At 41.2% G+C, this 70,968-nt stretch overlaps 5 protein-coding genes and 1 long non-coding RNA gene across 7 annotated transcripts; 1 reads left to right on the top strand and 5 right to left on the bottom strand.

The window, feature by feature from the left end:
* Window positions 1-9,929: 9,929 nt before the first annotated feature.
* LOC115144989 (uncharacterized) lies at window positions 9,930-12,660 on the top strand. The gene is made up of 3 exons (XR_003865892.2): window positions 9,930-10,425; window positions 12,023-12,076; window positions 12,439-12,660. It is a non-coding gene; the product is annotated as an uncharacterized LOC115144989 (long non-coding RNA).
* A 42-nt stretch (window positions 12,661-12,702) lies between these two features.
* LOC115145064 (RNA-binding protein FXR1-like) lies at window positions 12,703-21,678 on the bottom strand. The gene is made up of 14 exons (XM_065003088.1): window positions 21,588-21,678; window positions 18,250-18,302; window positions 17,906-17,999; window positions 17,744-17,815; window positions 17,438-17,586; window positions 17,229-17,322; window positions 17,002-17,118; window positions 16,738-16,908; window positions 16,557-16,632; window positions 16,347-16,456; window positions 16,143-16,196; window positions 15,847-16,042; window positions 15,146-15,340; window positions 12,703-14,995 (listed from the first exon to the last, which is right to left on the bottom strand). The coding sequence occupies exons 1-14, from the start codon at window positions 21,654-21,656 to the stop codon at window positions 14,784-14,786; spliced, it is 1,662 nt and encodes a 553-aa protein (XP_064859160.1). The 5' UTR covers window positions 21,657-21,678; the 3' UTR covers window positions 12,703-14,783.
* A 15,574-nt stretch (window positions 21,679-37,252) lies between these two features.
* LOC115144988 (tetratricopeptide repeat protein 14-like) lies at window positions 37,253-42,183 on the bottom strand. 2 transcript variants are annotated; one of them, XM_029686173.2, is made up of 13 exons: window positions 42,059-42,183; window positions 41,655-41,840; window positions 41,394-41,518; window positions 41,116-41,315; window positions 40,937-41,021; window positions 40,692-40,821; window positions 40,442-40,597; window positions 40,259-40,330; window positions 40,002-40,121; window positions 39,684-39,806; window positions 39,461-39,578; window positions 38,794-38,927; window positions 37,253-38,633 (listed from the first exon to the last, which is right to left on the bottom strand). In XM_029686173.2, exons 2-13 carry the CDS (start codon window positions 41,786-41,788, stop codon window positions 37,748-37,750), a joined length of 2,283 nt encoding a protein of 760 aa, XP_029542033.1. In that variant the 5' UTR covers window positions 41,789-41,840; window positions 42,059-42,183; the 3' UTR covers window positions 37,253-37,747. The 2 variants fall into 2 exon arrangements, with proteins under 2 accessions (XP_029542033.1, XP_029542034.1); XM_029686174.2 differs by having other exon boundaries at window positions 38,821-38,927.
* An 8,195-nt stretch (window positions 42,184-50,378) lies between these two features.
* LOC115145061 (uncharacterized) lies at window positions 50,379-53,767 on the bottom strand. Its single transcript, XM_065002793.1, has 9 exons — window positions 53,760-53,767; window positions 52,783-52,966; window positions 52,397-52,633; window positions 51,773-52,213; window positions 51,477-51,611; window positions 51,325-51,368; window positions 51,074-51,161; window positions 50,788-51,002; window positions 50,379-50,661 (listed from the first exon to the last, which is right to left on the bottom strand). Exons 1-9 carry the CDS (start codon window positions 53,765-53,767, stop codon window positions 50,379-50,381), a joined length of 1,635 nt encoding a protein of 544 aa, XP_064858865.1.
* A 369-nt stretch (window positions 53,768-54,136) lies between these two features.
* LOC115145472 (leucine-rich repeat-containing protein 24-like) lies at window positions 54,137-60,132 on the bottom strand. Its single transcript, XM_029687006.2, has 4 exons — window positions 59,802-60,132; window positions 59,145-59,423; window positions 58,766-58,934; window positions 54,137-58,583 (listed from the first exon to the last, which is right to left on the bottom strand). The coding sequence occupies exons 1-4, from the start codon at window positions 59,952-59,954 to the stop codon at window positions 57,451-57,453; spliced, it is 1,734 nt and encodes a 577-aa protein (XP_029542866.1). The 5' UTR covers window positions 59,955-60,132; the 3' UTR covers window positions 54,137-57,450.
* Window positions 60,133-67,380: 7,248 nt separating this feature from the next.
* LOC115145471 (uncharacterized) lies at window positions 67,381-70,428 on the bottom strand. The gene is made up of 7 exons (XM_029687005.2): window positions 70,064-70,428; window positions 69,289-69,762; window positions 68,996-69,127; window positions 68,630-68,842; window positions 68,381-68,512; window positions 68,085-68,173; window positions 67,381-67,800 (listed from the first exon to the last, which is right to left on the bottom strand). Exons 1-7 carry the CDS (start codon window positions 70,131-70,133, stop codon window positions 67,708-67,710), a joined length of 1,203 nt encoding a protein of 400 aa, XP_029542865.1. The 5' UTR covers window positions 70,134-70,428; the 3' UTR covers window positions 67,381-67,707.
* Between the last annotated feature and the right edge of the window lie 540 nt (window positions 70,429-70,968).

Raw genomic sequence — 70,968 nt, 5'->3', positions numbered from 1 at the left:
GAGCTACGATATTTATTCATCCAAGGGGTAGGCAACAGGTAGGTCGGGGACAGGCGAGAGTTCATAAACCGGGTCAGAGTCCAAAACAGTACCAGACGAAGGGCAGTCTTGAGGTCAGGCCAGGCAGGGGTTCAGTATCCAGATCCGAGTCCAAACAGTACAAGGGATAGGCAGGCTTGAAGACAGAACAGGCAGAGTGGTCAGGCAGGTGAGTTCGGAGTCAGGACAGGCAAGGGTCGAAAACAGGAGGACTAGAACCAAAAGAGACTGGGAAGAAATAGGAGCAAGGAAAACCGCTGGTTGACTTGACAAACAAGACGAACTGGCACATAGAGACAGGAAACATAGGGATGTATACACTGGGGATAATAAGCGACACCTGGAGGGGGTGGAGACAATCACAAGGACAGGTGAAACAGATCAGGGTGTGACAATTTCTGAAAAATATATATACAGTGCCTTGCGAAAGTATTCGGCCCCCTTGAACTTTGCGACCTTTTGCCACATTTCAGGCTTCAAACATAAAGATATAAAACTGTATTTTTTTGTGAAGAATCAACAATAAGTGGGACACAATCATGAAGTGGAACGACATTTATTGGATATTTCAAACTTTTTTAACAAATCAAAAACTGAAAAATTGGGCGTGCAAAATTATTCAGCCCCCTTAAGTTAATACTTTGTAGCGCCACTTTTTGCTGCGATTACAGCTGTAAGTCACTTGGGGTATGTCTCTATCAGTTTTGCACATCGAGAGACTGAATTTTTTCCCCATTCCTCCTTGCAAAACAGCTCGAGCTCAGTGAGGTTGGATGGAGAGCATTTGTGAACAGCAGTTTTCAGTTCTTTCCACAGATTCTCGTTTGGATTCAGGTCTGGACTTTGACTTGGCCATTCTAACACCTGGATGTGTTTATTTTTAAACCATTCCATTGTAGATTTTGCTTTATGTTTTGGATCATTGTCTTGTTGGAAGACAAATCTCCGTCCCAGTCTCAGGTCTTTTGCCGACTCCATCAGGTTTTCTTCCAGAATGGTCCTGTATTTGGCTCCATCCATCTTCCCATCAATTTTAACCATCTTCCCTGTCCCTGCTGAAGAAAAGCAGGCCCAAACCATGATGCTGCCACCACCATGTTTGACAGTGGGGATGGTGTGTTCAGGGTGATGAGCTGTGTTGCGTTTACGCCAAACATAACGTTTTGCATTGTTGCCAAAAAATTCAATTTTGGTTTCATCTGACCAGAGCACCTTCTTCCACATGTTTGGAGTGTCTCCCAGGTGGCTTGTGGCAAACTTTAAACAACACTTTTTATGGATATCTTTAACAAATGGCTTTCTTCTTGCCACTTCCATAAAGGCCAGATTTGTGCAATATACGACTGATTGTTGTCCTATGGACAGAGTCTCCCACCTCAGCTGTAGATCTCTGCAGTTCATCCAGAGTGATCATGGGCCTCTTGGCTGCATCTCTGATCAGTCTTCTCCTTGTATGAGCTGAAAGTTTAGAGGGACGGCCAGGTCTTGGTAGATTTGCAGTGGTCTGATACTCCTTCCATTTCAATATGATCGCTTGCACAGTGCTCCTTGGGATGTTTAAAGCTTGGGAAATCTTTTTGTATCCAAATCCGGCTTTAAACTTCTTCACAACAGTATCTCGGACCTGCCTGGTGTGTTCCTTCTTCTTCATGATGCTCTCTGCGCTTTTAACGGACCTCTGAGACTATCACAGTGCAGGTGCATTTATACGGAGACTTGATTACACACAGGTGGATTGTATTTATCATCATTAGTCATTTAGGTCAACATTGGATCATTCAGAGATCCTCACTGAACTTCTGGAGAGAGCTTGCTGCACTGAAAGTAAAGGGGCTGAATAATTTTGCACGCCCAATTTTCAGTTTTTGATTTGTTAAAAAAGTTTGAAATATCCAATAAATGTTTTTCCACTTCATGATTGTGTCCCACTTGTTGTTGATTCTTCACAAAAAAATACAGTTTTATATCTTTATGTTTGAAGCCTGAAATGTGGCAAAAGGTCGCAAAGTTCAAGGGGGCTGAATACTTTCGCAAGGCACTGTATTTACACATTAAATATCACACTTCTGTCTACTTCAAATGTAAAGCACTTACTTGTTGCCAATATAGCTACCGTAAAAACTATAAATATATAACAATTTTAACAAGAAATTGCATTGTTTATGGTTTCCGTGCAGGTCTACAAGCACAGCCGGCACATGCCAACATTTTATGGATTAAGGAATACAATTCATTATTTCTTAATGTGGTAGTACCAAATCCTATTAACAGATAAACCAATTAATCCAAAAACCCTGTGTGTTTGTCAATCAGTTTTAAACTAAATTGTAATGTTTTATGGTGTGATGGTAATGAGATCTGATGAACGTGCTTTGTGAAAACGGAGTAAAATCCATGTATTGACGAATAAAATGGTCACAGCCAATACAACTTTGTGGTTTCTGACAAAATTAGAAAAGTATTTCTGTTGATAAAAAAGTTTTTCAAGAAACTTAATTTCTTGAAAATAAGAAATGCTGAAATTGCCTGTAGTTGCAAAATCACCCAATTATGACTTTGTGGCTATGGAAGCTAGTGAAGATCAGCCCAGAGAGAGAGCATTGTATTGTGGGTTTTGTAGTCGACTTGAACTGCAACAGAATTTCACAAAGACTTTCATGTTGCTACCAATATTATTATAACGACAAAATGAAACATTGGTTCACAAATAATATTGTTCTTACATGTTAGTGTTATTAAACCCTGTAAATCAGGGAATTAGTAGTTTGGTGGTAAACAAAAAAAACAATTTCAATGGTTGAAACACCTACGTGGCATCGATATTAGTCAAGTACATTCTATTCTAGTGTCAAAGTTGACTACTAAGTGTAAATAGTATAATTTCGGCATAAAATCAGTATCTTCCAAAACTGAGATTTGGAAATATTTAGGGAAAATGAGTATGTTCCTAAATCCTTGGATATTCAATGGTGGGTGTTGATTTCAATCATGCCCAGTCATGCCTACTTGCCCGCTAACACAGAATGGTAATGTATAGCTAGAATTGTCATGCATGGAGAAAGCTGCGCTGAGTGTGCTCTAGCCAATAGTAGCAGCAGAATCAAGATACAGAAATACCCATTAGCACGCAACGCCTCAGACTTGTTTACATGAGACAGCAATATGCAGATACCGTCGCCAATGTTATGTTGAAAGAAGAAAACTTGGTGTTTATAAAGGGCTTTTATCGTATACAAATATCCTCATATTCGCGAGCTAACATTAGCATGGGCTCCTGAGTGGCACAGCGGTCTAAGGCACTGCATCTCTGTGCAGGAAGTGACACTACCGTCCCTGGATCAAATCCAGGCTGAATCACATCTGACTGTGTTTGGGAGTCCCATAGGGCGGTGCACAAATGGCCCAGCATCGTCTGGGTTTGGCTGGGGCAGACCATCATTGTAAATAAGAATCTGTTCTTAACTGACTTGCATAGTTAAATAAAAATAAAAGCAACACAACTGTCATCAAAGATTGATGCTGTGTTTAAGACAACTCTGAAATGCTGACATTTCTGACCTGTTGTAATAAGATAAGCTCTGAGTTTTCACAATTAGAAAGTATCAGAATCAACCAATAGGAAGGTCAATGCAAAAAAAACATACAAAAATGTTAACTCTGAGTTATCTTGAAAGTACCATTGATTTTTATAAGTAACCCAAGATAGACCAGAGCCTGTTGTTTCCAATGGCAGCAAATGAATCATAGTGGGCCGAACAAGCAAGGCGGTGGGCAGAGCCAAGCCAAGCTCTGTTTTAGGAGCAAACCGCACTTCCGTGTTGTCTCCGTACTACTGTACTTTTAGTTGTTACTTGGCTACCAGACAAACTCTTTCGCCCTTTAGTCTTAATAACTATTCAATCAAACTCTGTATTCAACAAGTTTACCAAGGTCTTAATTTTTCCACACTTTTTAATACATTTTTTTTCACCCCAGAAACTTTATCTGGACATAGATCTGCAGGATGTCCTCCTGCCGAAAAAAGTTAAGTAACATTATGCCTTCTCATTGCAGTCGCTGTACTCTTAATATACAGGATCACTATCACCTTATGGCGAGGATAGCCGAGCTGCAAGCAATTGTTAGACAAGGGCTATTTAAGTGTAGGAAAGATTGATACAGCGTCTATGCCACCAGTAAATACTGGTAGTAGGGTTAATCCCCCTGCACAGTCCCCGCAGCTGGACAATTTTCTCATGGCTTCTGGAAAGAAATGCTGTCAGCATGTTCAACTGGTGTCGCTTATTCAGCCGATACAAACTTTAAACTGGTTTTCCCCGTGAAGCAAAGAGTCAGAGCCTGAGTCTTTCTCAGGTCTCTCCTCCCCCTGTTATGCAGTCCGAGCCACCGAAGCCTTCCACCATTAGACATTGAAAACCCTAGCCATTTGGGACTCCATTACCCGCAATATTAGACTTCAAAATAATAATTCAACTATCATACACTGTTTACCAGGGGGCAGGGCTACTGACGTAAAGGCTAATCGGAAGATGGTGCTGGCTGAGGCCAAAACTGGTGAGTATAGATGTTATAGGGATATTGTTATCCACGTCTGCACCAACGATGTTAGGATGAAACAGTCAGAGGTCACCAAGCACAACATAACTTCAGCGTTTAACTTAGCTACAGCAGATTCGCACAACACAATTGCTGGTTGAAAAATGTTTCTGCCCCTCCCAAAATATAGAATTTATTGATGCAGTCGCACCTCTAAAAACCAAAAACATTTCTCAAAAGAAATTAGCACCCTGGTATACAGAAAATACCCCACCCCTGAAGCTAGCTTCCAGAAAATTAGAAGGGAAATGGTGCTCCACCATAATGGAAGTCTTCCAACTATCAATATCGAAGAGACCTCACTGCTGCTCGATCAGCCTACTTTTCCAACTTGATTGAGGAGAATAAAAACAATCAAATGTATTTTTGATACTGCCACAAAGCTAACTAAAAAGCAGGATTCCACCAAGAGAGGATGGCCTTCACTTCAGCAGTGATGAATTTATGAACTTCTTTGACAAAAAGATTATGATCATTAGAAAGCAAATGATGGACTCCTCTTTGAATCTGCATATTTTCTCCAAAACTCAGTTGTCCTCAGTCTGCACAGACCTGCCAGGACCTAGGATCAATGCAGACACTAATTTTTTATCCTATATCTCTCGACACATTCACGAAAATAGCCATGTCCTCTAAACCTTCAAGCTTCCTACTGGACCCTATTCCAACTAAACTACTGAAAGAGCTACTTCCTGTGCTTGGCCATCCTATGTTGAACATAATAAATGTTCCCTATCCTCTGGATGTGTACCAAACTTACTAAAAGTAGCTTAATAAAGCCTCTCCTGAAAAAGCCAAAAACTATCAGCCTATATCGATTCTCCCATTCCTCAAAAGAAAAATGTAAAAGCTGTTGTGCAGCAACACACTGCCTTCCTGAAGACAAATAATGTATACGAAATGCCCCAGTCTGGTTTTAGACCCCAGCACAGAACTGTGAATGTTCTCATGAAGGTGGTAAATTGCACTTTAATGGTGTCAGACCAAAGCCCTGCATCTGTCTTCATGCTCCTAGACCTTAGAGCCGCTTTTGACACCATCGATCACCACATACTTTTGGAAAGATGTTATCTGTCGGGAAGATATCAGTTCGTCTCTGTGGATGGTTTGTCCTCTGACAAAAAATAATGTTACGTTTTGGTGTTCCTGAATACCTAAGTAAATAAGGTATTTCTGTTTTTCATTTTTTATGAATTTGCAAACACCTGTTTTTGCTTTGTCATTATGGGGTATTGTATTGATGAGAAAAAAAATCATATTTAATCAATTTTAGAACAAGGCCATGACGTAACAAAATGTGGAAAAAGACAAGGCGTCTGAATACTTTCCGAATGCACTGTATATGGACTCAAAGACTTATAAACCATTAGGCCTAGTGGGTTACTGATCAATTGAATGCTGATATTTGACATCAGTCAGGGTCTCAGCAGTGAGCAATGTGAGCAGTTAGCAAAGGGTGCATATATATATATATATATATATACAAAAAATATATACAAAAAATATATAGTCTGTTTTAGTATTCACACTGCATTGGTCCTATTATGGCTTTAAAAGTAAATACTGAAAAGGAAAAAAAAGAAGGAAATGCCTTCCCAAAATGGATTGGAAAGACATTGCATCATAGCTTAACCCACAAATACTGTAGCCTAAGATATGTAAAATGCTGATGCTTGAACAATTCAAGTTCAAGTAGGCACCATATTTTGCAGACAGTCATGTATGTTAAAATGTGAAGACATTTTAAAAGGGAGACAAAATTGTACTGCTGATTATTGCAAAGATTCCATCCTGTGGATTCTCTGAACATTCACCAGCCATACTTCTGTTATGAACTAGAAGTAATTATTGTCTCTGAAGATAAAAAAAGAGTGTGGGCAAAATAAACTAGTGATAGAATGACCTTAAATATATTTCTCCCCTTTTGCAATAAGACCATTTCATCTTAGCATTTGATAAAGGGATTACTGGATTGCATTATGCAGCACTAGTCAAATCTGGATGTGGAGGTGCCAATTTGATTGCATAATTCTTGTTTCCTTTTTTGCAAACCTTGCAGTCCTCTGGAAACTAAAACTCAGCATAATACAAGATTTACTTGTGGTCTGGGAAAGCGACGGGTTTCGTCCCTCATGCCATATCCATCCACTGCAGACCTGGTAAAAAGCTGCAGACAGCACCATAACCAGCCAGAGCTGGTCGGTTCAGAACCCATTATCGCCATGAAACGCAAATGACAGAGCACAACTTGCCTGTCAGTGGATCTATTATTTGACACTAGTGGTTGTTTGATATTTCACAAGCTGAAATCCTGACCCACAATCATTAGGCCAGTCAGGGTTAATCAACAGACTCATGACTTGCCCAATTTTCTGATAAGGCCTGATTGCAGGTATGGGGTAAGTGGGTCGAGGTTAGGGAGCATATGTTGGCGCCTCTATTTTGTCTGGATGTTACAGACACATGAATGAATCACTTCAACTACAGAAAAGGTGCCCTGTTTGTTTCTCATGCAACACATAATCAGTCCACATCCTTATCCACTACTTATTTAATATATACACGTAGGGGGATCTGAGAGACAACAAAGTTAACCAAATCTGCATTCCTTGGAATCCTTCAGGCACCCACTGAAACCATCTTAAGGAACCATATACACTGAGTGTACAAAACATTAGGAACCTTCCTAATATTGATACACATGCATACATAATAATCAAACAAAGTAAAGGATACTGAAACATTTTTTTTGCAGCAGCAGCAGCAGCAAGCTAAAATAAAAATGTGTCAAACGACTTCCTCCATATGAATATAATGTATGATGATCAACATAACTGTTATAAACCTGTAACATAATGAACCTGACAACAAATCATTGCCAACAAATTGTCAACAGACTATTAACAATGACAAACTTTTAGTAAGCCGTCTTCAGCAACTATGCTCTGTTCAAAAACATTTATTTAAAATAATCATTCTACCTTTGACTTATTTATAAACAATTATTTAATATGTGCTTACACATTTTTGCAATTGCAGAATTTGCTATATGTGATTGTCACTTCAAAAACCCTTGACTTGATGAAGTTGATAGGATCCAAGTCTACTAAGCCATAATAAAACTCACACTTACAAAATACTGTTTCCTAAACATGGCAGAATATCTGCATGCAGAACAAAATGTGGCAAGTTTGCAGAGATGTTTTTTTAACGAAGAAAACATATTAAGATGTAAAGCAGAGTGCATTTTTTTATCAACACTGCTGTTATCAGATCAAAGTTACAGTGGCAACGCTGTCTTTGAATGCTTAGGAGTAAGTGAGCAGATACTTAGAAGAATCCACGTCACATGTCTATTAGAGGTCACTTCTATGTCATCCTGACTATAAATAAACCACCAAACATCGATCTTTATAGATATACATGCATCTTTTATACGACACCACATACTCTATATTTTTATATATAGAACCTCACACATCAATTAAACGAGCCACTACAAAGTCTACAACTTAAACCAAAAAACACCTATAAATTCAACATTTCAGACTATAATGCCTGTGAAGATGCCACCTCCCTGCATCACAGACATGGAGAGAATGCGTCCTTAAATGTAAAATAAACGCCCCATGTCTCTGAAGTGCCACAGTCATGCTTAATCATCTGATTTTTAATCATAAACAATCGCACTATTTGTATTGTGTGTCTCTATTTATGCATATCCCTGAAGGCATTGCCTTTAGATACTTCCTATAAAAAAGGAAACAAATATACAAAAACAAAACAATTAAATACCTTTTAGATGCCCAGAGGAAGGCTGTGGACAGACAGATGATGTGATATATTTCTCCCCTTCATTCTTAGGCAGCTTCCTCTCTCTGCGGCTGAAAGCAAATGCTTTGAGACTCTGTGGCATATTTAATTAGAAGCAAGCTGTTTGCACTATCAGGGTGAGGATCTACCTCTCCAATCTCTTGTGAGTCAATCTTCTCCATCTCTGATTTTCTTTTATATTTATGCTGGAATATTTAATTGTAGACAAAAGGTTACTCTGGCTCCATTCCCTGCACAGGGGGAGAATAATCTGCTTTAAAAGGCTTGACATTTCAGGCTTTTCAAAAAAGCTGAAAAAATTATATCCCTGCTTTTGTTAATCAATGAAGTAGAACTCCCCTGAACAAAAGAATTAAATTGCTTGGTTGGTTTAATAAAACCAACAGAAATAGCTGCCTTCTCTGGCCTTTTTGTGTGTTGGCTCACCACATGCACCCAGCACTGTAATTCCACATGATTTTGGGGCAAAACTCTAATTTCTCCACGCAGTTGGCCTTTTAAATCCTATTGAAACTACCGGCCAGTGTGTCTGCCTGGTGGAGGACAGATTCATCATTAAACCTGACTTTCACTGACTGCTGCAGGTCCACTACAATGTACAATTTCTATACTGCCCTTGCCATTGGAAAACATTGTAATTACGCAAATGACAGGGGCAATAATTAGGACCTTCAACATCACATTGTGTTGCTCCACTGTGCTCCATTCCAATGGGAAGAGGCAGAACATGTTCTATTCTATTTCAAATTGCTCACAGCAGATGTTCAGCTAAAGTTCAGTCCTATATTATAGTATTCATTGGAGACTGACCAAGTCAGGTAAGATCCATTATGTTCTTTGTATTATGAATAAGTGTCTTTTGTAATTTGAGACTTTTGCCTTATATACTGTAATGTGCCTAATGTGTGACTATTTGGCATTACATTCCTAATGCGGTGCAATACTGCTTGTTTGTACTGGACATGTATGTACCAGACATGCACCATACACTGGTCCATTGGATAAAAAAACAGATACTGAGTTAGGTGAAAAGCTTAGTCAAACACATCAAAGCAGAGTAGAAAGAAACACATTTTCTTAAAATGGTCTGTAAACAAAACAGTTTGTAAATGATAATAACACCGTTTTCAAAGCAATTCATAGTATACTGTCTTTGATAGTAATACATTGGGGAATATGTCAAGGATGATTGATAAACGTTGTGGATTGGTTTACTGTAGCATATAGATGACCTACAGTGTGTTATGGAAAACACTGTATTTGGGCAATTCTCTTTTATTAATGCGTGAACATTGTCAGGGCCAGAGATGCTGTACCGGATTGGCAACATATTTTACAGGACACAAAGTTAGATATTAACTAGGCAAGAGGTGGTCATGGCATAAATATATATGGAATTGGGGACTCTGACATTTTGCGACAGTGCTGAGCGATTGAGGTTAGTCATTACGACATGTGTTTTTAGTTTCCGACAGGCCAGAATAACACAAGTCAAGTATTAAAACATGAGGGTGGTTTGTGACTTTGTTCATCGTAGACAAGTAGCTAGTACAAAAGTTGTTTCAAGTTTTTAATAGAGGCAGATCTTAGCATAAAAACATGGCGAGTTGTTATATCGAGGCTACCGTAGGATAGCTTACCGCATTGAAGTCTTTAGCCAAGAGCAGCAGAAGCATATTCGTTAGCTAAACTGACTAGCATAGCTACCTAGCAACTGTAGCATCACACTAGTGCAAATGTCTAGCTACGACTGACAGCCATACAGCTGGTGGATAGCATTACTCGCCCTAGACCTCACATGCGTCAGTGCTTATTCCGCGTTCAAAACAACTAGGACTAGGAACCAGTGGTGCGTTCAAGATAACTGAAAAAAACGAGGCAAATCCCATTCCAAGTTGGTGGATGCATGGCTCACAGCAGATGTTCAGGTAGCCTGGTGGTTAGAGCGTTGGAACAGTACGTTAACCGAACGATTTCTAACGTAAAAATCTGTCATTCTGCCTCATTGTAAATAATTTGTTTTTAAAGTACTTGCCTTGTTAAATAAAGGGGGGGGAATGAAATGTATACATAGTCTGAGCAAGGGAACGTGACCATTGAGGGGATTCAATTAATCTGGCCTGGATAGGTGTTTCGCACTGGGTGGAATTTGGTGGGTGTTATCATGTCCAGTGAGCTGAGATAAGGCTGAGCTTTACCTAGCATAGACTTATAGATGACCTGGAGCCAGTGGGTCTGGCGACGAATATGTAGCGAGGGCCAGCCGACTAGAGCATACAGGTCGCAGTGGTGGGTGGTATAAGGGGCTTTGATGACAAAACAGATGGCACTGTGATAGACTGAATCCAGTTTGCTGAGTAGAGTATTGGAAGCTATTTTGTAAATGACATCGCCGAGGTTGAGGATCAGTAGGATAGTCAGTTTTACGAGGGTATGTTTGGCGGCGTGAGTGAAGGAAATAGTTGCGAAATAGGAAGCCGATTCTAGATTTAATTTTGGAGATGTTTAATATGAGTCTGGAAGGAGAGTTTACAGTCTAGCCAGACACCTAGGTATTTGTAGTTGTCCACATATTCATACTCAGAACCGTCCAGAGTAGTGATGCTAGTCGGGCGAACGGTTGAAAAGCATGCATTTGGTTTTACTCGCGTTTAAGAGCAGTTGGAAGCCACAGAAGGAGTGTTGTATGGCAATTAAGCTCATTTGGAGGCTAGTTAACACAGTGTCCAAAGAAGAGCCAGAGGTATACAGAATGGTGTCATCTGCATAGAGGTGGAATCACCCGCAGCAAGAGCGACATCGTTGATATACACAGAGAAAAGAGTCGGCCCAAGAATTGAACCCTATGGTTCCCCCATAGACTGCCAGGCCCTCCGATTTTACACACTGAACTCTGTCTGAGAAGTAGTTGGTGAACCAGGCGAGGCAGTCATTTGAGAAACCAAGGCTTTTGAGTCTGCCAATAAGAATACGGTGATTGACAGAGTCGAAAGCCTTGGCCAGGTCGATGAAGACGGCTGCACAGTACCGTCTTTTATCGATGGTTATATCGTTTAGTACCTTGAGCGTGGCTGAGGTGCACCCGTGACCAGCTCGGAAACCGGATTGCACAGTGGAGAAGGTACGGTGGGATTCGAAATGGTCAGTGATCTGTTTATTAACTTGGCTTTCGAAGACTAGAATGGCAGGGCAGGATGGATATAGGTCTATAACAGTTTGGGTCTAGTGTCATCCCCTTTGAAGAGGGGGATGACCGCAGCAGCTTTCCAATCTTTAGGGATCTCGGACAATACGAAAGAGGTTGAACAGACTGATAAATAGGGGTTGCAACAATGGCGGCAGATTATTTTAGAAAGAGAGGGTCCAGATTGTCTAGCCCAGCTGAAGCTTTTTGTGCATATGGAACAATTCTGCTATTTTTAAAATTCTTATTTCAGCTAATGAAACCAACACTTTAGATGTCGCATTTATATTTTCGTTCGGTTTAAAACTTTTGAGTTGAATAAAAGTTATGGATGATTGTGTGACACTAAAATGGTACTTCTTGATTCAGGTCGCTAGGCCATGAAACCCCAAATGAAGCAAGCTATGCAGTTTTCCCAAATCAGTAAGATTTTATGGGCTTTCACACGTGTGTTTTTCTGAACAAGGTTTACCAAGCCCGGTCCTGGGGTCCTCCCTGGGTGCACGTTTTGGATTCAAATAACCAACTCATCAAGCTTTGATTATTTGAATCAGCTGTGTCCTTCTAGGGCAAAAACCAAAACGCGCAACCAGTGGGGGCCCCAGGACCGAGTTTGGGAAACCTTGCTCTACAAGACACTATGGCATTACACGCATGTGGTACAATTGTAACTGTCTTGTTGCATGCTTTTCTAGAAGTAGGGTATTGTACATTTCACTGGGTGTATGATACTACAATAAATTCCATTTGCCTAATGAATCATATTGTTGTTCCCTGTCCCACAGCTAACAAGATCAGAGAAGCCCACAGAAAACTGATGATTCTAAATCACCGACAGAGGGTTGAGGAACGAGTAAAACGCTTTCCAAACAATGATGTACTTTTATATAGTCATTCAGCTTGTACAATGTAATTTGGATCACAAAATCAATAGTTCACTTTGTACTTGGTTGGGCCCAGGGGTTTTCTTATTCACCGTGCCCAAATAAATCATACATTAAAAGAGACTAGTTTTGCTCTGTACTTCACGCATTCTCAGGACAAAAAGGTCAACCTGACAAGACAAATGGTTTTATTTAAGAACTACTGGCATACAAAACATATTGCACATCAAAATCTAGAAATTGACCTCAGTCCAAATTGTCACCTGCATAAAACACGGTCGTTCCACCAGTTTAGTGTTAACAGCTTATTAAAGTGTACATTTGTAAATAAAAAAAATAAAGCTCCTTCGAGACAAGTTACTGCCACCATCATTCCAGCCTCTGGTGGGTGCATAAAAAAATGGGACAAGAACATTGACAGACCAATTCAGTGCAAAACAGTTTTTTTCCCTCTCGGACTGCATTTCCTAGTCTGAAGTGATTGTATATTAAAATGTAAAAAAATACAAATCAGCCAAAGCTCCTCAACAAACATTAGGATAACTAGATTCTTTCACCTTTGTCATCATTGACAAATTTACTACAGTCAGGCAACTATGTTAAATCTACTCAAGGCACAACATCTGATAATGTACTTGAAACATGCCTTTTCATGTCTCGGTTCAGTGCTAAATCTCCCCCTCTGTGTCCCATGGTTAGGGAATTGAAAAGTGCAGTAGAGAATCTGGAAGTCCATATGTCTATCTTTGGCAAGCTTGTACAATAACTATTGTACGAATGTAATACAATTAATAGGTCCGTAGATTAGGAGACACTATTCAGGACAGGCTGCTAGTCACTGTTCCCTTGGTAACAGACTTTGGCAGCTCTTTGTGGAAGCTCTGCCTAGTTCGTCACCTTTTCCATTGCCTGTCTTTGCTGATGTGGAGAGGCTGTGCTCTGTAATACACTCAACATGCCCCTGCAGGACACAGACAAGTAGAAATAGTTACAGAAGCTTGACTTAATGTACCAAAGGCATACAATGCTAGACATTTAAACCAGCCTAGTGGCAATTTCACATACTGTAGATTCCATGGACTATGCCCCTGAAGTACATCAAGCCAAGAGAAAGAAATGTACATTCTTATTGCAAGTTTCCGTACACTACCATGGTTCTATCTCCCCATCACTTGTATGTATCAAGCATCTCAGATTAGGCGTGCCGATTTGCATTTTACATCACATTGAATAAGATTGAAGACCTGATCCTAGATCAGCACTCTTACTACGAGACGCTTGATACATACGAGCCCTGAATTCAGATTTGTAGATTTTTTCAAACATACCAGTTCATCTATCTGCTTTGTGATTCAGCCCGGGATCTGCAAAACAAAGAATGTTAGAACCACTTGCATTGGTAATGAAATAAACTAGATCATCATAGCTAATGATAGGGAAAGGGGGATGCCTAGTCAGTTGTACAGAAATGCATTCAAATGAAATGTGTCTTCCGCATTTAACCCAACCCCTCTGAATCAGAAAAATAGCTTACATTGTGATAACACTTAAAAATAACTAGAAAGCAGTCCAAGGAATGCAAGTGAGAAATACAGGCAAGCAGTATCAAATCCCAAAAAATAAACAGACCTTAATTGATAGTCAACAAGTAGCGGTCATGTTAGTGAATTTGAGTGGGACTTCTTGGTGGCATGCCTTTTCTAGGTGTCTATTCAGCTTCAAATTGAGAAATTAGCTTCCCAGAGTAAATCAATGGTTACTGGTTGAAGCACAGATGTCACTGCTAGCCAGGGCAAGTGTTAATCACACTCAGTAATGCTGGTTTTGGTAAACAAAGTACAGGCCCGTTCCCCACCTTTCCTCTGGTGGGCGAACAGTGTCTACTGCTACGTTTATGCAGCTGTGGTTTAGCTTTTGAGTCATCTATGTGGGGGAAGAGTTTGTGCAGAGCCCTCGGAGTGAATTTCATGAGGATTGACTTGGGATTGGTGTCAATGTGTGTAATTCTATCCTTTTTAAGTCACTGAATTGTCCACCGTCTTCTGTAACATGAAATAATTGTATTTTCTAATGCTTATGGGAGTATGTTTGTTGTTGAATCCGATTGGCTCCCAGGGCTTGTGATTTTTACTCAGACACTTCTATCCGGAGGGATTGAAGAAGTTTGTGGATGGTACTGATTGAGATGGTAAAAGTCACAACACAAATGTTTAAATACCGTTGATGACGGTCCTTAAATCAAGTCATCACTGCGAGGACATGGTGATGCAGGACTTACCAAGGCAATTCTCACCGAGGGAAGATTTGTCCGATTCGCTCATGCCATCAATGGCTGTTGTGTCCTCATCAGTCCGGCTAGAGAGGAGGTGGCGGTTTGTGTTGAGGTTGGAGTCGACCGTCTGGCCTGTCTCGGTGTTGTCAAGCACACTGTATGGGTTGCCATCACGATCCTTTAGAGCTGCAAATTTAACAAATAGTTTAATATCTAGTTTTAGAGGAACAATTCATAGACCTATTCACATGATCATGATAAACATAGGGGATAATGCAAATCATGTTTAATGTCATCAGCATGTGCATGACCCATCAATTGTGTCTGCAGCCGTACCGGTGTTGGAGGCTCCTCTCCCTGCTCCTCGGCCCCTGCCACTGGGTCCTCTCCCCCTCCCTTGACCAGCTCTCCTGCTGTCTCTCTGTGGCTGGGTACCCCTCTCCGGTTCCTCTCCCGCCAGGGACCAGTCAATCAGCTCCTCCTTCCGCTCTGAGTCAGTCTCAGAGTCATTAGATTGCTCAGAGTTTGTGCCTGAAAGTCAAACATATCTTTTTAATACCAGATGACTGATAACTTCCTGTTGGGCTATAGCATTATGTCCCAATATCAATATTACCTTCCCTAGATTGTGTCTTGCAACTTTCGATTGACTACCCAATTGTCATAGTTGAGTAAAGAAACCAGACGGCGCCATCTTGTTTTTTTTTGTATTTATGGATAGCCAGGGGCTAACACTCATTCACAAATGAAACATTTGTGTTTAGTGAGTCCGCAAGATCATAGGCAGTAGAGATGACCAGGGAGGTTCTCCTGATAAAGAGTCTGAATAGGACCATTTTCCTGTCCTGCTAAGCATTCAAAATGTAACATGTACTTTTGGGTGTTAAAAGTAAAAAGTACAATATTTTCTTTAGGAATGTAGTGAAGTAGTACTTTAAATTATTTTTAGGGTTAAACCCCTGCTGATAGGTGTTGAAAAATGTATTGGGAGAATCTACAAAATGTCTGTTCGGTATCATTGTGAACATGACGCTCACCATAGCCAGAGGTGTAGTTGGGGCCTATGCCAGTGTAGGAGCGGCTGGTATTCACAGCGGTAGCAGCCACACTGTCGTCCGTGGTGTAGCTCTTGTCTTTGTCTGCTGGGTGGCCAGATGAAGGCCTTTGGCCCATCCCAATCAGCTTCAGCTGCTCATCTATCTGCAGTCTCTCCATACGCAGTAGCTCTACCTCCTGCAGACAGCAACAGGCAAACTCATCCCACACGGACTATAAAAAGGGCCTACAGCCCTGACTGAGACCATTAGGAGTTTGTTACTAGATTAATGCTTACGTTCAGGTAGGCGATGTGGTACTCCAGAAGCACCTGGGCATTCCCAATGTTCTCCTTAGTGCCGACAAAGGTAAACGGGACCATTCCGTGTCAGCACATCACAAATAAAATGATGTTATTATGGGTGAAGTGTTTCCGTGACAATACTGATCACTTGGTCTACTAAGTGAGCTGGAAAGTAGTTTTTTAAAAGTAAGGGCTTACTTCTTGACGTGGCTGTGTGTTGTCCTTGTCCCCCTCAATCCTTACTCTCACCACCCCAGACTTGTCAATGATCTCCTGAATGACTTTTCCGTTCTTGCCAATTACCTTGCCTGAAGAAAAAAAGAAGAAGCCATAAGGCACTTGTGTGAAGAGGTGCACACCCACAAATGTCTTGCTTTATGGAAGCATCAACTCCTACTTGATACATACCGACCAAGTTCCTTGGGATCTGAACAGAATCTTCGAGAAACTCCAGATAATTCCTTGCCTTCTTAACCGCCTCATTCTTAGAAGAAGAATATAATAGCTTTAAGAAACAAATGTCTTGGTGGTACATACACCGTCTATAGCTCACTCATAACAAAGTCTCATATCAAAAGCATCAGCACACCTTTCCGTAAATTATGAAAGTCCCACTCCCTTCATCCAGCTCAATAGCAGTGATTCCAGGCACTTTTCTGGCTTGTTGAATGTTGCTGCCATTGCTTCCAATGGCAAGGCCCATGAGGTCCACCCTGACTGTAAACTCCTCTTGGAAAGCGGATGTCAGTTGCTTTGTACTCTAGAGAGAAGAGATCATGTGCATGATTGAGATTTGTCTATGACAATCCTGTTTAAAGTATTTCTGCAAGGATGCTGTGATAATCATCCTTGCCTCCAGTTGTTTAGTGGCCTCCTCATTTCGGGACAGGAGCATGAGCTTAGTGCGAATGCTCCTCAAATGCATGTCACTGAGCAAAGACACTCGCTTAACTGTGGCTTCATTTATAGACTGCAGGGAAACAAGAATATAAATGTAAAAAAATTGTCTAGACATTCCTTGTTCTACACAAAACTGCTGGTACTGAAGGAGGAGTGGCAGACAGACTTATATGGACTTACTAGTACGACCAAGTTACTTGTTTCTGGACAGTAGACAATCCGACAAGCTCCCACTGCCTTTTTGAAATCTTTATGCGCTTGTTCACTTTCGCACCTAAAGTAAAATAAACTATAATCAAATTCTGAACTCTAATGCATGTAAATAAAAACCAACAAACTACTAGACTATATCCCAATCAGAAACTACTTTTAAATAAAAAGGTACATACGCTGCTTTCAGATCGTCAGGAACTGGGACTGTGCATTTGAAGAAGGAGCTCTTTGACACCACCTTGTTGACATTCACAGGCCGGAGACGTTCAAAGGTGACTATTTCATTGTACGTGGCGTCACAGGCAGCATACTCGATCACATAGAACTACACAGTAAACACAAACACAGGTTACATTTGTGCTGCATGAAACTGACAAACGTAATATCAGGATGAGGAAATCACAGGATAAACATTACAGAAACATCCTTTCGCAAATGACATTCTGGGACCAGTGAAATTGTAACCACAGATAACTACTCACATCTCCCTTCATCATGCGCACTTTGGCAAGCCACCAGCCACATGGCTCCTGCTTATTGGCCCGGGAAAAGATCTGGTAGAAAGAGGGAGAGATAATTCTAAATGAGATATTCTGAGGAAAACGTGTCTGATAAATCTAAGAAGATAGAGAGCCAGTTCTCACCTCCACCTCTTCTCCCTCCCCGATGTCCTTTTTACCGTCGGCAGGAGGTGGCATCCGAACATCACTAAAGTGAACTTGTCTCTCAGGTTGCCAACTTTATTAAAAGACAATTTAGCTTCTTTAAAAAACATGTTTTACATGTAAATGGCATGCTATTAGAATCTATAACATTCCCTTTACATCAAACAGAGATTTGGTCGTAAAAAAGCTAAATTCTCCTTTAATAACAAACATTTAGATAAGTATCATAAAGTTATGCCCATCAACAAAATTATACCACCATCATTCCAACATAGATGACTACAAAATACACTACAACCCCAGAAGAACCTATGAAAACTTACTTGTTCTCAAAGACAATAGTGAGTGAATCATCATGGACATCTTTGACAAATCCCTAGAGAAAGATCAGCCATGGGTTAAGTTCAGAAGTACTCCGCCACTCCACCCAGAAAATAAAAAGTTACTGGCATAGCTAGGGAATATCAACATACAACACTTTAGTATAGGCCAGGGATTCTTAAAACCTTCAGCTCAAGATTCAAAAGTGAAATTGTCCATCCTCCCATGACCTAAATCGTCCTCCAAAATCCCAAATTAAGAAGATCTATTCTCATAACTCGCGACCCACCTCTCACATGCCCAGTGCCCACTTTTGGTCCCAACCCATAGTTTAAGAAACCCTGGTATAGGCTGCTGTGGTATTCTAGCCCAGAGTTTCTAGATCTGAGTGGAACTCGGGTCTAGTCTTATAACATATATCCCTCCTTGCGATATATTTGCCTACCTGCGCCAGTATGGCGACACTTTTCCCACATCCAAGTAAGGCTTGTCGATATGGCCATATCAATTTTTTTTTCAAATTTATAGGTGATTCACAATATACACTGCATGACCAAAGGTATGTCGACACCTGCTCGCCGAACATCTCATTCCAAAATCATGGGCATTAATATGGAGTTGGTCCCCCCTTTGCTGCTATAACAGCCTCCACTCTTCTGGAAAGGCTTTCCACTAGATGTTGGAACATTGCTGTGGGGACTTGCTTCCATTCAGCCACTCAGGGCGATTAGGCCTGGCTTGCAGTCTGCGTTCCAATTCATTCCAAAGGTGTTTGATGCGGTTGAGTTCAGAGCTCTCTGCAGGGCAGTTCTTCCACACCAATCTCGACAAACCATTTCTGTATGGACCTCGTTTTGTGCACGGGGGTATTGTCATGCTGAAACAGGAAAGGGCCTTCCCCAAACTGTTGCCACAAAGTTGTGGCTTAAATAGCTGAATCCAGGAATTTAAAGGGGTGTCCACATACTTTTGTGTATAGTGTACATTCTTGAATGAAAGAAAAACATTTCAGCTAGCTGGCTACCTACCTAACAATACGTTTCCCTATTCAGAGTTAACTGAGGAGAAAATTAAAACATTAATGAGCTGGCTATAATTGAAAAATTAATTGAACAAACTTTTAAAAGATGCACAATGCAGAAAATTTGCCGCTATTTCCTGGTTGCTAAAATTCTAATAGTTCACCCAATTTCAGCTTGTGACAAAACCAGCACATATAGTGTAGAGAATCATTGTACCATCTAAACCGCTGTGAAATATATTTCCCATAACAAAATATTGTATTTTCAGCTGGTGTACAAAACCAGAAGTAAACATACGAATGGAAAGTATAGAAACAGAGCACAAACTCAGCAAAAAAAATAAACATCCTCTCACTGTCAACTGTTTATTTTCAGCAAACTTAACGTGTAAATAATTGTATGAACATAACAAGATTCAACAACTGAGACATAAACTAAAAAAGTTCCACAGATATGTGACTGAAATGGAATAATGTGTCCCTGAACAAAAGGGGGGTAAGCGTCAGTATCTGGTGTGGCCACCAGCTGCATTAAGTACTGCAGTGCATCTCCTCCTCATGGACCGCACCAGATTTACCAGTTCTTGCTGTGAGATGTTGCCCCACTCTTCCACCAAGGCACCTGCAAGTTTCCAGACATTTCTGGGGGGAATGGCCCAAGCCCTCACCCTCCAATCCAACAGGTCCCAGATGTGCTCAATGGTATTGAGATCTGGGCTCTTCGCTGGCCATGGCAGAACACTGACATTCCTGTCTTGCAGGATATCACGCACAGAATGAGCAGTATGGCTGGTGGCATTGTCATGCTGGAGGGTCATGTCAGGATGGGCCTGCAGGAAGGGTACCACATGAGGGAGGAGGATGTCTTGCCTGCAATGACAACAAGCTCAGTCCAATGATGCTGTGAAACACCGCCCTAGACCATGACGGACCCTCCACCTCCAAATCGATTCCGTTCCAGAGTACAGGCCTCGGTGTAACGCTCATTCCTTTGACGATAAACGCGAATCCGACCATCACCCCATGTAAGACAAAACCGCGACTCATCCTTGAAGAGCACTTTTTGCCAGTCCTGTCTGGTCCAGCAACGGTGGGTTTGTGCCCATGGGCAACGTTGTTGCCGGTGATGTCTGGTGATGACCTGCCTTACAATAGGCCTACAAGCCCTCAGTCCAGCCTCTCTCAGCCTATTGCAGACAGTTTGAGCACTGATGGAGGGATTGTGCGTTCCTGGTGTAACTCGGGCAGTTGTTGCCATCCTGTACCTGTCCCGCAGGTGTGATGTTCGGATGTACCGATCCTGTGCAGGTGTTGTTACACGTGGTCTCCCACTGCAAGGACTGCCTCAGGCATCTCACAGTACGGACATTGCAATTTATTGCCCTGGCCACATATGCAGTCCTCATGCCTCCTTGCAGCATGCCTAAGGCACATTCACGCAGATGAGCAGGGACCCTGGGCATCTTTCTTTTTGTGTTTTTCTGAGTCAGTAGAAAGGCCTCTTTAGTGTCATAATTTTTCATAACTGTGACCTTAATTGCCTACCATCTGTAAATTGTTAGTGTCTTAACGACCGTTCCACGGGTGCATGTTCATTAATTGTTTATGGTTCATTGAACAAACACGGGAAACAGTGTTTAAACCCTTTACAATGAAATTCTGTTAAATTATTTGGATTTTTACGAATTATCTTTGAAAGACAGGGTCCTTGCTGAGTTTAGAACAGATCTACCGCTTCTTAGGCTTAAAATGAGAATGACAGATCTATAACCCACTTCTCTGAATTTCGTGAAGTCGCCCAAAGTTACATATTACAGCTTAAACGTATAAATGGTTTGATTTATGCATATGGTTAGCACATATACCTTTAGATAGTGTAGCAGGTCATGAAGTTAGCCAGATCAATAATCTGATTCAAGACGAGCAAAGCCAAGGTGCAACCGAACCTGATTAGCTAGCTAAGTTGCCTACCTACCTAGCCAGGTAATTACGTTAGCTAACATTGAGAAATGTTTTTAATAGCGTTATCTGTTGAATTAGCCAGCTAATAGTGTACTCCTCGAAGACAAACGGGATGTGAATAGGTCGCTTGCAAAGAAAAGTGAGACTAGCTGCCAACTATATTTGGTCTTGAAGTTAACGTCGCTAACGTTAGCTTACCCAGCTAGCCAGCCAACCGTCATTAGACATGTTGAAAACACAAGTCTCTAGCTTAGTGTATGTTGCTAGTTTATGAACTATATTAGGGAACTTATGTGTGTGCCATGCTTTATAAACATGATCATGGTTAGTTTACATCAATATAATGCATAGATGTACCTTATAATAAGCTCCATTGGAGCCAAGGACCTCCACAGTCAGTTCCTCCATGTTGGCCATGCAATGCATGCCTTACCTTATAATAAGCTCCGTTGGAGCCACGGACCTCCACAGTCAGTTCCTCCATGTTGGCCATGCAATGCATGCGGGGTTATTGAAGTGTCTAAACAATTGGGGTAACTACTTGCAAGTACACGCATAGGCCAAGTTGAATGGCACATACTTAATTTTTGTAATTTATTTTTTATTTCACCTTTATTTAACCAGGTAGGCTAGTTGAAAACAAGTTCTCATTTACAACAGCGACCTGGCCAAGATAAAGCAAAGCAGTGCGACACAAACAACAACACAGAGTTACACATGGAATAAACATACATACAGTCAATAATACAATAGAAAAATTCTATATACAGTGTGTGCAAATGAGGTAGGATAAGGACAGTAAGACAATAAATAGGCCATAGTGGCAAAATAATTACAATATAGCAATTAAACACTGGAGTGATAGATGTGCAGAAGATGAGTGTGCAAGTAGAGATAACTGGGGTGCAAAGGAGTAAAAATAAATAACCATATGGGGATGACGTAGATGGATGGGCTATGTACAGGTGCAGTGATGTGTGAGCTGCTCTGACAGCTGGTGCTTAAAGTTAGTGAGGGAGATATGAGTCTCCAGCTTCAGTGATTTTTGCAGTTCTTTCCAGTCATTGGCAGCAGGGAACTGGAAGGAAAGGCAGCCAAAAGAGGAATTGGCTTTGGGGGTGACCAGTGAAATATACCTGCTGGAGCGCGTGCTACGGATGGGTGCTGCTATGGTGACCAGTGAGCTGAGATAAGGTGGGGCTTTACCTAGCAAAGACTTAAAGATGACCTGGAGCCAGTGGGTTTGGCGACGAATATGAGGCGATGGCCAGCCAACGAGAGCACACCGGTTTCAGTGGTGGGTAGTATATGGGGCTTTGATGACAAAACGGATGGCACTGTGATAGACTGCATCCAATTTGCTGAGTAGAGTGTTGGAGGCTATTTTGTAAATGACATCGCCAAAGTCAAGGATCAGTAGGACAGTCAGTTTTACGAGGGTATGTTTGGCAGCATGAGTGAAGGATGCTTCGTTGCAAAATAAGAAGCTGATTCTAGATTTAATTTTGGATTGGAGATGCTTAATGTGAGTCTGGAAGAAGAGTTTACAGTCTAAACAGACACCTAGGTATTTGTAGTTGTCCACATATTCTAAGTCAGAACTGTCCAGAGTAGTGATGCTGGACAGGCGGGCAGGTGTGTGTAGAGATCGGTTGAAGAGCATGCATTTAGTTTTACTTGCAATTAAGAGCAGTTGGGGGCCATGGAAGGAGAGTTGTATGGCATTGAAGCTCATCTGGAGAATATGATAGTTATATCTCAAGATTAAGAAATACCAAACAAGATTGTAACTGTCCATAACATATGCCTAAATGTACCAGGTGTAGTTAGCCTAAATAGAAACATATGAGAATAATGTGACACACACACATATTATATATACAGTGGGGCAAAAAAGTATTTAGTCAGCCACCAATTGTGCAAGTTCTCTCACTTAAAAAGATGAGGCCTGTAATTTTCATCATAGGTACACTTCAACTATGACAGACAAAATGAGAAAAAAAATCCAGAAAATCACATTGTAGGATTTTTAATTTATTTATTTGCAAATTATGGTGGAAAATAAGTATTTGGTCACCTACAAACAAGTAAGATTTCTGGTTCTCACAGACGTGTAACTTCTTCTTTAAGAGGCTCCTCTGTCCCCCACTCGTTACCTGTATTAATGGCACCTGTTTGAACTTGTTATCAGTATAAAAGACACCTGTCCACAACCTCAAACAGTCACACTCCAAACTCCACTATGGCCAAGACCAAAGAGCTGTCAAAGGACACCAGAAACAAAATTGTAGACCTGCACCAGAATGGGAAGACAATCTGCAATAGGTAAGAAGCTTGGTTTGAAGAAATCAACTGTGGGAGCAATTATTAGGAAATGGAAGACATACAAGACCACTGATAATCTCCCTCGATCTGGGGCTCCAAGCAAGATCTCGCCCCGTGGGGTCAAAATGATCACAAGAACGGTGAGCAAAAATCCCAGAACCACACCGGGGGACCTAGTGAATGACCTGCAGAGAGCTGGGACCAAAGTAACAAAGCGTACCATCAGTAACACACTACGCCGCCAGGGACTCAAATCCTGCAGTGCCAGACATGTCCCCCTGCTTAAGCCAGTACATGTCCAGGCCCGTCTGAAGTTTGCTAGAGAGCATTTGGATGATCCAGAAGAAGATTGGGAGAATGTCATATGGTCAGATGAAACCAAAATATAACTTTTTGGTAAAAACTCAACTCGTCGTGTTTGGAGGACAAAGAATGCTGAGTTGCATCCAAAGAACACCATACCTACTGTGAAGCATGGGGTGGAAACATCATGCTTTGGGGCTGTTTTTCTGCAAAGGGACCAGGACGACTGATCCGTGTAAAGGAAATAATGAATGGGGCCATGTATCGGGAGATTTTGAGTGAAAACCTCCTTCCATCAGCAAGGGCATTGAAGATGAAACGTGGTTGGGTCTTTCAGCATGACAATGATCCCAAACACACCGCCCGGGCAACGAAGAAGTGGCTTCGTAAGAAGCATTTCAAGGTCCTGGAGTGGCCTAGCCAGTCTCCAGATCTCAACCCCATAGAAAATCTTTGGAGGGAGTTGAAAGTCTGTGTTGCCCAGCAACAGCCCCAAAACATCACTGCTCTAGAGGAGATCTGCATGGAGGAATGGGCCAAAATACCAGCAACAGTGTGTGAAAACCTTGTGAAGACTTACAGAAAACGTTTGGCCTCTGTCATTGCCAACAAAGGGTATATAACAAAGTATTGAGATAAACTTTTGTTATTGACCAAATATGTATTCTCCACCATAATTTGCAACTAAATTCATAAAAAATCCTACAATGTGATTTTCTGGGGGGGAAAAAACTAATTTTGTCTGTCATAGTTGAAGTGTACCTATGATGAAAATGATTTTTAAGTGAGAGAACTTGCACAATTGGTGGCTGACAAAATACTTTTTTGTCCCACTGTATGATGCATTTTAGAAATTAGGAGGTTCATCATCAGCATTGCTGTCAGAGGATCAATATGATGACCACACTGAAATGGTCTTCTGACAGTTGTACTCAATCTATTGACAGGGACATAAGCAATTAAAAGCTTGTAATTCAAAAGGAATGTGTTTTTGTGTCACTCATCATGGTAACCCTATTCAGGTGTAAATGTTGTAATGAAGCTGGAACTGAATCAAACACACTGCAGAATGTTGTTCCTGGGCCATAATGAAGGACATTCTAGTACAGTTCAGACAACCTGATAGGGTTGTCTTTGAGATGATACCAGTATCAGGATACCACTATACTCAATCTTCCATGGTAAAAAAAGAAAAACTCAACTCTATTCTCCTTTAAAAACCTTCTGTATGTAAAATATTTTGTGATATAGCTTGGAAAAATAAACAAATGTGACTATAGGTGACAACAGAGCGAGGGCTGCTTCATGTTTTGGCTTCTTGCCACAATACTAGATAGATCATGACAACCTAGCCTAAAGATTCAGACCTTACGGTCACTGTAATTACATTTTCCCAGTAAGGTCTGAACTGCAGGCTGCCGTGATCAGGATACCGCGGATATCATGCTAGGCTAGCTAATGCTAAAGCAACCTATTGGATTCGATGACACCTCCGGTAGCCACTCAACCCATCCCTAGGCGTCACATTTTCACGGAATGTTAACTGGAGGAAACAAATCAAAACCCATTTTAATTTTAATTAAAGTGTTGACCCCTAGTGCATAAACAATGTTATTTTCATAGTGCGTGTTTCCCAGTGTGGAGTTGATGGAATGTGATCGATCCCATGCAATGGTTTAAATCGAATGATTTATATATACACTAGATGACGTGAAAGGGCTGCTGTTTGAAACCACCGCACCTCCATCTTGGCACTCCCCCACCAATGAAAAACAATATTTTGGAAGCTATATAAATGCATTTCTTAAATGTCTAAATTTATTTTTGCTGCTTTTATTCTATTATTACAGACACATGTATGCATACTTTTACATTATATGATGTGAGCTAAACATATATTTGAAAACGATGTCCTTAAAACCTCTATGGGATGGGTCCCCCTCCCAGGACATAGACATGTCTTATACGGGCAGAAAGCTTAAATTCTTGTTAATCTAACTGCACTATCCAATTTACAGTAGCTATTACAGTGGAAAAAATACAGTGCTATTGTTTGAGGATAGAGCACAACAACAAAAAGCAACTGGTTTGATACATTCACCTTCAGATGTGAATGTATCACCTCCAGAGGGGATCCCCCACACACTGTTTTTCAGTGGCAGGGACTGGCAGACTAGTCAGGATCGAGGGAAAGATGAATGGATCAAAGTACAGAAAGATCCGATGAAAACCTGCTCAGGACCTCAGACTGGGGCGAAGGTTCACCTTCCAACAGGACAACGACCCTAATCACACAGCCAAGACAAAGCAGGAGTGGCTTAGGGACAAGTCTTTGAATATCCTTGAGTGGCCCAGCCAGAGTCTGGACTTGAACCTGATCAAACATCTCTGGAGACCTAAAAACTGTCCATCCAACCTGAAAGAGCTTGAGAGGATCTTCAGAAAAGAATGGGAGAAACTCCTCAAATACAGGTGTGCCAAGCTTGTAGCGTCATACCCAAGAAGACTTGAGGATGTAATTGCTGCCAAACGTGCTTCAACAAAGTACTGAGTAAAGGGTCTGAATACTTATGTAAACGTGATATTTCAGTATTTTTCTTTTTACATCTGCAAAAATGTCTAAAAGCCTGGTTTTGCTTCGTCATTATGGGATAGTGTGTAGATTGATGAGTGAAAAAAATGTCTAATCCATTTTAGAATAAGGCTGTAACAAAATGTGGAAAAAGTCTGAATATTTTCCGAATGCACTGCGTATCATTGTTTCAATCTGATCCCATGCAATGTTTTTTACATCTCTTTTGTGACATCTAGTGGCTGACATCAAAGCTTTTCAAATACCAGTCCTAATTGTACAGACTTTTTCAGAAAGCAATAATACAGGAGAATACATACTATATTTTTGAGGAAATCTGTTCAGGAGAAAATATTAAGTGATTCCACCAAATGAGTACCTTTTGGGTAGTGTAACTTTGTCCAAAAATACATTTATTTCACAGATTGTCTACATTCTGTCATAAAGAGCATGTTCAACTTAATAGAAATACGTTTTCCCATCTCAAAAATGACTATAATAAGTTCCAAATAAAGTAATAGGGTTGACGATTTCATCTTAAATCAGCCATGAATCCCCTTGTGACAGGGGGAATGGAAGTTTGTTGTGTCCAACAGGGAGGAGCAATTGAAAGCAAGTTTCACAAAACATTTACATTATTAAAACATTTCTAGCCTGTTGTCTATGGGTAACAGGGTTGACGTGTTTGCTATGCTTTACTCACTCAGTTTTCCACTACAAAAAAAGTAGAACCAGCTCACCTGCTTTGATTTGACTAGAAGATCTTCAATGTTTCTTTAGAATAAAAAAAAGGAGAGTTCAGTTCACGTAACAGGATTGACCTTAAAATGAGGGACATACATTTCATATGATTAGATGAATCCCTAATCACATGAAATAAATAATAATCTTTTGAAATAACTAGGGCTTTACAAAACTTGCATTTTTTTTGTGGTTAAGCAGGTTAAAGTCACAGAGGGTGCACAGAGGCACTTTAGCAAGTCTTTATTCATATAAAACTTTCCATGTGTTCTAAATAACAGGCTTTTAACATGCAACATTGGTGCACAATTTATATTTAAAGGGGGGCTGAACTTCCTGATTTAGCCTCGGTTTCATTTCTTCTCATTAGGAAATGTGACTGAGAACTAGATTTGGGTGTTTTGATGTGGGTGTCTCTTGTGTGTTGTATTCGAAGGTGGGAAGTGTTTGTAGGCTTGCCAGGTCTAGGAAAGATGTCCCCGTTCATTAACCAAACAAAGTCCACACACAAGGCCTAAAAACTAGACCTACGTTTTTTGCAGCAAGAGAGGAGTTGCTACATTTATCCAATAGGTGTCTCCATAATGATACTCTAAATACACCTGTTAATTTAAAAAAAATGTACTCTACATTTCTCCCTTTGTTATATTGTTTCATCAAACTAAATGATTTAATATGAACTATAGAAGTGATTTATAGTGAAATGGTTAAGACATGTTTTTTATTTTTAGAAAACATTATTGTGAAATGGTTAACACAGCTCGGAGGGAATATCCGTGATCGGTGGACCTTTTTTTATAAAGAATGCGTTGTTTGCGTTACCAAGCGGTGCCCATGAAAGAATGAAATCCATTTGTTAGACCCCCCCCTCCAAATCAAAAGCAAACATGGATAACACATTGTTCTAAAATCATATATTTTTTTCAACTGGAGAATAAGAATAAAAAAGTCCCAATCGTTTGCTTTTTTTTTATTTAATTAGAAAATGAAAACAAGAATTGTGACGGAGAATGATGTAGCTAGCTAGTGCTAGTTAATTTGTTTGTTGTTCTCACATCACTTGTCATGACTGCCTGCTTCAGCACTCTCTCAACACCAATGACTGTACTCAACACACACACACACCTCTCTGGCCCTCCCCCCACTCACTCACCCACCCACCCACCCAGCAACAGCCTGCCTCACTGCTTGTTAGTCAGCAGTAGCAGGTCACAGTGAAATTAATTTTTTTTAAATTAAGCGAAATGCAATGGCGGCTGCAGTGCAATCTAGAAGTAGCCAAAAAACCCGCGACTAACACATTTTTATCAGCAACATCGCTTTCAAAGTCGCCCAATTTGAAAGAAAATCGCAGACATGGCAACCCTGCGCGTTTGTACGTTCACTCTGCCAAAGCAGTACACGGTTACAGTTACTGACCCTTCTAGATAACTTTTAACAGTCTAAACAGGTATTGTGTCTGGAAGTAGTTTAGACTAGCTAGCAACCTTATTTCGCCAATTAACTTCAGCCGGCTGGTGTGCAACCGTAAAAGTTGGTTTGACTTTGGATAGCCTATCTGTGGGGCTTGTTAGGGACCGTCAATAAATCATGTGCACATATTTTAGTCGTCTCAAATGCTTTCAATATTTGTATATTCATTTCTACGTTGTATTGTTGGTTTGAGGTTTTTAAGTGATTGAAATTTGGAGCTATTGAATTTGATATACATTGTGTAATTTACTGGTGGTCACTAACTACCCCCATAGGGAAACGTATGTCAAACCAAATTGACCATGGGCATTAAGATCGGGTGCTGGCTGTTCTCCGAATTGATGATTACTTGGGTGCTGCTGGCTGTGGGAAAAATGTAAATGAACCCAGCCCAAGGAAAACTGTTACAGTACCCTTCATTCCATTACATACAGTACCATCTTTTCCTAATTATCTCTCAAATATCAGTTTTGAACGAGACTGGCTTTATAACCAAAATGGTCATATTTACACTTTGTAGTACATTTTTAAACTAGAATAAATGCTTTTAATAACATTACCTCATAGGCCATTTTATACCAGAGAAGTTGTATATTGCCTTCAGTTGCTCTTTAAAATATCAAAAGGCACTCTTTTCATGGAATGAGCCTGATACACAAAGACTTGATTTGATATTTGCTGTTTAAGTAATTTGGGCAGAATTTGTAAACAATAAATTCACACTAAATGAATATTTCTCAAAGATATCCTATTTGTGAAAACAAACTAATTTCCTCTCACTGTTTCCACAAGAAAATGTAGTGAAAAAAACATCACAGTATAAAGACCTGCAATTGTTTTCAACAAAATAGCTATTAAAGACATCAGTTATGACTGTTGTCATATTTTAGTATTTACAGTATGTTGGTGTACACATGTCCCTGTAAGAAAAAAAATCAAATCAATAAATCAAATGCTTGTAAGAAATATTTCACTGGGCTCAAGAGCAATTACCATATAAGCATTTAGGGCCCAGCTGTCTGTCCTCACTTTCAGATTTAAACCAGTTTACGAATTCCATTATGCTAAGCCCCAACACTAGTGGAAATGATGAATGATTATGAAATACATAATCTCCCGTGGTACCATCATTGCAATATGACAGCCAAATTTCATTCATCCTATCCAATTTTTTCCTTATTTAAGAAAGAAAATTACTGGCCCAGTAATCAGATATACAGCAGGGCTGTCTCCAGAGTTAAGCCAACTTCCATTAGGCTTCAACCTCTCTCACATTTTAGTAAAATACATGCACATAGAGATACACGTGTTCACCATGTCTGACCCTTCACAGTTTTCACATCCCTTATGCTTTGAATCACTCTTATTTGGTCTTAATATTTTGTAAAATATCCTCTTTACAGTAATGGTTGTTTGAAACAGTGCTGTCTTTTAAGTGGTTTACATAGCTGCATGCTACTTTGCTTGAAACCACACTGTAAAATCATAGCTTGCTAAAGAAAAACCATAGCGGGATTCAAATCTATTACTGTTTGTCCTCAATGCATGCCCAATGTTCCAATCTGTGATGCAATGAGTATAATTGAAAATGAGTAGTACATCTATTTTGGGGAGGGTAATTTATCATGGTTCATTGTTCCACACTGACACTTTAGCCCTGTCTCTAACAAGGAGTTGGTAGATCGAGGGTTAAGCCATCAGCCATGGAGAGAAATTCTGCTGTAGTGATGCATTTTTGCTGCTTTGTTGCTAATTGTGGCCTCCTTTCTATTGAATTTCAGTCGAGTAAAAGAGCTTGTTGGCATGATGCTGGAGAACTGCCTGGGCCGCTCTCGCCATTATCAAAGATACTCTTGATCTTTTCAAAAGCAGGAAATAGATTTTTCTCCCTGTTCAACAGCAAAAAAGTAATTTGCAATGCATCCATTAGTTCTTCATTAAAGCAAGATTATATTGGACTGCAAATCACATCTGCCTTTTGATGATTAAAGGGTGGCATTTTTGGGGCCAAAACTAATTACTAGTCTAAATGAATGAAAATGAAAGAAAAAAAACAGGCATGTTTTTACATTAGATAGTGTGGCCTGTAATTAGATTCAGGCTAATTCCACTATTTCTGCTCCTGTAATGAGATGAGAATGTCCTCAACTTTGTTCTCTTCTTTTGTAGGCCATGCTAACAGCTCCAAATGTACAATTTTGATAACACTGACTGACAGAGTTTACATAAATCGATTTGTCGTGTTACCTGAAACAAGTCCCAAATCTGCGAGGGACCAAATTCTTCTTCAAGGCGAGGGGCGGAAGTGGTTTGATGGGTGAAATGGGTGAAAAGGGAACCCAAGACAGAATGGTTACAGCTGCTGGGTTTTTGTTGTTATTTTATAAAAACCTGCCGATTAATTATTGAGAGAAGAGATTGTAGTGGCAGCACTGGTTTGTAGTCAGCTGACTTTGGAGCTGGGTTATCAGTTTGTTTTCCACTACTTCCACTCTGTCTCTCCTATTAAAAATGACACTTTTATCAAATAAAGGCTGTACCAAAGACAGTACTGTGGCTGTGCTATAATGAAGGTGCTATACCTTTACTGTATGTCTAAGTCAGACCTTCTCTCACTGTGGTCTTACATGTTGCACCTTGGCCTGCTCTTCTAAATGAAGAATATGCCACTGGGGGAAAGGATGGTCAGATTAATGTAAGACCCCAGAGCAACCCAGAGACACAAACCGGATGTATTATGTTCAAGAGAAGCGCATATCCCCTGCCTGTAATGCACCATAGATAAATGAGGCTTGTAAGCATAACATGCTTATATGTCAGATACGCCTGATTTGTAGTGAGACTGAAAGTTCAATGTATACATCAACTTCACATGTATACATTTGTAAAGTTTCACATCTCGCAATCAGAAATGAGTCAATGTTGATCTCAGCTTTAACTTTTACTTATAGTATACTATAAACCTTGTATTGCACATTTAGTAAGTTCTCAACTGATTACTCCTCAGAAAAATGCTCGCTCTCCCAAATTTCTACATGCAATGCGTTTTCACAAGACCAGACCTCCTTTCCTTGCAAAAAAATATATGCAGTAGCACTAATTTTTAAGCACAGGAATCGTTCTATTTCTGCTGAAGTGAGATTTTTCTACACGGTCCGTAGCCGTTCCAGAAATTCAAACCTCATAACATTTCAGCCAAAGCTTATACTAAGCTTGTTAGTATTTCTGATGCAGTGGGCGATATGGCTGCTGCATTACCATAAATCAGCAGAATTAACTATGATCTTCAACAACATGTTTAAAACTGGCCACCAGAAGTTTGCAATATGTTGCACAGAATATTATGATAACATGCCATAATAAATGTTTAGAATCTACTTAGGACCGGGGTTCAAAATACATTCTATATTAATGCTTTTTCTTCAATTTAACAAAAGTGTTTCACAATCACAAGTGAAACATTGACACAAAATGGTTTGGATCAAAAATCTCCCCATAAATGTTCTAATAATATTTTCTTCACATAGTGAATGGTGAAATTAATGAATCAACTGTAACAACTGAGCAAGTTCCTCTTTTATACCTTTATGTTAGCATTTTACATTAGAGGTATCATTTGAGCAGTGTTAACTACTACTACTACTGTATGGCTGCATACCGGGAAAGTATTCAAGTTTAGAAATATATTTAAGTTACAGTACATCTCCCAAGGCAACTTTGGACAGGAGGAAATTAATACATTATACTATCATAAAAGACCAAGCTATTCTTTGAAAGGGTTACCAGCTTTTTAGGATTCCTTTGTTGACACATACGTATCATATTGGGATTAGCATTCCATTTGCTGGGACAAACATCTCTTTGAACCCCAGAATCTATACTGGAGGTGCCCAGACAGAAAAAAACATACTTACACAACAATGGTATCTTAAGTACTGTATCAAGGATCAGACAGTCAAACACATTACTAATCAATGCATGTGAGCATCTTTATGGGTTAGGTACAGTATGCATCATGGTTTACTAACTAGAATAATGACTGGTGTGAATAGGAGATCACGTCATATGCGGTGGCCCGTTCCTGTAGGTTCATGCTCTACAACATCCGCAGAGTACGACCCTGCCTCACACAGGAAGCGGCGCAGGTCCTAATCCAGGCACTTGTCATCTCCCGTCTGGATTACTGCAACTCGCTGTTGGCTGGGCTCCCTGCCTGTGCCATTAAACCCCTACAACTCATCCAGAACGCCGCAGCCCGTCTGGTGTTCAACCTTCCCAAGTTCTCTCACGTCACCCCGCTCCTCCGCTCTCTCCACTGGCTTCCAGTTGAAGCTCGCATCCGCTACAAGACCATGGTGCTTGCCTACGGAGCTGTGAGGGGAACGGCACCTCAGTACCTCCAGGCTCTGATCAGGCCCTACACCCAAACAAGGGCACTGCGTTCATCCACCTCTGGCCTGCTCGCCTCCCTACCACTGAGGAAGTACAGTTCCCGCTCAGCCCAGTCAAAACTGTTCGCTGCTCTGGCCCCCCAATGGTGGAACAAACTCCCTCACGACGCCAGGACAGCGGAGTCAATCACCACCTTCCGGAGACACCTGAAACCCCACCTCTTTAAGGAATACCTAGGATAGGATAAAGTAATCCCTCTCACCCCCCTAAAAGATTTAGATGCACTACTGTTCCACTGGATGTCATAAGGTGAATGCACCAATTTGTAAGTCGCTCTGGATAAGAGCGTCTGCTAAATGACTTAAATGTAATGTAATGTAATATGATCTTCTGTAACTTCTGTAACTTCACCAGTGTAGCGAAAACCCAGAAGTGGTTGGATGGTAGAGTTATGGTTGCACTTTGCTTTATAATGAATTTAGAGCAACATTTTCAGTGCAAGCTGAAGCCGGGGCGGCAGGGTAGCCTAGTGGTTAGAGCATTGGACTTGTAACCGGAAGGTTGCAAGTTCAAACCCGCGAGCTGACAAGGTACAAATCTGTCGTTCTGCCTGCTGTTCCTAGGCCGTCATTGAAAATAAGAATTTGTTCTTAACTGACTTGCCTGGTTAAAAATAATAATAAGAGTTTAAGTAGGAACAACAGTAATATTACCCTGGTGTTGTGAAGCATCAATTGTGTTTATAGTACATAAATCAAAACAACTTAGTACATTTATCATTTATCCAACCACTGAAATGTGTTCAAATGAAATATATGTAACATGACTTATTGCTTGGGTCGGTTTTTCCTCAGTTTTATCTTTTAATATGGTCCACATCAGGGTAACAGAAATATTCAAGCTATACCATTGGACAAGAATATAAATTGTTTTATGTATATGTGAGAAAGAGGCTTCTTAAGTAGGGGAAGGGGCAGGCCTAATGATTTAACAGAAAGCAACGCATCTCATGAAATCTGTGAGAAATCCTAATGTCACTTATGTCTGCCTTTAATGCAAACCAAATGAATCTCTGCTGTAATAAGAAGCTTCCCCGAATTAGTTTCTGCTTGCAGAAAATTGCAAAAGGCTAGTACTTTATCTATGAATTTCACTCGAGCATAAGCAAAAACCCCTCATATATTATTTGGTTACGTTCCATCAGTAGCAGAAATAACATTGTGCAAATTCTATGCATGTTAATGATAAATAGAAATCCACCTGCTTTCAGATAAAATGAGTTTAATTTTCTGTTGCCCAGTGTCTGGTTGGCCTTTCATAAATTACTTATGCACACAGCTATTATTAAAATAGGGGGAAAGCAAATGAGAAAGTCTTCCTATCTCCACTGGATTTGGCCAAGGCCAGGCCGTAGCTAACACAGTCAGCATTTCTCTCTGAAATTCTGCTCTCCTGAAAATGCTCCCCTCATCTCTGTATTTCTATGCTGTTGTAGGAGCTGTGACCCTGTTTTCACTAAATTAACCTAAATCGTTTTAAGTTCACACACATAAAGGAATTTGCAGACTTCTTCTACGTGTGTATCAGAATGTATTTGTCCCTGGATTCATATTTCCTTTTGCTGTACAACCTGTCCCCTGCTTTTGCAGGAGACAATAGCAAAACCTCAATGTTTGAAAGATACCAATCTAAAAGGAAACCTGGAATGCTTGTAGCTGTGCTGTGGGGAAAACAACTTGTCAGGGAAATAATACGTGTTGGAATGAGGGCAGGTTCAGAGTGCTTTTACAAGAATTCCATTTAAATATTTTTCTATTAGAAAAAAAAATCAACTCAAGTTAGCCTTGGGTGGTACAAGCAGTACATTTCCTTTGGATACATAGTTAAAGACCTATGCAGTGGTAGGCCTGTTGCAGTGCGGGTTTGATTGAACATCGGCCCGAGGTTGATATGCTGGGGTTGAAAAAAGTTTTACATTTCTAATTATCCAAGAACTTAAGGGCACCACTTCCATTTACTTTTCATTTTCAAACCACCATATTGTCATGCTCTAAGAATTCGATGTAATACTTTTTTTCTTAAATGGAAGACATTTTTTTCGGACTAATTTAAAACGTCTCATCCCTGCATGCTCAACTGTCTGATTGCCCCATGAAAGAATGACTTCATAGAAATAGCATCCCCTTTTTGAAAAGGAACACTGGTTCTTCCATCTATGAGTCAAAGGGAATGAATGATTCTCAAATGCAAAAATCTGCAGTTTCATCAAACGCAGTCAGGCCTGCCCTTAAGCCAGGGTCGCCAGAGCCTCCAGAGGCTAGTGCCATCACTGAGACTCATCCAAGGCCTTAAGGTCCTTCAGACAATAAGGCTTAACCTGTTAATTCCCAAGGGAAACAGAGAAACATGTTTAGTAAATCAAATGACCTGGAAGGAACAAAAACCTTTGCTAGTTGTTGTCATTTGATGCAAGACCGCTGCTCCTCGGCTGTGCAGATCAGTACACGTTTGGAGAGTGGTGGGGGCAATACATTACCACCATGGACTGTGGCCCTACATTACCAGAGAGCCAGTGAATGTGTTCACGCTGACGTGATGCAATGAAAAGGCCTTTGTGAGTTTGAGGGAGATGAACCAGGCAGAGTTCCCTGCCATGCATGCAAATCTCCAGCATCTAAAGTGCCCCTAAAGACATGCTTTTGCCTTGGAGCACTAGGTGAAATTTCATTTTAATTTGAACATAGCCCGATGATTGGTACAATATGATTTCTACCCCCTATCTCTTTGCTAAATAGGCAATATTATTATTAAAAGACAACGTAGGGAGGATGTGCTTTTGAAGTGTACATACAAGGTTATTGTTGACTATAACTTATTAGACCTCGAAGGCTGCGTTTACACAGACAGCCCAATTCCAGTCTTCTTTTCTTTCCACTTCTTGGTCTTTTGCCCCTAATTGGGGCAAAATATCTGAACTGGGCTGCCTGTGTAAATGCAGCCTATGAAAGCCAGTGTTTTCAAAGAAAGGTGAATTAATGAAGTTGTTAAAAAATGTATTGCATTCCCTGATTGATTGATATGGAGATATGTACATTTTTGTCATAAATAGAAGACACTTCTCATAAAATAATAATTTTCAATCCATTTTTACTATTAGGGTGAATGTGAAGTTAAGCGTGATGTAATTTACCTGTGGAGGAAAAATGCCCAAATATATATATATATTTTTTACCATCCCTATAATTGGCCATACAGTAAAAAACTGTATGCAGAACTAGTGTTGTAGTGCCCTCCAGTGGAAAGTCTCAAAAATGCATGTTTTCAGTTGAGTTCGGCACCAGGATATATCACATCTGTATTTCATACAATCATCAGGTAAAAATATGAAAATAGTCATGTGAGAAAATAGGTGTGGGGAACTGCAGGACCCTTCATACATGTAATATGTTATTCTGATCAAAGGAGTGCACTCTATTGGAATAAAAGATTAGTCCACCCAACATAAACTTTTTAAAAAAATTTTAAATACACATACCTCAGAGTAAACAGTGTATAACATGATTAGTGTTAAAGGGACCAGTTTATTAAAACATATTAGGGCATTTAAGAGTGACACACTTGACAGACTAAATAGCTGTGCCTGTGAATTAGTGAGTAATCCCTTGTAACAAGATGAACTAAAAACATTTAACTGATGTGCAGTATGATGGAGTAAGACGTTAAATTAAGCTGTAAATAAGCCACTTTGGCTGTTTCTATTAAAGTATGCTGTGTCTAGTTATTAAATCATGCAATTTGACATAAAATAGCTCACCAAGCAGCCATTGGACATAAAATAAATGTCTGAACACTGAAGTGAGAGACCAGAATTTTAACAGTAAGAGATCCAGACAAGGCTAACACAACAGTATTTTGGAGAACTTCTGATACTAAGTAGGACAATTAATTTTTTAACCTTTATTTAAACTAGGCAAGTCAGTTAAGAACAAATTCGTACTTGCAATGACTGCCTTCCCCAGCCAAACCTGGACCAATTGTGCGCCTCTCTATGGGACTCCCAATCACGGCCGGATGTGATATAGCCTGGATTTTAACCAGGGACTGTAGTGAAGTCTCTTGCACTGAGATGCAGTGCCTTAGGGCTCCCGAGTGGCGCAGCGGTCTAACAAAATAACCACGTTGATGCTTCAACCAAACAACAAATCAAGCTTGGACATTTTGGGCAAAGCTCGTAGGCCATTTATTGAAAAAGATTCACACATGGAAATGTGTCATCAGTCATTAAATGACATCTTCCAATCTACTACCAGCAAATAGAAAAGAATGGCACATTTCTATCTCAATAGATCTTATTTGTGAGTTTCCTGATAGTACAATGAACTCTGTATTACCAAGTACCAAGAGGAAAATACACAATTATTAAAGCAAAGGAAATACATTTTTTCCAGCTGTAAGCCAAAAGAAGACATCTTAACTGGTCTTTCATTTGCTTTCTGGCACATAAAAAAACATCCTTTCACAGAAAATGTAATCTCATAATATTAAGGCAGTGTATTGATCACAGAAATAACAATAAACATTTCAGAGGAAAATGTTTGATATCACCAACACTAAATTATGACAGCTTGGTAACTACAACTTTGTCCAACATTAGAATAGCATTAGTTTATTGTTTTTATGACAAGGTAAAAGCATCTCGGAAAAGCTGAATTCACTTTTTCGGCTTGACGCATTTCTCCTTCTCAAACTGGGCTATCTGGCTGAAGAGATCTAGGAGATTAGTTGGCAGCTCTTTTTTCTGACTTCCTCCTGCGGATGATCCCTTACCATTCCGAGTGGCGTCAGTGGAAGACCTGTAATCTCCTCCATCAGACCTTCGAGTGCCCCTCTCCTGCTCTTTCTTATCGCCTCGCTCTGTGCTACCATACTTCCCACTATCTGATCGCCTGTAGGTGGATATGTGGGACTGTGATGGGAGGTCGTTGGTGTACTGGTCAGATTTGCGGGAATGCTCTGAGCCGGCAGATGAGGAGGACATTCTTCTGTGTTTGACTTTCTCCAATGAGCTGGGAACGTCTTGTGGGCCACTTTGATCCTCCTGGCCCTGGCTCTTCCTCTGGCCCCTGGAGCCTTCCCTCTCTTTCACGTCTCCATCACTGGTCTTGTCACCACGGACACCTTTTCCCTTGCTGCCCTCAGCTCGCTGAGGAGAGGCGTCAAAAGGGTCATCTTCAAACCTGCTGTTGTCCGGAGCGTCAGACACTGATGATAAAGAGTGGTACGAGTGGCTCCTGCCCTTGCTGGGGGGCTGACTGCCTTCTTCAGTCCTCTCTGGCCCCTCAAACGGCCTAACTACGCTAGATTTCTGATCCAGGAAGGAGGCGGAGGTGTTGGGCGGGGCAGGGTACCACTCCTCCTCGTCATCAGCCACACTCCTGTTGTCCCTGGATGAAACCTGCTGGTGTTTCTTCCCTCGAGATGACCGTCTGTGTTTGCGCTTCTTTTTCTTTGACTTCCTGCGACCCGAGGAGGATCGGTCAGAAGAAGAGGAGGAAGACGACGATGAAGAGGAGGATCTCCTTTGTTTCCTTTTCATTCTAGAGGGAGTTATAGCAGACAAACTATGTAGCTACATATGAAATAGGTTATATTTGTGATGAATTTAAATGATGAATGATAATATTTCGCCAAATTAAATTACGTGTACGTATTTAGTTTTTACAAGACAACCGATGAGCTGACAGTTTACCAGGTTACCTTTCTGACGGATTGGTATGGATGTACCTTTTTTCTTCTTTTAAGATCTTACGCAATTTTTCTGCACTTGTCTCCACATTCTTAGCTTTTTCCGCTTCCTTTGCAGCTGCCTCTTCTCTCAGTTTGAGCGATTTCTTTAAAGCAGTCATTTTCACAGTAAAATTTTACCCGTTTTCAAGAGATGAAAAATTATAAAGGGAGGAAACCAGCAATGTGAAAAACATTCCATTAATTAATTTGAATGGATAAGGACAATGGGAAAAATGGCATATACACAGACATGTTTACCATAGCATGATCCAGAAATCACAAGCAGAGAACAAATGTTAATTTTTCCAGGTGGACAAAAAGGGTTTACATTTACCGCATTGAGACCAGGTCCAGCGTACCAACCATTTTCATTCCAGTTGTAAGGTTGTTTGTTCCCCCAATAGACAAGCGACAATCAAGGCAGTCGGGTAGAGTCAAAGGGCAGGATCCCAGATCAGACAAGCACACAACAAAACACTTAATCAGTATTACAAGGTTCCCTGTGTGTTACTCGAAGCACGCTAACGACACAGAACTTTTCACTGGCCCTTTTCCCTCAAAATGTTCATAGTTCACAATGTTCAATGATCAGTCATATGAGGAATAGTTGGCATTGCCATGGAATGTTCCAGCTCACCTGGATAAGCAGCTCTATTTTTTTCAATGCTTCCTTGGCGTCTTGGAAGGAGTCGTCTAAGGCCAGGGCTTTTCTATAGAGTCCTTCAGCTGTGACTAGCTTTTCTTCCTCCTCCAGTCTAACAGAATGAAAAAACAGTTTTTTTCAGTGGAAGGGCTGTCACTTGTAAATCACTTCAGTGCACACAAGATAATAAAGGAAGTGGATAAACATTCCCACTTACTGGCCACCTCGCTCGACCAGGGTCTGGCATAGGTATTTCTTTGCATTTCTGTGGGTTGGGCAGCTTTCCAATGCCAGCTCAAAGTCAGTTATTGCCTTCAGCAAACTCCCTTTGTTAGCATACCTGGGAAATCAAATGGCAAGTTTATATTAGCTGTAGGACCACAACTACATTTTATACGACAATTAAACAACATCACGTTTCAAAAACCTGTGGTCAACAGAGATAACTATCAGAGTGTAAGCTAGGAGTGCTGACTATTACCGGTAGATTGTTAATGATCGACCATATTATCAATAAAATAAGATGGCTACTCACAGTGCACCACGTGCCACAAGGGCTTCCACATTGTTAGTGTCGATCTCTAAGGCCTTGTTATATTCATTCATTGCTTCGACATGGCGGCCAGATTTGAAGTGGTCCACACCAACCCTTACACTATAGCGGAGACATATTGACAAAGAAAGAAAGATCAGGACCAGTTCATTCATTCTGTAAACATTCGGCTAGCAGAGATTTAGTGACATGCTGCTGCAAATGTCAAAATGCCCCAAAAATGTAAATGTCAGGCATACCATTTAAGAGCCCAGGATGCAGACTGCTTCTTTCGGATAGTTGTGGCAAAGTCCTCCTCGAGAAAATGTTTGCTGTAAAGGAGAGTCCCAAAATACAGTCAAGTGCTGATAAAAAGGGGCTACAGATATCAATGGAAAGCGTGTCTTCTGAAGAATAGCAAAACAACAAGTTTGTCTTCTCACCTCTGTAGCCCTCTCATGAGTGAGGGAGGCTGTGTGTCACTGACCCCAATCTTCCCCAGGAGATATTCCACATTAGACGGATTGGAGTAGCCAAGAGAACCCTCTAAAACCCTCTCATAGGTTTCAGTGTTGTCGTTTGCAACCCTCACACTGCGACTGGGTAAAACAATAAAAAAAATACAATGAGCAAAGATGTAGCCTAAGTTCAAGCATAACTATTTTTCTGCCAATTAGAATAGATCTGTCTTACCTGTATTGAAGTGGCAAATCATCTCTACTAAAAACTCCCAGCTTTAGGTTCATCAGATTTGGGCCGAGGGAGGAGGGCTGAAGTGAAATGGTTATCTTCTCATGGTATCGGTCAATGTCCTTCACTCCAGCTAGAGAACAGCACATGGTCCCTAGTTCAGTTTGTTGACTTATGTTCACAATGCAGTTGTGATAAGTTGTTTAAATGTACAACACAAAGTTAGCTAGTGTGCACTGTGCATTCACCTCTTATCAAATCATTAAGCTGATAGTATGATAGCGGATCATCATGATTGCCATTGGAAGGTACATCTCTAAGGGGACACAGGGCCTGAGGAGAGAAATAAAGCAGAGAAAGAGGCTACCACTTACTCTTATTTCTTCAATAGGGCACACCGACACCAGGCCGAAGCCACAAACCCTACCGTGAGCTCCAGATCCTCTATGTCTCGCTCTAGTCCACCTCCCATGCAGATCAAAGTTACAAAGAAGCCAAAGTCCCTGATGGAGTTGATCCTGCCTATCACAATGTCCCCTCGCTCAATGTCCCTGTACAAGAGATTTCTCCGTTCCTCAAACGACACCTCCATGAACTGCTCCAGAGGGGGCATGATGGCGTAGGGCTCTAGGAAAAGGATACAGTCGTTAGTCCACACTCAAGACAATATGTTGGTTTACCTCTAAATTTCACAGTAACCGTTACCTTCTCCTTCCTCCTCTAACACATCCTCCAGAAGTGCACTAGACTTCCATGATGGCGCAAACAGGATGTCAGCTTTTCTAGCAATGAACTGCTCCACTAAGGCATTGTCCTCCCCTCCATATTTCCTGTAGATGATAGTATTAACATTATCAGTACACCTGTCTGGAAATTTGCAGTTGACAGTGTTGGAGCTCAATTAGTCTACATTTGGATTCAAATAAATGTGGATTCAATACTGTCTGTGTTGTCCATTTAAATTACCTTTGATAGCTGGCTTTGGACAAGTCAGGTTCAATAGCCTTGAAATCTGGATTTTCACTTTGTTCACATTTGAGATGGGTAAACAGGCTTTGTCCATGGTGAGACAAAGTCTGCCTCAGTAAATCTCTATCCATTTTCAGTTATTGGCATCAAAATTCAGCCTGGTTAGCTAGTATGCACATCATCCTGTAACATAATAATAATATGTTAGCATAATAGCTAACTAGTAGCTAGCAAAGAAGAATCACAAATATATTTTATTTCAGCGCGGCCAACCAGCCCAACTCACGTCACGAGAGCAACATAGCTAGCTGGCTAGCCAGCTGTAAATATATGGCTCTGGCGCTAGCTAGCTAACGTTAGTTGTTGCTGCTGCCCTGTATTGCGGACAAAAAGCAACTTACCGAGCAGTTGCAGATGTGTACAAAACATTTACGCGAATTATTGACATAGCTAGCAGCTAGCTATCTGACAGAAGAATCTGTGGGAGCGTTCTAACTCTCGAGCGTCCGGAACTTCAATCTTATGTGTTACAGTTATTTGGTCCCAAGAGGAACAAAACCCTACTAGGAACCTTTTTGAGTTCATAGGGTTTCCATAGACATATTTTGTAAACACAATTTTGTTGATAGTTCTGGATTTCTCCTGTCCTTCCAGTCAAACAAAACATTCAGGAGACAGTTGCATCGTCTTGCTGGGAGCCTATTTTATCCATAGCAAAATGTTCTATAAATAGTTTTGGTTGGGTTTTCCTGTATGTAACACAACAGGTATCGAATAATATCCACAGTGGTTAGCCTAAAACTGAGGGTATAGAGCCCCACAGTGGAGGTGTCAGAATACCCATAAAACCCACTTGTAAAATCAAGGAAATGGTTCCAATCGTTTTTTAGAATTTAGAAATGCTTAGAAAAAAGGGCTTACCCTGGCGTGACATTTTATTAACCATGTAAATCTCTCTCGGACAAGGTGACTCATCAATATATTGGGCTCTATTCGAAAATACTAATCAGCATCAAAGTTGACATCATGGAAAATTACACATCCATCCCTGCACGCCATCTCTAGCTGACACCTTTGCTAACAGGTATTGTGTTAATTTAAAACTTGCACAAGACAGTTCACAGAATTTTCAATGTAAAAAAATGTAGCCAATTTATGAATTACTACATTTAGCTAACATTAGATAGTTAATCCAGAGATTCTTACCTTTGCCTCGATTCGGCAGGCTCGTCCAGATCATCTTGGCATTTGTTGTTCTTTATGATAGCCACATTAGCAGCTAATTAGCTTTTCATTATTTTATTTTATTTTTTATTTTTGGGGGGGTAAATACAGGCGAATATATTGATAAAAGTACATTTGTCCTAGAGAAATTTACAGAGTTAATAAAATGTCACGCCAGGGTAAGCCTACACAAAACACAGATCTTATTTTAAGTGTTTCTAAAATCCCCTATGGGGAAATGGTGGAAAAATGATTGGAATCATTTCCCTGTTTGACTGATAGGTTTTAAGGGTATTATGACTCATACTGTGGTACTCTGTACTGTATGCTATGAATGTTTGTTTAATGGAGTTTATTATTAATGACCATAATTAGGCCTACATTATACTGTGCCTTCGGAAACTATTCAGACCCCTTGACTTTTTGCACATTTAGCCTTATTATAAAATGTATTACATGTATTTTTTCCTCATCAATCTACACACAATACTCCATAATGACAAAGCAAAAACAGGTTTTCCAATTTTTTGCTAATTTATAAAAAATACAAAAAAACTGATATTACCTTTACATAAGTATTCAGACTCTTCACCAATTACAACAACATATTTTGTAACCATTGCAAAGTCATTGGTAACCATGGCAACATCATCTGCAACCACAGAAACATCAATTGCCATCATGGAAACATCACAAGCAGCTACGGAAATCCCATTGGTAACTATGGCGACATTGTCTCCAATCGTGGTAACAAGATCACCAACCACAGAAACATCATCGTCCACCATGACATCATCACCAACTACTGAAACATCATCAGTAATCATTGCAACTTAATCGGTAACCATGGCAGCAGCATCATCAGTAACCATTGCAAAGTCATCGTCATTCATGGCAACATCATCACCCACTACAGAAACATTATCGGTAACCATGGCTACATCATATGCAAACGTGGCAACAGCATCACCAACCACAGCAATATCATCACCCACCATGGCAACATCATCACCAACTATGGAAACATCATCGGTAACTATGGTAACATTGTCAACTACCGCAACAACACTCCACCACGGCATCATCATCACCAACTATGCTAACATCATCAGTAACAATGGCAAAGTCATCATTATTTATGGCAACATCATCAGCAACCACGGAAACATCATCGGTAACAATGGAAACACCATCTCCAAATCACTTGTCATCATCAACCACAGCAACATTAATCCAAACCATAGCATCATCATCGCCAACCCAAATCCCCCAACAACTAAAAAACTCCAGCTTCAACAACCACTGCTCCAACATATCCAGTTCTAATACACACTGCTCCGTATCAAGGTAGGTAATCATATTATATAAACTGAACATGCAACAATTTAAAAGATTTTACTGAACTACAGTTCATTTAAGGAAATCAGTTGATTGAAGTAAATTCATTATAAAGCCTTTATCTATGGATTTCACGACTGGCAATACAAATATGCATCTGTTGGTCACAGATACCTTTAAAAATGGCCATACACGTTGCCTGCCATCAGCCTGGTACAGTTGAAACGGATTCATCTGTGAAGAGCACACTTCTCCAATGTGCCAGTGGCCATCAAAGGTGACCATTTGCCGAAAGAAGTTGGTAGCTATGCCGAACTGCAGTCGAGTCAAGACACTGGTGAGGACGACGAGCACGCAGATGAGCTTCCCTGGGGCTGTTTCTGACAGTTTTTGTAGAAGGTCTTTGGTTATGCAAACCCACAGTTTCATCAGCTGTCTGAGTGGCTGGTCTCAGACGATCCCGCAGGTGAGAAGTCAGATGTGGAGGTCCTGTGCTGGCGTGGTTACACGTGGTCTGGGGTTGTGTGTACATAATGTTGCCATCTCTTATGACCAAAAATAACTTCTGCACATCAGAAAAGCGATTTTCTCACCGCGGACTGGAAGAAACTTTTTCCTTTAAGGAGTCCAACGAGAAGGATATCCTGCTTTCACTGGAACAGGCCCAGATCCACGCCTTTTGCGTCAAGAAAAGACGCCGGAAAAGAGGACGCAGATCGGACATCCTTGTGAGAATCCAGAGGCGAACGAGTAAACTCCCACTGCTTTCCATTCTTCTCGCTAATGTGCAGTCATTGGAAAATAAAATTGATGACCTACAATTAAGATTATCCTAACAACGGGACCGAGCTGACTGAACGAAGATACGGACAATATAGAGCTAGTGGGATTTTCCATGCACCGGCAGAACAGAGACGCTACCTCTGGTAATTCGAGGGGTGGGGGTGTGTGTCTTTTTGTCAATAACAGCTGGTGCGCGATGTCTAATATTAAAGAAGTCTCGAGGTATTGCTTGCCTGAGGTAGAGTACCTTATGATAAGCTGTAGACCACATTATCTACCAAGAGAGTTCTCATCTGTATTATTCGTAGCTGTCTATTTACCACCACAAAGCGAAGCTGGCACTAAGACTGCTCTCAACCAACTCTATAAGGCCACAAGCAATGAAGAAAATGCACACCCAGAAGCAGCGCTCCTAGTGGCCGGGGACATTAATGCAGGCAAACTTAAATCAGTTTTACCAAATTCTTACCAGCATGTCACATGTGCAACCAGGGGGGAAAAAAATCTTAGATCACCTTTACTCCACACACAAAGATGAATACAAAGCTCTCCCCCGCCCTCCATTTGGCAAATCTGACCATAATTATTTCCTTCTGATTCCTGCTTACAAGCAAAAACTAAAGCAGGAAGTATCAGTGACTCGCTCAATACGGAAGTGGTCAGATGATGCAGATGCTACACTACAGGACTGTTTTGTTAGCACAGACTGGAATATGTTCCGGGATTCATCCAATGGCATTGAGGAATACACTACCTCAGTCATTGGCTTCATCAATAAGTGCATCGATAACGTCGTCCCTATAGTGACTGTACGTACATATCCCAACCAGAAGCCATGGATTACAGGCAACCTCCACATCGGGCTAAAGGCTAGAGCTGCCGCTTTCAAGGAGCGGGAGACTAATCCGGACGCTTATAAGAAATCCAGCTATGCCCTCAGACAAACCATCAAACAAGCAAAGCGTCAATACAGGATTAAGATTGAATCCTACTACACCGGTTCTGACGCTCGTCGGTTGTGGCAGGGCTTGAAAACTATTACGGACTACAAAGGGAAACCCAGACGCGAGCTGCCCAATGTACATGGGGAGCTAACATTAATGATATGCATGTCAATGATTAAACATTTTGTATTGGTGATATGTAGTGATGTAAAAATATTATATGATGTACTGTTTTATCTTTTGTTTTATGTGTGATGTAAGTGCCTTAATGTGTTTGGATCCCAGGAAGAGTAGGCAGCAGCTAATGGGGATCCCTAATAAATACAAATGATCATGCTGTTTAATCAGCTTCTTGATATGCCAAATGTGTCAGAAGGATGGATTATCTTGGCAAAGGAGAAATGCTCACTAACAGGGATGTAAACACGTTTGTGCACAGAATTTGAGAGAAATAAGCTTTTTGTGTGTATGGAACATTTCTGGAACCTTTTACTTCAGCTCATGACACATAGGGCCAAAACTTTACATGTTGAGTTAATATTTTTGATCAGTGTTTAACATACTTGGATGCTTTGGGAATCAAGCCCCCAAATACCTAGCATTTTCCCTGATCTGTTTGTGCCATCATACCACTCCTTACAAGCCAAACATGACAAGAAGTGGCATGATGACACCAACAGACTGGTAACAGGCTTCCAAATACCCCCTACTTGTATCAAAACTTGTGTAAATGTTAGGATTTTGTTCCTCATGGTCTTACTCTCTTCCACAGGCTTCACAAATGTTGCATATGCAACATTAAACATGTCCTCCACTGTTAAACTAGACAATGAAACAGTCATCCAACTTATTAAAGAGGTCAGTTTTGATCGTAATAATTGCTTCCTGTCCATAATGATATGAATGAATACAGGGATAAATAGATTTAAGTTTGTGTCAGTTTCCTCTGATTTCAGTTCTTCCATGTTTGACTGAATGGAAAACAGATCACAGTGAAATAGAGTGCCTTCGGAAAGTTTTCAGATGCCTTGACTTTGTCCACATTTTGTTACGTTACAACCTTATTCTAAAATGGATGATCTAAAAACAATTCCTCAGCAATCTACACATGATACCCCATAATGACAAAGTAGAAACAGGTTTTTAGATTTTTTGCAAAGGAATTAAAAATAAAAACAAATACTTTCTTTAGATAAGTATTCAGACTCTTTGCTATGAGACATGAAATTGAGCTCAGCTGCATCCTGTTTCTATTTATCATCCTTGAGATGTTTCTCGAACTTGATTAGAGCCTACCTGTGGTAAATTCAATTGACGACATGATTTGGAAAGGCACACACCTGTCTATACAAGGTCTCACAGTTGACAAGGCATGTCAGAGCAAAAACCAAGCCATGAGGTCAAAGGAAGCTCTGTGACAGGATTGTGTCGAGGCACAGATCTGGGGAAGGGTACCAAAACATTTCTGCAGCATTGAAGGTCCCCAAGAACACTGTGTTTAATGGAAGACGTTTGGAACCACCAAGACTCCACCAAGCTGGCCAACCAGCCAAACTGAGCAATTGGGGAAGAAGGGCTGTATTCGCTGCCAAAGGGGCTTCATCAAAGTACTGAGTAAAGGGTCTGAAAACCTATGTAATATTTTATCAGCAAACATTTCTTAACCAGTTTTTGCTTTGTCATCTTTGGGTATTGTGTGTAGATAGTTTTTTTCCTCAATTTAATCAATTTTAGAATAAGATGGGAAAAAATCAAGGTCTGAATACTTTCTGAAGGAACTGTACATAAAGGTAGTAACACCATGAAGGTATCTTTTGGACAGTAAAATATCTAGGCTTACTACCAGCAGTGTGTAAAGATGGTATTTAAGGTATAATTATGATTTAATCCTATAATTGGTGAGTAGCTGCCCTTGAATCAATTAAATATTGCTAATTTCAGTTTCATTCATGTTATCAAAAATATTTTATTAAGTCACATTTTGTATATTAACATGATGTCTACAATGCATAATTACATCTCAATTTTGTCATAATCAAAATTAGCAATGTATTGTTATTCTATTTTCAAATGATTACCAAATACTGTTCGTTGATGACTTAATGGGCACTATCTTGGTCTTAATTCATTTTGACAAAAATGACTGAGTTTAGCATATCTAAAATATGAATACATAGAATATTAAGTTAAACAACTTCCAGATTAAAAGGAAATGTGCTAGACCCTTTTACATTGACACATTCAGTTGAATGTCCTTCATATTAACTGCATATCAGAAATTATATTCCGTCCTTATCTTGCAATCTCATTCAGTACGTACTGTACTCATTGCTGAGAATCTCATTAGTAATGGAGAAAATGACAATTTGCAGAACAAATAAAACACCTAGACTGGTAAACCATGCATTATTGATTACCTCATCTATCAAACATTACCAAGCTTTGATTCCTCCCACATTGTTTTTTTGTTGGATTGATCATTGGCTCAAAGCTGAACTGTCAGCATAAATGTTTCCAAATCCTAAAGATTCCTGCAGTGCTCTTGTCAGCATGTCCTTCAACCCACCAGGACTGGCCATACCTCGGGGAAGGTAGAGCTCCAAAGTACAAGTAGAGGCATGTGGTAAACGGACACTGAACATTCCCTGGTCTTGGTCGTAGAATCTGATGCAGAGATTTCTTAGGAATCCCAAAGGAGGGATCTGATCCGCCCCTGTGATGAAGGCCAGTAGATTCCCAAAGGACAAGGCAGTCTGGTGTTCTGAGAAGCGATGCAAGAACAGATAACATTTTATTGAAAAGCTGAGAATATATTCAACTAGATCTATGTATGAATCTTGACCGAAAATGAATTAATTCTAGAAATATTCAATATAAAGCAACAGAAAATACCCAGCCTACTGTTGATCATGATCAGAAGTCTCTCCCAGGAGTGACTGTGGTCTCCTCGGCTTGTCTCAGGCCTATGGTTGATTCCAGAGGACTCCACGACACCTCAAACAGACTTCTGAACTGTTGCAGGGTGAGAGGGTGTTCTGTCCTGGTCATGACAGGCATGAAGGCTGCAGAGTGGGCCTTGATGATATCCCACAGGCCACCACAGCTGTTCAGACCCTCTGTGAACTGGGAGATCATGCTTGCCACCCTACAAAAAAAAAACAAGCAGTGATATTAACCAAACGTATAGTTGCATTCCATATGATCGTAAGAGCAGAGGAAAACCAAGATGACCAAATGTTGAATAGGTGTTCATAAAATATACAGATGTAGGACCTTAATTTGACCTATACTGGTACAGCAGAATGATCCTGCATCAACAGGATTTTAACGTTTAGTCCATAATGTTGCTTGATGGGTGGTTGGGCCATCTGTAACGAGTGCGCTGCGAGTTGGGAAGCAAGTTCAGGGAGTGCATCATTTAATAAACAAAACAAGAAACACGAACAACGCAGACAGGAAACTGAAACAATAACGCCTGGTGAAGGAACCAAAGGGAGTGACATACAGTATATAGGGAAGGTAGTCAGGGAAGTGATGGAGTCCAGGTGAGTGATGACGAGCAGGTGCGCGTAATGATGGTGACAGGTCTGCGCCATAACAAGCAGCCTGGTGACCTAGAGGCCGCACACGTGACTGTACCCCCTCCCCAACGCGGGGCTCCAGCCAGAGGACGCCAACCAAAATGACGATCCCGGGGATCAGGAGCGGACCGGAAACCTGTCAGTCCGGCTGAGACGCGAGAGCATGGTGACCTAAAGCGCTGGAGAGGGCAGTGCAGGATAATTCTCAGCAACAAAATAGTGATCAAATTAAGATCCTTCATCTGTATGACCAATAAAAAATTATATCCTACCTGTGATAAATGCAGTGCCTTAAAACCCAGGTATAGATGTAGGGCATGTCTTTGATTTCAGCACTGTAGATATCAGGAATTCCACAACCTACAATCCATTCACACAGGTTTGGAGTCAAACTCTGGATGCTAGTGCAATTCTTGACCTATACAAAAGAATCAATCACAAACCCAGAATCAAATCAAATCAAATGTTATTTGTCACATGCGCCGAATACAACAGGTGTAGACCTTATAGTGAAATGCTTACTTACAAGCCCTTAACCAACAATGCAGTTTTATACCCCCCAAAAAGTGCGAGACAAGAATAACAAATAATTAAAGAGCAGCAGTAAATAACAATAGCGGGGCTAAATACAGGGGGTACCGATACAGAGTCAATGTGGGGTGTCGAGGTAATATGTACATGTAGGTAGAGTGCAAATAGTCTGGGTAGCCATTTGATTAGCTGTTCAGGAGTCTTATGTCTTGGGGGTAGAAGATGTTTAGAAGCCTCTTGGACCTAGACTTGGCGCTCCAGTACCGCTAGGAACAGGGATTGAGTGCACCAAAAGAAAGAAAAGGTTGGTAGTGATTTGATTATGTCTTGTGTTGTACCTGTTGCAGTTTCATCTGTACATCCACATCAGAGATGTCCATCCAGTTGAAGTCTTCCAGGGGAGGGCTTTGGCCACACATGAGCTGGTAGAGGGACTGGTGTAGGCAGCATGGTCCAGGACCATCATGCAGCAGAGACCAGGCCACCATGACTCCTGCAGCGTAGTACCTCCTCTCCTCCAGGGCAGCCTGGTTGCAGGCAAACAACAGATGCCCCGGGCGACCCTCCAGGATACCGCTCTCCTGCAACTCTAACATGATGAGTCTAGAAAAAAGGAATCGATTGCATTAGGGCATGTCAAAGTGAAAAACAAAATAATTTCCTGTTCTGAAGGGGGCAAGAAAATATATTGTATAGTGTAAATGAAAAGGGAGAGCAGTTAGAACTCACCTGAAAAACTCTCTCAAAGGGCCGTCATAGTCATCAACATCCTCTCCTAGGAAGTGGAAGAGAGGAGTTGTCTTGATGGAGAATGACTTCTTCCTCATCACCTTGAGTGCACTTCTGAAGATGTCTCTCCGCCTCACATACATGTGTGTTTGGATTTCAGGCATTGAGTTTTGTTCTCTGTATGTTTGGAGGATGGTGACCAGGTCCGAAATGACCTAAAACATAAAAACTATCTCGTAAAGATACAGAATTCTACATGTTTTACCAAATGTTATACCAAGCTTACCTCCTCATCAGTGGTGACAGGCAGGGGAGACTCTACACTTCTCTCCTCCTCCTCCTCATCCTCATTGTCATCCACCAAGAAATCATGACTAAATTAAAAACATTTGAGGGCATTAGAGCTTTGGTTAAGTGAACAGTAAAGTGTTTTGTTATGAGTCCGTTTGAGATCATATATACACAATGCCATGTTGAGTCATGAAAATAAATTGCACTGACATTGATAAAGATCTAGTTCGAATGTAATTTGCATACCTGTTAATTACTGGTGCGTTGTTTGTTGGCCACTCACATTCTATCTATGGAATAACAACAACAAAGACTTCATAAATGTTCCAATGATTGCACAGCAAATACATTTAATAAAAGATAAATCACATTCATTATTTTTATTATTATCCATTTACCTCAAAGCTCATGAAATCATAGTGACTGAGAATATAAAGGGGGCCATGTCCTGCTATCCGCAAAACCTGTTCCCCACTCCAGGAGAACTGTGGTGGGGTGTCTGGAACAAACAGCACACGAGAGCTCTGCAGACACTGAAAAATATGGTTTACATATTAAATCAGAATGCAGGTAGGGACACAGAGACAAAAGTACTTAATGTACAGATGCACCACTGCGTAGTTGCGTCCCGCGATCAGTAGTGGTGCTGTATCAGAGTTAGTGTGCCAAGTGTTTAATCCTCCACTGTAATCACCTGAAGGTATGTGAAGGTGAATCTTTGTTCGCGTCCACTGAAGAAGCGGCTCCTGAACAGTGAGGCAAGGCGGCTCTCCATTTCATGATGGAGCCAGGAGTTGTCTATGGTTATCCTAGCGATGAGGCCCATGGCAGCGAGCTCGTCCCTCTCCTGGCCTCTGGGGACACTGTGCCTGTCCTCCTGAGCCAGGTAGTGGCCTTGTGGCAGGCAGATCACATCTTTAACCACCAAACAAGTCTTCCCTGGTGTGATTCTTCTCCATTTCAGTTTGCTTGGTCGGATCGGTTCTGGTGAGACTGGGACAACTGGTTCTGGTGAGACTGGGACAACTGGTTCTGGTGAGACTGGGACAACTGGTTCTGGTGAGACTGGGACAACTGGTTCTGGTGAGACTGGGACAACTGGTTCTGGTGAGACTGGGACAACTGGTCCTGGTGTCTGAATAAAAGGAATGAAATGTATCATATTCTAGATTTATAACTTTAAATTGAGTGTGTGATTCACAAATCATCCAAGATATAAACATTGAAAATAATTGTATATAAAATTTAACATTCCTTGGATTTATTTGCAGGCATCTAAATTAAAGATCATAAACGAAACAATGATTGGGGTCCTTACCCTGGTCATGACAGAAGGGTCATCTGGAGTGATCTCCACCACATCACTTTCAGTCAAGCCTGAGGGCGGAAACATCTCCATTTCGATCTCAATGCTCTCAAAGGTGTTATTTGTAATCCTTTGTATAGATTCTTTCTCAATCTTTACAGGTGTAACAGTCTCCCTCTGCTGTTTAGGTGGTCCTATATCATCTTCCTCCAACGGGAGTGATACTAGGGGGTGTTCAGGTTGTTGTCTCTATAGGAGAGAGAAAGATGCAGAGTAAGTATAATCTGAAATGTAACTGAACCTAACCATGGTCAGACTCAGTAGTCTATAACACTAAATCATACACGATCATAGGTTGATTTGACCTGTTCAACTGCCTCAATGGCTGCGTTACCTACCGTTGTCTCCTGTTGGTATTGCGGAATTACTGCTATTGGCATAGCAAACGTGCCTATAACGGAAAACAGGTCCATCTCTATGTCCTCTGTCAAAATCATGACTGTAGCAGATCCTCTCTCCTTCTGAGTTGCTTGTCCAAAACGTTCACCTACTTTAAGCCTCTCCAGCTCTTTGTGGTTGTTCCTGGGAAGGGTGGATGTTTGCATGAAAAGAGACAAAAGACAAGCATTGCACAACCCATCACCTTCTAAATTGAATCCATTCTCATTGATCTTGTGAGTGGAATTTCTTAAACCTTTCAAATGACCTTTGTGCTCTGGTCTGATTGATCAATGTTTACATTCCATCCTATTATATAGCTTGTTCAGCTTCAGACATGTCTGAAAGCAAGGACATGGGTTAATTTTGACTCAACATGTCCAGTTCAAAATTTGCCTAAATCTATTAACATAATGATATTCAATCTACAAAAATCTAATTTAGAGCACCTGTAGGCCTATAAATGCCTACCTATCTAGAATTATGTGTATATATTATATTAAATTCTGTGAGAGGATTCTCCTGAATAATCAGCATGACTATTAATCAGACAATAATTACTCAAATTGAGTAAGGATTTATGATGATCACTCAAGGCAGTCCACACCCCCAAGACAGCCAAAAGGCCCCATTATAATGCACAATTCAGATATACAACCATATGGAGACCACAGGGTTAGTGTTCCAAGAGATTCCTGTGTATGCCTTGCGAAAGACGCTAGGCATGTCGTAATATTGACAAAATCCTGATCAACAGAAGTCGATAGGTATAGTATATCCGAGTGCACGTCTTCTCCTCTCTTCTCGCTGCTTGTGCGCGTTGCGTTGGCTCTATAAATAGAACCGAATCAAACACATGCCCCTTCATGAAATCCAAATATCTCCGTAGCCTATTCGTCTTTTGTTCCACGCACTTCTGGCACACCGGTGCGTTTACCGGACCATGCTGACTTCCAATTATGTTGTCATGAATTGTGGTCTGAAACTGGCCATTCAATATGGAGCAGATCAATCAAACAGGCACTGCAAAATAAACACTTCACTTAGGCCTACTATTGCGTTGAAATCAAAATCAGTTTACATACAACAAATTCATAACTGGTCTAATTTCATGGCAAGCTTTGGGCCTTCATTATTTCCTTACATTGTGGGATTGGTTTAATTGAGAATTGTAGGCTACATGGAGCATTGTATTTTAGACATGTTTGGACAAATGGGCAAGTAGACAAAATGAGTACAATATACTTCCATCTGAAACATCAGCTGAGACCATTTTCCTAATTGTATTTATTTGGAAAAGGAATAAAACACAATAAATATAAACCACAAATATATATACATTTTTAAATAAATGCATTAAAAACATCTGAAATGAAGAGCTTGAAATTCAGTTTTACAAGGGGAGGACAATCCAGTGTTTTAATACCAGATTGCACGGCTTTTCTCACTCTTCCCACCTCAAACACACCAGTGTTATGATATACTGATGATTTGTCGCCACAGATGGTTTGTTAACGTCTCTATCGTTGTTGAAAGATGGCGTTGGCCAACAGCTCTTTCTACTGGTCGCGTCTTGAACAACAGTTGTTGACAACTGTAGGATTGTAGCTAAGCCTAACCCTAACCCTTTTCCTAAACTTAACCTCATTCTGGAAATACAGTTGGCTAAAAGCTATTGAACACTTTATCTTAAAAAAAATCAACATTGAATCACATTAGGCCTTGTTTTGTCAACTAAAAAACATGTTGAAGTACAAGCGACAAAAAGACTTTCATCATAAAGTTGAGCCCTACAGGAATTTCATGGATTTAAAAAAGTATTCATTTAAAGTTATAGGAGGTCAGGTCAATGATTTCTGATAATGCCCTCAAATGTAATACGTCTCCTCATCTTCAGTTCATGCATGTTGACATTTTGTTGTATATATATTTTGTCACCAATATACAGTGGCTTGCGAAAGTATTCACCCCCCTTGGCAGTTTTCCTATTTTGTTGCCTTACAACCTGTAATTAAAATATATTTTTTTTTGGGGGGGGGGTTGTATCATTTGATTTACACAACATGCCTACCACTTTGAAGATGATGCAAAATATTATTTATTGTGAAACAAACAAGACATAAGACAAAAAATAAATAAAAATAACTTGAGCGTGCATAACTATTCACACCCCAAAGTCAATACCTTTTAGAGCCACCCTTTGCAGCAATTACAGCTGCAAGTCTCTTGGGCTATGTCTCTATAAGCTTGGCACATCTAGCCACTGGGATTTTTGTAACTGACAATTAACCTGTGAGTCTATGTCGTTGTTTTTGTTTGAATTGTTTATGTGTTCGCTATGTGGGGGAAATAGTAAGACAAGCGGAACTACATGGCTAAGAACTGTTATAACGGGGATTATTATCGTAGCAAGGCACTTTTGGAGTGAAGGCAATCCCACGCTGTGTTAGATAGGTTATTCATGTCTTCGGGTGTAGTTTGTAACAGTTGAAATGTGTATGTTAGGTTAGGATGGTAACATTATAATAATTAAGGATGAAGCGTGAATTCATGTCAGGAATAAGAAGTGTGAAGTTTGTTTCCTCCCTTCTGTAATAAGCAGCCAATGAGGTATTTTCCTTTATTCATGTGTTTAACCTGATACTGTTATATCTCTGGCTAAACTGTTTTTATGTATGTAAGCACTTCAGAGTCATATCAAGCTAATAAGTTACTCATAAGATAAGAAAGTTGTAAGAATGATGTATGTAAGAACTGTATTTTCATTTACTTTATAGTTCTCACAGAAGGTGATAATTCTGACTAAAACTACAGAATAAAACCGCCAGTTAAAATCAAGGAACAGTTCTGCTCGTGGTTACTGGAGGGAGCTACAATTTTTGTCCATTCTTCAAGGCAAAACTGCTCCAGCTGCTTCATGTTGGATTGGTTCCGCTGGTGTACCGCAATATTTAAGTCATATCACAGATTTTCAATTGGATTGAGGTCTGGGATTTGACTAGGCCATTCCAAGACATTTAAATGTTTTCCTTAAACCACTCAAGTGTTGCTTTAGCAGTATGCTTAGGGTCATTGTCCAGCTGGACGGTGAACCTCCGTCCCAGTCTCAAATCTCTGGAAGACTGAAACAGGTTTCCCTCAACAATTTCCCTGTATTTAGCGCCAAACATCATTAAATTCTGACCAGTTTCAAAGTCCCTGCCGATGAAAGACATCCCCACAGCATGATGGATGAGGGATGGTGTTCTCAGGGTGATGAGAGGTGTTGGGTTTGCGCCAGACATGGCATTTTCCTTGATGGCCAAAAAGCTACATTTGACCAGACTACCTTCTTCCATACGTTTGGGGAGTCTCCCACATGCTTTTTGGCGATCACCAAACGAGTTTGATTATTTTTTTCTTTAAGCAATGGCTTTTTTTCTGGACACTCTTCTGTAAAGCATAGCTCTGTGGAGTGTACGGCTTAAAGTGGTCCAATGGACAGATACTCCGATCTCCGCTCTGGAGCTTTTCAGCTCCTTCAGGGTTATCTTTGGTCTCTTTGTTGCCTCTCTGAATAATGCCCTCCTTGCCTGGTCCATGAGTTTTGGTGGGCGGCCCTCTCTTGGCAGGTTTGTTGCCGTGCCATATTCTTTCCAATTTTTTAAAATAATGGATTTAATGGTGCTCCGTGGGATGTTCAAAGATACAGATACTTTTTTATAACCCAACCCTGATGATTACTTCTCCACAACTGGTGCACGCACCACTTTTCCATTTTTTAAGTCCTTTTTTTCATTTCACTTCACCAATTTGGACTATTTTGTGTATGTCCATTACATGAAATCCAAATAAAAAATCCATTTAAATTACAGGGTGTAATGCAACAAAATAGGAAAAAACGCCAAGGGGGATGAATACTTTTGTAAGGCACTATAATGAAAGGAGCAGGACCTGAAGAAGAGGGAGCTTGTTTGACTGTATACCGTTGTTTGACTGATGAAATCTTTGGAAGGAATATTATGCTGTAGACCATTGTCTTGCATCAGCACCACGGCCGTCTGCACTGACGTGTGTTGCGTTAGAATGACGCCATCTGACCGAAGACAATGGCTGTAGACTGGAAAATGGAGGATCTGGGTAGCTCAGTGTTCTGTCACAAAGAAGTATTTTATGAAAGACTTACTATACACATTACTCATTAAATTCTCACCCTCTCAGCGTTCAGCCAAGGGTGCCTTTTTAGGCCCCTAACACAGTTTAGTTGATGTAAAACAGTAGAATCATAATAAGGTTATTTCCACTACACGTGACTCACTCCACTAATGGTTTCTCCATAATATGGTAACTATAGTTTCAAGTTGGAGTTAATCAACATGACATAAGACACATTTTTTCAGCTCACAGTAAGGTACAGTACAGTGGGGGTTTTGGTTGACGGCGGCACCTCTCCTGGCATGTCTTTATATCTCACTGCTACTCAAGCTTGTCACTCTGGAACCAGAGCAATCAGGATTTATGATTAATCTGAACTCTCTTTGTCAAATCTGATCTGCAGTCTAGAGGTTTGGTCACCAGAGGGACATCCATCTGAAAAGTGACATTAAGCACTCTGGGCTAGCTCACAGTGAATGTCCTCCTGGGGGCCTTCAGCAGTGGATCTCATATGCAAATTGTGAGTCGAGGAACAACCCTGTGTGATTCAGAAACAAGCCCTCTGACTCGGCTGTCACCGTCTCTGCCTCCACGCCCTCCCCTGCCATCCTTCTCATTGTCCGTATATCGGGCTCCATCTGGGGCTTTGTGGGAGACAGTGCTTCCTGCTGTTGGTACCCCAGGGTGGTGGTATCAGCTGTGGTGACAGGTGGGATGATGGGTTTAGCGCGGTTAAGAACATACATCTCATGCCCGCGCTCATCGCGGTACTCCTCCAGCTGGGCAAAGGTTGTTGGTCCGTCTGAGTAATCATTGACATACAGTATGCTTTCCTCCTTGTCATCTGTGTCTTTCTGTCGATGGCGGTGCCGGCTGTAGATCATGGCCACCAGGAGAAGGGCAGTGAGGGCCAGTAGGGAGATCCCTATGGCGATGGCAGTCTGTGTAGCAGCTCCCAGCGTGCTGAAGGCCATGCTGCCAATGGCGTACAGGGGCTCTCTCCTCACGTCTGACGATGTTGGCCGATTGGCGCGCAGACGAGGCCAGGATGGGGCGTAGGAGGCGGGGGACCAACTGGAAGAGGACGAGGAGTTGATTGCTAGCTGAAAGGTCACACGGGCCACCCCTCCAGCGTTCCAGGCCTCGCACTCATACACCCCGGCGTGAGACACCGTCACGTTGCTGAGGAAAAGCATTCCACTGCCCGTGTCTGGATCGAAGCGCTCCCCATCCTCCTTCTGGAGTCTCACCCGCCCTGGGTGTGATGCATCCTCAGCCCCCACACTCCCTACACTGCCCAGGTCCTGCACCAGCCCCCGCGGGGATAGTTGCACCTTGCCCTGGGACGTCTTCCTCCAGGTGACCTGTGGCCTGGGGTAACCAGAGGCATGGCAGGAGACACGTAGGCTCTCACCCAGGCGCACGGCCAGGCGGCGTGGCTCCAGCTGCACCAGAGGGGGGATACACACCAGGCTGTTGAGAGGCACCTCTACCAAGCTAAGGTGGGAAAGGCGGGGTGGCTCGGAACACACCAAGCGTCTCTCGGCCGAGCTCAGCAGGCGCTGGCCCTCCTCATCAATCCAGCTGCGCAGCCAGTGCAGGGCACAGTCACAACGCCATGGATTGTCTACAGTAGAAAATGATCATGTGATGGGTGGGTGTGGCCAAGTCAACAAAAGAGGATAAAAAAGGATGTGACAGGACAATGACACAATTAACACAAAGTTAGGAGGTAATTCTAGCTTAACAATGGCAGTATATTTACTGTATGCTCTTTTATGGTTCCACAGCCCCTGGCGCTCCCCTTACCTGTGACACGCAGCACCTGCAGGCTGACGAGGGGCCGCAGGGTGGCAGGGCCGATGGTGTGCAGGTTATTCCGGCTGAGGTCAAGGAGGGCAAGAGAGGACAGACCAACTAGAGCCTGGTCTCCCAGCATCTCAATGTTATTTTGCTGCAGGTGAAGCTCTTGAAGACGCTACGGAAGCAGGGATTGTAATCATTATTAGTAATGAATAGTGATATAATGTAGAGTAAGTCATTGACGTTAGTACGTTGATTGTTGTGTTGAGGTCTAGACAACTATCTGGACAAACATGGTCTGTTTACAAGGGAGGAAGGGAACAGTAAAGAAAAGCATTGATTTAGCAAAACATTAACTTGAGTGACTGATAATATGTGGACTGACCAGTAGGCCTCTAAAGGTATAGTCCTGTAGGCGAGTGATGTCATTTCCTGCCAGGTAGAGGATACGGAGGTGCTCCAAGCCCCTGAACATGTCTCCTGTGATCAGGTGGATGCGGTTCCCGTTGAGGGCCAGCTCCAGAAGATTACCCTGGCTCTGGAAGGCCCCAGGCTCCAGTGCTGCGATACTGTTGTTCTGCAGATACAGGCAGTGCAGAAGGCCCAGCTGGGAGAGGTCAGATAGATTGATCTGCCCGATAGCATTGTCCTGGAGGAAGATGGTCTAAATGGAATAGATGAGCAGAAGTACAGAATACAATGATCAGGGAAAGCACAACACCATCTTTATTTAACCAGGCAAGTCAGTTAAGAACACATTCTTATTTACAATGACAGCCTAGGAACAGTGGGTTAACTGCCTTGTTCAGGGACAGAACGGCAGATCTTTACCTTGTCAGCTCGGGGATTCGATCTAACAACCTTTCAGTTACTGGCCCAACGCTCTAACCACTAGGCTACCTGCCACCCTGTAAACTCTCTAAGAAGATAAGTGTATGGATAATTCAAGACTGCCTATATTGTGTGGGGGGTGGTGGCCTATGTGTGTGTGGGTCTAGGAAACAGATGTATGTGGTAAACATATTGAGTCATCATGGCTAACCTGTGTGGAGGGTGGGACATGTGAGGGGATGTCCCGGAGGCCCATAGAGCCACACTCTACAGTCAAGCTGTAGCAGCGACATCCCACTGGGCAGCCAAGGGATAGGAGGGTGTGGACAGATAAGATCAGGAAAGCCAGAAAGGAGAAGGCCATCGCACCAATAGGACAGAGATCCTAGAGAGAGACCAGCAGACTGAGAAGAGAGAGATGGAGGGTTATAGAGGGAAGAGGAAACTGGTTAAATATATTATTTTGTTTACAATATATGCTGTATTGAAAATGATCTGCCTGAGCCCATGAATAAAATGCAAGTATCAGTACTAATGTTGCATGCTGCCAGCCTGGCTGTGAGGTTACAATACAGTATCACAAGAGCAGAGGCATCCTTCCCATATTGGGTCCAAGAGCACGTGTCCCATAAGATTTGTCCTGTTATAAAAATGTTCTGATGTTAAATTAACGACTAACACTTCATTTTTAAACCCACATTTTATCATTACTGTTTATTAAAATATCTGTCAGTGATATTTTGCAGAGGGGGCAAAATACCCTAAGTGGTTTCTCCCAAGGTGCACGTGCATTAGCCTATCATCAGTGGATGAGGAGAGTGTAGAGTTACAAACACACAGCGTTTGATTTGATTTTAGCTACCCATGATGGGCAGGACTCGCATGAGGTACACTATATATACAAAAGTATGTGGACACCCCTTCAAATTATGTTTGGCTATTTCAGCCACACCCGTTGCTGACAGATATATAAAATTGAGCACACCGCCACGCAATCTCCATAGACAAACATTGACAGTAGAATGGCCTTACTGAAGAGCTGACTTTCAACGTGGCACTGTCATAGGATGCCACCTTTCCAACAGGTCAGTTCATCAAACTTTTGCCCTGCTAGAGCTGCCTCGGTCAACTGTAAGTCTGTTATTGTGAAGTTGAAACAGCTTCATGAAATGGGTTTCCATGACCGAGCAGCCGCACACAAGCTTAAGGTCACCTTGCGCAATGCCAAGAGTCATCTGGAGTGGTGTGAAGCTCGCTTCATCATCTGGCAGTCCAACGGACGAGTCTGGGTTTGGCGGATGCCAGGAGAACGCTCCCTGCCCGAATGCATAGTGCCAACAGTAAAGTTTGGTGGAGGAGGAATAATGGTCTGGGGCTGTTTTTCAGGGATGGGGCTAGGCCTTTTAATTTTTTTATTTCACCTTTATTTAACCAGATAGGCTAGTTGAGAACAAGTTCTCATTTACAACTGCAACCTGGCCAAGATTAAGCAAAGCAGTGTGACAGAAACAACAACACAGAGTTACACATGGAATAAACAAGCGTACAGTCAATAGCACAATATAAAAAAAGAAAGTATATATCCAGTGTGTGAAAATGGCATGAAGTGGTATGGCAATAAATAGGCCATAGTTGCAAAGTAATTACAATTTTGCATATTAACACTGGAGTGATAGATGAGCAGATGATGATGAGCAGATGATGGTGTGTAAGTAGTGATACTGGTGGTCAAAAGAGCAGAAAAGTAAATAAAAACAATATGGGGATGAGGTAGGTAGATTGGGTGGGCTATTTACAGATGGACTATGTACAGCTGCAGCGATCGGTTAGCTGCTCAGATAGCTGATGTTTAAAGTTAGAGAAGGAAATGTAAGTCTCCAGCTTCAGCGATTTTTGCAATTCGTTCCAGTCACTGGCAGCAGAGAACTGGAAAGAAAGGCGGCCAAAGGAGGTGTTGGCTTTGGGGATGACCAGTGAGATATACCTGCTGGAGCACGTGCTACGGGTGTGTGTTGTTATCGTGACCAGTGAGCTGAGATAAGGCGGAGCTTTACCTAGCATAGACTTATAGATGACCTGGAGCCAGTGGGTCTGGCGACTAATATGTAGCGAGGGCCAGCCAACTAGAGCATACAGGTCACAGTGGTGGGTGGTATAAGGGGCTTTGATGACAAAACAGATGGCACTGTGCTAGACTGCATCTGTAGAGTATTGGAAGCTATTTTGTAGATGACATCGCCAAAGTGAAGGATCGGTAGGATAGTCAGTTTTACTAGGGTAAGTTTGGCGGCGTGAGTGAAGGAGGCTTTGTTGCGAAATAGGAAGCCGATTCTAGATTTGATTTTGGATTGGAGATGTTTGATATGAGTCTGGAAGGAGAGTTTACAGTCTAGCCAGACACCTAGGTATTTGTGGTTGTCCAAGTATTCTAGGTCAGAACCGTCCAGAGTAGTGTTGCTAGTCGGGCGCGTGGGTGCGGGCAGCGAACGGTTGGAAAGCATGCATTTGGTTTTGGTAGCATTTAAGAGCAGTTGGAGGCCATAGAAGGAGTGTTGTATGGCATTGAAGCTCGTTTGGAGGTTAGTTAACACAGTGTCCAAAGAAAGGCCAGATGTATACAGAATGGTGTTGTCTGCGTAGAGGTGGATCAGGGAATCACCTGCAGCAAGAGCGACATCGCTGATATATAAAGAGAAAAGAGTCGGCCCGAGAATTTAACCTTGTGGTACCCTCATAGAGACTGCCAGAGGTCTGGACAACAGGCCCTCCGATTTTACACACTGAACTCTGTCTGTGAAGTAGTTGGTAAGCCAAACCAAGGCTGTTGAGTCTGCCGATAAGAATACGGTGATTGACAGAGTAGAACGCCTTGGCCAGGTCGATGAAGACGGCTGCACAGTACTGTCTTTTATCGATGGTGGTTATGATATCGTTTAGTACCTTGAGCGTGGCTGAGGTGCACCCGTGACCAGCTCGTAAACCGGATTGCTCAGCGGAGAAGGTATGGTGGGATTCGAAATGGTCAGTGATCTGTTTATTAACTTGGCTTTCAAAGACTTTAGTTCCAATGAAGGGAAATCTTAATGCTACAGCATAAAATGACATTCTAGACGATTCTGTGCTTCCAACTTTGTGGAAACAGTTTGGGGAAGGCCCTTTCCTGTTTCAGCATGACAATGCCCCCGTGCACAATGCGAGGTCCATACAGAAATGGGTTGTTGAGATCGGTGTGGAACTTGACTAGCCTGCACAGAGCCCTGACCTCAACCCCATCGAACACCTTTAAGATGACTTTGTAGACTTCGAGCCAGGCCTAATTGCCCAACATCAGTGTCCAACCTCCCTAATACTCCTGTGGCTGAATGGAATCAAGTCCCGGCAGAAATGTTCCAACATCTAGTGGAAAGCCTTCCCAGAAGATTGGAGGCTGTTACAGCAGCAAAGGGGGGACCAACTCCATATTAATGCCAATGATTTTGGAATGAGATGTTTGACGAGCAGGTGCCTGTTCACATACTTTTGGGTATGTTTGTAAATTAATTTTAGCAAGTTCTTCAGCCTATTGATTCCTTCTTGATAAATAAATAAAACAAAAATGTTTTGTTCGTTCTCTGTCATACTAGCCACCTTCCAGCAATTTTATGAAGTTGGCTTTAGCTAGCCAGATTGGTTCCCAATCTTCAAACCTCATAACTAGCAACCAAGTCATTTCAGGCCATCCATCGTTAGAGTAACTTGTCTATCTTAGCTGGCATGCCTGCTGTCAAGGTTGCTAAACTTCAGAAAAGCAAGTAATTACTAAATGGACTGAATAACAGGGGCGCAACCTTAATTATTATCATTATTATTTTTTATCCAGTCAGATAAACACTCCAAACAGCCTACCCGACCGCTCGGAGGCGTCCGCATGGTCCTAAAGCACACAGTTGCCTAGTTTTGTATCACATTCCAATAATAAAACTGGAGGGGACAAAAATGCAATTTCAGAATTTCCCCATTGAAAGTTCCACCCCTGCTGAATAAGATTCACATTCCTTTCAATCTTTTACCAAGATTTTTGAAGAGATGCATATTTACACTGAACAAAAATCTGAATGCATCATGTAAAATGATGGTCCCATGTTTCATAAGCGGGAAATAAAAAATCACAGAAATATTCAACACGAACAAAAAGCTTTTTAATCCTAAATGTTGTGCACTAATTTGTTTACATCCCTGTTAGTGAGCATTTCTCCTTTGCCAAGATAATCCATCCACCAGACAGATGTGGCATATCAAGAAGACGATTAAACAGTATGATCATTACACAGCTGCACCTTGTGATGGGGACGATAAAAGGCCACTTTAAAACGTGCAGTTTTGTCACACAACACAATGCCACAGATGTCTCAAGTTTTGAGGAAGCATGCAATTGGCATGCTGACTGCAGGAATGTCAACCAGAGCTGTTGCCAGAGAATTTAATGTTAATTTCTCTACCATAAGCTGCCTACAACGTTGCTTTATAGATTTTGGCAGTACCGCCAACGAGCCACACAACCACAGACCACGTGTAACCACGCCAGCACAGGACCTCCACATCCAGCTTCTTCACGTGCGGGATTGTCTGAGGGGGGTGGTCGTGCTGAGGAGTATTTTCGTGTGTAATAAAACCTTGCTCCTCAGTGGGTGGAGGGCCTCCCCTGCGCAGTCATTAGAAATCCATTGATTAGGGCCTAATTGATTTAAATTGACTGATTTCCTAATATATGAACTGTCACGGTTTGAAATTGTTGCATTCATATTTGTGTTCAGTGTAGTTTCTTTAAAAAAAAGAACCACATGTCAGGAGGATACAGACAGCTCAAGAGGTATGCTTAGACAAGTAGAAAAAGACTTGTTTTAAATGTAATATGTCACCTTATAATAATATCATGATATTTGTGCATTAATTATGATGCCATGATATGTGGCTGTATTGATGATGTATGTTATGATCCCTGTGTACTGTGTTGTAATTTGGATGTAATGTCCGAGGCATGTTAGTTCAGTATATTGAAATGTGTGATTTACTACAGTCATAATGACACCCCCTGCAGAATAGAATTAGGCATAATGATTATGGCTCTAGATTGCCGATAAAAAGCTGTTTCAGGTGTTTGATAAATGCTAAATTCTTCGAAAACACCCCCTCCCCTCCAACTGCACGTAGGCCTACTCTACTTCCTGCCCCCTATAAAATATTTGGTGCATGACGCTCCTGAGGAAGATACCTTTATTAGGCAGATTCCACTGCCTTCTCTCCAAACATAGGCTGCTGCAGGCAGCTTTGGAAGTACAAGCGTGCTGCTGCTCCAGTTTCAACTGTTCTGCCTGCTATGGAACCCTGACCTGTTCACCGGACATGCTACCTGTCCCAGACCTGCTGTTTTTAGCTCTCTAGAGACAGCAGGAGTGGTAGAGATACTCTGAATGATCGGCTATGAAAAGAAAACTGACATTTACTCCTGAGGTGCTGACTTGCTGCACCCTCGACAACTACTGTGATTATTATTATTTGACCATGCAGGTCATTTATGAACATTTGAACAGTTTGGCCATGTTCTGTTATAATCTCCACCCGGCACAGCTAGAAGAGGACTGGCCACCCCTCATAGCCGGGTTCCTCTCTAGGTTTCTTCCTAGGTTTTGGCCTTTCTAGGAAGTTTTTCCTAGCCACCGTGCTTCTACACCTGCATTGCTTGCTGTTTGGGGTTTTAGGCTGGGTTTCTGTACAGCACTTTGAGATATCAGCTGATGTACAAAGGGCTATATAAATACATTTGATTTGAATTTGATTTGTTAAGAGATGAGCAGACCATTTCCTTGGAGAAGGTGAGATCAATTCCAGGAAGTGACCTGGCAGTGAGCATACACCTTCCTCTAATACGCCTGACACCTAGTAAGGGCCTGGAGACTTTCCTGAAGAGCTGTGATGCAGCTCCAGGGGAATCGGTAAGTGGCACACAGCATGACTCATAAAATGTATATGTTTTGTAACAGTATCTTATTCATGACCAGGCCTCTAAGCTCTGATTCTCCTGACAGTTTTGGTTTGTAGCCTATTGTAACTCGAAAAAATAAGTCAGAGAATGAGAATATGCCAAAACGGTATCATAGCAGGCATATTTATGAGATGATCTAGGCCTAGACGAATAACTATACAGCCACCATTACTTGGATTCTACAACTAATAACGACAGTAATAATAATATTAGTAATACCATTAGGCCTACTGCTAATAAATAATAATGCACTGTTTTATCATAATTCATTACTGTCATGGTTGCTCTTATTTATATTGTGCAAGCTGATCAGTTAGCCTACAACACACTACCATAATAAATCGATATCTCATACAGCCTACACTGGGATAATAATGCATAAACATTTGGCTACACACTGCACAGTCCACATTATATCAGTAGTTCTTAAAGAAAAAGAGGCATCATCGGCGGCCACATACCAGACAAGGATGGAGAGATGACCTATGCAATTACAGTCGCCCAATTTCGAATGGATCAGCCTCGAAAAGTGCGTTATTTCGATTAGAAGCACACCGACACCTTCCTATAGATTTGGCCATATTCTAACAGGATCTCCTCGGCAAAAGACACATCAGACGTTTTGAACAGATTGTCAAAGGCGACTGTCGAGCCTTTATCATTGCACAGCGAGGGCACCGCATCATAGTAAAATGTCCGATACGTGCAGGCTAAAGTATATGTCCAATCTCGAAATTAAAAGCTTCAAGCCGACAGATTTGTATTCCAAAAAAGAAAAAACAATTTTGATTAATCAAAATATCTCCCTTTCCTTTAATTACATTATATGTTATTCTTGCGCCCGCACGGTGTCATCCAATTCAGTACGTTCCTGGTCTCTAGCCCCTCCCTTCATCCTCTCTCAAATGCACGATCACATAATAGCTCTACAGTTGAATTGTTAAACACTTGCTTTGTTGACTTCTTGACTTTTGTTATATCTGATCTATTCCCCGATGTTCCTACCAACTAAATATCTTAGATACCACTTTCTATCTAATTTGCTCTCCATCACACGCGCGACAGAGCGCAAGAGTCTCCGTCACACACCTTTTCCGTTAGTCCTGTCTTTCTTTCATTATGGCAACATTAACGGTCTATGTCTTCGTCACTAAAAGCATTATCCACATTATTGCACTACAATAACAATAGCATTATCTCATCTGTTTTAAGGAGCAGGAAGATTGTAACCATTATGGTTTAGGATAGTAGGTGATGATACATGACTAGATCCTTACATTCCTTCATGAGAGACAAATACAATGAGTGGGTAATGTGATCAATGAAATTAACCAGTTGAATTGCATTAGGTTTGTGTCAATATAGGCCGACTGGGCAAATGTGACAGACACTGTCAGTGGAGACAAACACAACTTAAATATCCCTGGATACAAAGGCAAATTAATCATTGAACTGTCTGAGTTATCGAATTGTAACATTAACATTCAGACATTGGTGGTGTCCTAGAGTTTCAGGATATTGAGATGAGAAGCCATTTCTAGGCATATTAAAAATGTCCACTACTGTATAGTGGGAACTGGGGACCCCTGCTGGTAAAACCGAAGAAGCTACCCAGATCAAGAAAGGTGGTTTACTCTATACAGGAGAATGGCAAGGAAAGCATCATGCAATGGAAAACTGTGTTACTATGACCTCTACTGGTAACTTCCTGCTTGTTCAGGGAGGAACAGTATTGTATGATTCCTTTCATGTTGAATGTTTAGTCCAATAAGTCTGACAATTTATTTGAGAAATTACATTAAAGACATATCTCATCCACAGACAGCCGTGCAAAGCATTTCTCTGTACACAAGCATTTCACTACACCCACAATAACATCTGCTAAATATGTGTATGCGACCAATACAATTCATATATTATTGTTCTCCCACATAGTACCCATCAAACCAGATATACATTAGAAGTATCTATTACAAGTGCTTTACGTTGTAATATAATCAATTATGTTTAGTTTCATCACACAGAGAGAAAGAAAAATGCAATCTAATCTAAAATGCAATCACATATTTTCGATGTGTTTGAGCAGATTTACAAATTAAGTCTTTCCGGTCTTCTTAAGTTTGATGATTCTGAAGGAGCTGATTTCAGTGTATGTTGTCTTGAGATAGGTCTGCAGCTGTAATGCAGCCTGAGAAGGAGGAGGTCGAGAAGGAAGGTGTTGTTCACAGGGAGATAGACAAAGTGAGAGATCAATGCAACCTAACTACATATTTCTGCAGATTCAAAAATCAAGTCTTTCCGGTCTTCTATGGCTGATTCTGATCTATGTCACCCTGGCAGATAGCCTAACAGTTAAGCGTGTTGGTCGCTCTGAAAAGAGCGTCTGCTAAATGACTCAAATGTATATATGTAAGTAGGGCATTTGTTGTTTCTGAGTGTTGAGATAGGCAAAGAGAAAGCAGAAGCACTTACATTCTGAATAGACACTTCAAGAGACGCATCAGTTGAATTGGGTGGAGCAAGAATGGATATAGTTCCACTACCAATCACCTTCTGAATGTCTAAAGAAATATGACATACTTTGAGTTAATGGCAAAAAAAATATAATCTTTCAACCATCCCTCTTCGATGTTGGTGTCCTGTGACACTGAAACTCAGTTCCAGCTTTTGGTGTTTCCCAAAAGAGGTACAGAGCAAAATAGTATCAAACACATCATGTACGCTTGAACTGTTAATTATTTTAAAAAAGAGGGATCAAGGGTTCTGACCTTTTGTGCAGGTATCTGCATAGTCAGGACAGCAGTCATTTAGAGTCTGACAAGCCTCGTCACAGAAGCACCCTCTGAAGCAGTTCACGTTGGCGCCTTTACAGCACAAGGCCGGCCGGGCAGAACAATTTCCTTTAGGATGATTGGAAAAACATAAATTATTGAACAGGAAGGTTAACTGTAAAGCCTTGATAAAATGTATTTAAAAAAATCACATTTTGATGTGGTAGAGGAGAAAACTAAAGGAACCTGGAAATGAGAACACTGGGAATGATGTGGAAGTGGAATTGGTTGCGTTGGTTGTGTTGGTTGCGTTGGTTGTGTTGGTTGTGTTGGTTGCATTGGTTGTGTTGGTTGCGTTGGTTGCATTGGTTGCGTTGGTTGCGTTGGTTGCGTTGGTTGCATTGGTTGCATTGGTTGCGTTGGAGACTGAGGACACCGTGGCTGATCCAATCTGCACACCTATAAACAAAGACAGTAAATGATGCCACCTCAGACACAAGTAGCATGTTTACAATTTGAAGTTTCTACAATTTCAAGATTTTACAACTATTATTAATAGTGATCAAGGGCCTCCATAAAAACAGAGATGATAAAACAATGGCCCAGCTATACCTGTCACACAAGTTGTCTGGAAGTCTGGGCAGCAATCGTTCAACCTTATACAGGCCACATCACAGAAGCACCCTCTGAAACAGGAATTGTTGAGTCCAAGACAACACAGAGGTGGATTTGAAGAACATCTCCCTAGAATGCAAACATATACTGAATGTAAATTATGTAATCTGAATGTAAATTCTGTAATCAAAAAAGGAACATTTTAAAATGATGGGACAATAATTCAAGTATATGGTAGTTATATTTACAGCAGGATTTGATTCATAATTTATTTTGTCTGAGAAACTTACTTGAGAATGAAGCCACCAGAGGAACTGGGCTAGTTCCATTAATCCCAGGAAATGGTGTCGACAAATTGCCAAAGTGATATTGAGTGGCATTCAATGACCCGCCTGTAGTGGCCAGAGTTGTCCATGCACTCTGAGAGCTTGTATTGGTAGATGGAGTTGTTACATTTGATGGCAGAGCTGTTGCATTTGGACGTTGACGCGTCAAACTTGATGCTTTAGTTGTTGCAATAGATGTAGGATTGTCTGTGTTTGACACTTGAGATGAGGCACCAACCAGTGAGGGTGTTACATCTGTTGACGAGGTTGTTATACCAACTGATGAAGCTGTTGTATCTGATGGTGAAGTTGTTGAGGATGAAGTGGCTGTTGAGCTTGACAGTGGATCATTTGACCTCGTTTGTTGGACAGGAGTCCCACTTGACTGTGGGGCTGCTGAGCTCAATGGTAAATCAGTAGTACTCGATGGTGGAGTTGCTGTTCTCAGAGGACAAACCGCAAGACAAATTGGAGTCATTCATGCAGAAGAGTTAAGAAAGGTTTTGCAAAACAATATATAAATGGACTGGAAAGCCTATTCAATTTATTTGTGTCGTATTTATTATCAACAGTACTGTTTAGGAATGTTTTATTCTCACGTTGATATGGGATAACCAGTGTACAGTACAAGACTAATAAAATGGCTAAAATGTTAACATGACATTTTGTATTGAAGTCCTTGACTACATTTTTATGTAAGAAAAGGTTAATATACGGTATGTGTGTGTGCTCCACCTACCTGTAGTAGTCTGTCCATTTACCGTGTGAAGGATAATCAGAAGAGCAATGAGTGCAGTGTAACAACCCATTCTGATAAGTGCCAATTATCCTGTCTGTCTTCTTCTAAACCTTTAAGGTTAATGTCAGTGAAGTCGTTTGGAGCTATCTACTCTCATGTCCTGTTTATCCTGTTTAGGTAGAGTTCCTCCTCCCTGCGTGGTAAGGAAATGGAGGTAAGACTGCATTCCTATCATTAATCTTGTCTCACCAAATTATTTAAAAAATATATATTTTAGATGGTAGATCAGCTTAATATTGCAGATAGGTTGTGGCTTCTATCAATGTAATCCCTCTGGATCTTTTCCAAACCTATATACAGTGGGGGGGAAAAGTATTTGATCCCCTGCTGATTTTGTACGTTTGCTCACTGACAAAGAAATGATCAGTCTATAATTGTAATGGTAGGTTTATTTGAACAGTGAGAGACAGAACAACAAAAAATCCAGAAAAACGCATGTCAAAAATGTTATAAATTGATTTGCACTTTAATGAGGGAAATAAGTATTTGACCCCCTCTCAATCAGAAAGATTTCTGGCTCCCAGGTGTCTTTTATACAGGTAATGAGCTGAGATTAGGAGCACACTCTTAAAGGAAGTGCTCCTAATCTCAGTTTGTTACCTGTATAAAAGACACCTGTCCACAGAAGCAATCAATCAGATTCCAAACTCTCCACCATGGCCAAGACCCAAAGAGCTCTCCAAGGATGTCAGGGACAAGATTGTAGACCTACACAAGCCTGGAATGGGCTACAAGACCATCGACAAGCAGCTTGGTGAGAAGGTGACAACAGTTGGTGCGATTATTCGCAAATGGAAGAAACACAAAAGAACTGTCAACCTCCCTCGGCCTGGGGCTCCATGCAA

This window comes from Oncorhynchus nerka, linkage group LG17, assembly GCF_034236695.1.
Source record: "Oncorhynchus nerka isolate Pitt River linkage group LG17, Oner_Uvic_2.0, whole genome shotgun sequence".
NCBI lineage: Eukaryota > Metazoa > Chordata > Actinopteri > Salmoniformes > Salmonidae > Oncorhynchus > Oncorhynchus nerka.
This window is presented reverse-complemented; position numbering and strand designations above follow the sequence as displayed.

Bases quoted from the DNA above. Each gene is read 5' to 3' on its own strand.
- LOC115145064 (XM_065003088.1), bottom strand. From the start codon at position 21,656: ATGCATTGCATGGCCAACATGGAGGAACTGACTGTGGAGGTCCTTGGC. The intron at 16,197-16,346 runs GTAAGCCCTTAC...GTCGGCACTAAG, and splicing joins ACACACAGCCACGTCAAGAA to GAGAACATTGGGAATGCCCA. The intron at 15,341-15,846 runs GTGAGCGTCATG...TTTGACTTTCAG, and splicing joins CAACTACACCTCTGGCTATG to GCACAAACTCTGAGCAATCT.
- LOC115144988 (XM_029686173.2), bottom strand. From the start codon at position 41,788: ATGGATAGAGATTTACTGAGGCAGACTTTGTCTCACCATGGACAAAGC. The intron at 39,807-40,001 runs GTGAGTAGCCAT...TTGATTTCCCAG, and splicing joins CTTGTGGCACGTGGTGCACT to GTATGCTAACAAAGGGAGTT. The intron at 38,634-38,793 runs GTAACCTGGTAA...AACTCCCTCTAG, and splicing joins CATACCAATCCGTCAGAAAG to AATGAAAAGGAAACAAAGGA.
- LOC115145061 (XM_065002793.1), bottom strand. The intron at 52,214-52,396 runs GTAAGGACCCCA...CCTTTTATTCAG, and splicing joins ACCCTTCTGTCATGACCAGG to ACACCAGGACCAGTTGTCCC. The intron at 51,003-51,073 runs GTAAGCTTGGTA...TTTATGTTTTAG, and splicing joins CTGTCACCACTGATGAGGAG to GTCATTTCGGACCTGGTCAC.
- LOC115145472 (XM_029687006.2), bottom strand. From the start codon at position 59,954: ATGGCCTTCTCCTTTCTGGCTTTCCTGATCTTATCTGTCCACACCCTC. The intron at 58,935-59,144 runs GTCAGTCCACAT...CTGCTTCCGTAG, and splicing joins ATACCTTTAGAGGCCTACTG to CGTCTTCAAGAGCTTCACCT. The intron at 58,584-58,765 runs GTAAGGGGAGCG...TTTCTACTGTAG, and splicing joins GCAGGTGCTGCGTGTCACAG to ACAATCCATGGCGTTGTGAC.
- LOC115145471 (XM_029687005.2), bottom strand. From the start codon at position 70,133: ATGGGTTGTTACACTGCACTCATTGCTCTTCTGATTATCCTTCACACG. The intron at 69,128-69,288 runs GTAAGTTTCTCA...TTTGCATTCTAG, and splicing joins TCTGGTGGCTTCATTCTCAA to GGAGATGTTCTTCAAATCCA. The intron at 67,801-68,084 runs GTAAGTGCTTCT...CCTCCTTCTCAG, and splicing joins TTGAAGTGTCTATTCAGAAT to GCTGCATTACAGCTGCAGAC.